This window comes from Drosophila virilis, chromosome 3, assembly GCF_030788295.1.
Source record: "Drosophila virilis strain 15010-1051.87 chromosome 3, Dvir_AGI_RSII-ME, whole genome shotgun sequence".
Taxonomy (NCBI): domain Eukaryota; kingdom Metazoa; phylum Arthropoda; class Insecta; order Diptera; family Drosophilidae; genus Drosophila; species Drosophila virilis.
In genome coordinates, this window is record NC_091545.1 from 11293218 (window position 1) to 11353209 (window position 59992).

Below are 59992 nucleotides of genomic sequence, written 5' to 3' on the forward strand. Positions count from 1 at the left end.
AATTATACGCGCAGCCGGAGCCACGGCCGCGGCCACAGCCACGCCCATCGTGCATCGTTTGCGCCGGGAACAGGAGGGCGTGCGACATTGTGACGCAAATTATAGCAATGCGCTGACTTAAATAAATGCGCGAGTTTGAAAATTGAAAAGAAATTAACGTTGGCCAGTGCAGCCATCGATTGCTTGGGCGCGGCTCCACTTGCTGCCCCACAGATTCCCATCTCTGTGAATTGCAAAAATATTGTGCATAATTATATGCTAATGTTCACATTGAATTATTGCCCTCCACATGCTCCTGCATACATGTGTGTACATATGTACATTGGTATGTGAGCATCTCTCCCCCACTCCCTCTGCTCTAAGTATCTGTGTCTAATGCCGAAGGAAATTGCCGCTCCCGGCGCCACAGCCGCTGGGATTCCAACTCCGGGACCACACGCGGCCCCTTTGTTTGGGAATCGCTCAGGTAATTCCACAGTCTTGTCTTCCAGCGGCCGACAGTGGGATTGTTGTTGATTACTGTTAGGAGTGTGATAAATCTCTGTTTTTATTAACTTTCGGCATGACGCTGCCGAATTGGTCGGAAGAACATGAATGAAATTAATATGAAAATCAGATCAGCATGATTAGTTATAATTTGTAAGACGCCTCATCGATAACACAACCTTTACGAATACCAAAATTCAACAATAATTAATTAAATTTGTTCGAGTACTCAGAGAAAAGGTATGCAAAACTTGATCCAGTTTCAAATTGATTTCAACTACAGTATGGATATATATATATAATTGATTTTTTCATATAACCAGAACCATAAGGCCTGTCCATAAAGAAATCCTTGGATATGGTAACTGGAAATCTGGAAGAGCATTTACACAAATCAAATAGTTTTTCAAAAGAAGTATATAGTGTACATGTATTAATAGTGTACCTAAATATTCTATTTAATAATATTATTTTAATTTTTATTTTTTAAAATCCTCAATGAAAAGCCTTTAAGGAAAAAAAATATTTAAGTTCAAGTTCTAGCTGTTTTAGCTGGAAATCAGCTTCTCGTCGCTGCTCTTCCAATGCAATTCGGCGTTCCTCCAACTTAAACTGCTGTTCCTCTAATCTCATCTTGCGTTCCTCCACTTCTTTGGCCCACAAAAACTGTTCCTGTTGCAATTTGAGAGTCTCCCTCTCAACCCAAAGGCGATCTTCTTGAAACTTCCTTCTGTTTGCATCCATTGATGCCACCTGCGATAAGTCTTCGATCCCAGATGTGAACAGGGGTTCGGTTGTCGACTCGTCCTCGCAATGCAACATGTCTAGACTGCTCCGAGATTCCAGAGACTCACGCCCAACCACCTCCATTTCCTTGCGGACCGAAAAAATGTCACTCAGTTTTTCGTAGTGGGGGCACAACCTTACCAATTTTGCTGTAAATTAAATTAAATTAGTTAATGCATTCATTGTCTCACTTTTGCAATCTGTAATTATACCTCGTAAGGTTGTATCATCGATCTCGTCGCCATCCTCCTCTCCAGCCATAATGGACTTTCTGTGCGCATCTGCCTTTTGCCAGCCGCCCTTTACTTTGAAACGAACCAAGTTCCAGGTCGCGTCTAACTTGCTTTCGTCTATCAGTTTTCTATAGTAGATTTGGGCAGTTGGTTTCTATGTCATAAACTTTTTATTGTCAATAGAACTTCAAATGCGCGCCATTTCTAACCTCAATATTTCTGTGCACTCGCATATAATTCAAAATATCATTGACTTCCCTTTCGGACCACTTCTTTGGCTCAGTCTTTCGTTTGCGTTTCGTACTCAATTTATCATCCACTGCAGTGAATTAAATAAAAACCGGTTTATTTTATAAAACAATAACTATTTAACCTACTTTTGCTTGTTGATGCCATTAAACAGCCGCTGCCTTAGGCTAAGCACTAATGTATGTAAAATGTAGCAAAATAGGTGCCAATTTGGCGTTGCAACTTTGAAAAAGTGCAATAGCTTGCAACAATAACTTGCCCTGAACAATTTATTGCAACGCTGTTAGACCCCAGACCCTTGACAACGAAAAGTGGTGCAAAGCTGCAAAGCTAGAGATGTTAAAAGAAATGATAAATGTTAGATAATTTAATTGAGGTTTGGTGGATTCTTTTTTTCTTTACAATTTAAGTTAAAAGTAGTTTAAAGCTCTTAACTGGCATATTTCTCCAATTAGCAAATATGTAATTAAGCGAGTAAAATGTAAACAACAACAGCTGATTGTGTGGAGTTGCAATTGCAGCATGCTTGCAAATGTGCGTCGTTGCATCGACAAGTGAACACCAGTGCTGCCAACCGTAATTTCAACAAACCAGCTGAATCGAATTATATACACATATAAAATAGATAAGTAAGATTTCTGAGCTAATATTGCTATATATGGGGCGTGCACTTCTTATTGCAATATTAGTAAACAGCTACTTTAGTATAAAATTTCTAAGGTTTTCGGCTGACTACCTATGAAAAAGGCTAATGTTATATAGAAAATATTTTGACTGGCAGCACTGATGAGCATCCTAACTGAAATGCGAACTTGTTTAAAAGCGGTGCGACCGAATGCTTTTGTAGTTGGTATTTTGGTATTAGTTTTGGTCTATGCTAAATTTTTTTTTATTCACAAATTTAACACGTCAACAGAGCTTAATACTTTTAATTATTATATATATTGATATTATAAGCAATATAAATTTAATTATTTCAATTAAATTGTAGTCAGTTTTAAATTGGTCCACCCATTGCTGGTATTAAAAAAAAGCCGTAATTTGTTCATTTCGGCGCAATCAGTGTATTTCTTGGCACGGTCACACTTACTACAAGCATTCCAAGTGGAACTCTGTGTTAAACAGTTTTTTTTTTTTGGCAATTAACTTTTATGACTGCAGTTAGGATTGAGGAAACAAATGCACAAATTCATTAAATGTGTTAATTTAAGTGCAACAAATCAGCATTAGCCCCCGTTGTTGCAATTTACATGAATGTCGCATTTTCATAATTCAACAATTGCAACCAACGCCAACGTCAGCAAAAAGTTTGATATCAACTGTGAAGGCAGCGCAGTGTGAAAATCAGTTTAAAGACGGTTCTTAATTGTCGCCATGGCTAGTCCCAGAACACGTCGCGTGCTGCAAGAGCTGAAACCTCAGGACGAGAATTCGGTAAGGTTAAGGCACACACACATGTGTGTAAAACAGCATAGAGTAGACATTAAGAAAAAACTTGGGCAAATACGTGTCCTTACTGTTTCAAAATTGATTCATAGAAATGTTTCGAGTGTGGCACCCACAATCCACAGTGGGTCTCCGTTACCTACGGCATTTGGATATGTTTGGAGTGTTCTGGCAAGCACCGCAGCCTGGGCGTTCACCTGTCGTTTGTGCGCTCTGTAACTATGGATAAATGGAAGGACATTGAGCTGGAGAAGATGAAAGTCGGCGGTAATCGCAATGCTCGTGAATTTCTAGAAGATCAGGAGGATTGGAACGAGCGTGCACCCATAACGCAAAGATACAATTCCAAAGCAGCAGCTTTGTATCGCGACAAGATATCAACGCTGGCTCAGGGCAAAAGCTGGAATCAAAAGGACGCCGAAGCGCGCTTGAATAGCAACAATTCGTATAGCTCCAGCAGCTATGCCTCCAGCTCTAGTAGCACTACGCAGACCCGCACTAACGCAACAGGTTATGGTGGCAGCGGCACCGTTGGGGGCTATCAGAATGGAGGTGGCGCCTATAACGAGACTGGCGGCTACCAGCAGTTCCAGACACAGGAGTTCAAAGATCAGAAGGAAGAGTTCTTTAGCCGTCGCCAAATGGAGAACGCTTCGCGTCCAGAGTATATTATTTGTGCACTTTTCATATGACTGATGCGTTATAAACTTGGCCTAACATTCACAGAAACTTGCCACCGAATCAGGGCGGCAAATATGCCGGATTTGGGTTTACACGGGAACCACCACCGAAAACACAATCTCAGGAGCTGATAGACTCCACGCTGACCACATTGGCATCGGGCTGGAGCCTGTTCTCTTCAAATGCTTCCAAATTGGCAAGCACTGCCAAGGAAAAAGCCGTAACTACAGTCAATTTGGCTTCGACCAAGGTGTGTTGATATAGAAAAATCAGCTGGGCTTTCTTTGTTTTGTTGCTGTTCTTATTTTGTTTTGTATAATTTTGTTTGAGTTTTCGTTTGCTTTTCGTTTTGGTTGTAGATTAAAGAAGGCACCCTGCTAGAAACCGTTCAGAGTGGGGTAACAGATGTGGCCTATAAGGTCGGTAATCACATGCAGAGACTTATTTTCGGAATGTTAGAAAAACTGGTTGCTGAATTCTCTTTTGTGTCTATTTGAACCCCAAGGTGACGGATATTGGCAAGCGTGGCTGGAGTAATTTGGCAGGTGGCACCAACACATCGTCTCAGAGCGGCTACAACGATCCCAGTCTCGAGGACAGCGGCTATCAACGCTCCCAATCGGTTGGTGGCAACCTGGCCGGCGGTTTGGGCCAGCAGAGCGGCGTTAGCGACAGTGACTGGGGTGGCTGGCAGGAGAATGCTAACAACAAAACGCATCTGACCAGCTCCAGCTCATATCAAAATCAGCTTAACAGCAATGCCATCGGCAAAACCAGTGCCGGGCTGACCCAAGACGACGATTGGGCTGGATTCAATACAACAAGTTATCAGAATGCGGAGACATCGTATCAAAATACACCGTCTGGTGGTCAAAGCGTTCGCCGCAGTATGAAGATGCAGGAGACTTCACAGAAGTTGAGCGAAGGTTTTGACAATCTGGATGTGAAAAATGTGAAACCCAAACCCGCTGCCTCGTCGAGCGGCAAAACGAGCGCCGAGGATGATGCATGGGATTTGTTAATGAATTAACAACGGAAGTGAAGCATTAGTGAAGTGTATTTGTCAGTTATTTTGATTTGTTTTGTATTATTTTTGATTGTTGTCATTTTGTTAAAGAAACTTCAATTTATTCGTACGCGCATTTAATGTAATCAACGAATATTATGTTCAAACTTATATTTAACGATTTTCAACAAAGAACGGTTATAATTTCCATTATTATTTTTACAGGTTAGACCAATTTTAAATAGAAATAATACAAAGCGAATTAATATGCAAAATATATATATATATGAATTCCAACGTAAGCACCTTCCCCATCTAATTATCTAACAAGTTATCGTGCGTGTCTCAATTATTTGAAAAATCACATATTTTATTTAATGTGAACTAGTTCAATTTATCCGTTCGTAAATTGTGAATGGTTGGCAACGCGGCCAACAATTCTGTTTCAAACTCTGGCAACCCTAATGTGGTAAAAGGTGCGTGTTTGTGTAATTATTGGGAAATATAAATTAAAAATCACTTCACAGATGTCATTTGCAAGTAAATTACTGCAGTGCAGCGCGCGGCTTTGGAATGCCGTCACACCCACACGGGGCTTCCATATGCTAATGCGTCCCACGGCCATAACCACAAGCACACCGGCTCACAGCACAATTGTTCAGCAATTGGTGCCCACAACAAATACAACATCCTTTCTGGTGCCGTTCAATTCACTCGTACAACAAGTGGCAGGATTCAAGGTGAAGGGACGTCTCAAGCGCCGCTGTAAGGATTGCTACATCGTGGTGCGTCAGGAGCGCAGTTATGTCATCTGTCCAACGCACCCGCGCCACAAGCAAATGGCAATGAAGAAACGTGACTACAAATCCTGGATCTTGACCCATGCCACACAATCCAAGGAAAGGGGCTTTTAATGAGCATTTGTTCCTCAAAAAGAACCTATATCTATGTAATTAGTCCACTTATTTCTGTTTGCTTGAATTAAAAAAAAAATTGGTTCAATTGACGTAGTACGAAATCAATACCTTACATAATACACAAAAATTGCAGGCTTTACTCATATTTGAAAAAGCTGTCGGCTCGAGAATTACTAATAAAGTTTTAAATAAAATTTAAGGATTTTCAATTGTTTTTACAACTGGCTGCTTGTGCACTTTCCAACACTGTCGAACAGCTGACGCTTTGTTTATCTATAAATTTTGTCGCCGCAATTGCTTCGCAGCTCAACTAACAAGGGCTCGTGTCGAATAAGCCATTAAAAACACACCTGACGTCAGTTAAAGTTGGTGGTCGTGTCCGGTGCATTACTGATAACGCGAAACAAATCGCCGGAATTTGGCCATGACAAGCCATTTTATGAGCGTGCTGCGCCAGGCATTCAAGACATTCGATCGTGCCAATCTTGCCAGCTTCAATGCCAATCTTCAGCATCTCAAGCAGCTAACTGATGAGCTAACCTATCGGGATCTGCACATCAAGGAGGAGCTGTTTCGTGACGATGTCACCAATGCCGCCCGTGCACCCTGCAGCTACATGCACATCTTCGAGGACGAACGCTTCTCCATGAGCTTGTTCATAGTGCGCGGCAACAATTCGATTCCGTTGCACGATCATCCCATGATGTACGGCCTGCTGCGCTGCATCTGGGGCAAATTGCACGTACAGAGCTACTCACAGCAGCTGGCCCCAGATGAGCCGCTATTGTATGACATGAATCCCACGCTGGTGAAGGTAACAGCCGAGGAGCCCAGCCTGGTGACAGCCGAGACATCAAGCGCATTGCTCACGCCACGCAAGCGTAACTATCATCAGATAACGCATGCCGGAAGCGGCATAGCTGCCTTTTTCGATATACTAAGTCCACCATACGATGCCGATATGCCGATATATGGTCCTCGCCGTTGCCGCTTCTATCGCCCCAAGTCGGATGGTGACCAGCTGCAGCTGCAGTGCATTCCTTCGCCAGCTAGCTATTACTGTGATTGGACACAAACGCCCGATTCTGTGCTGCAGTGCGTCTTTATGTGCGCCACCGAATTTTACGGCGCCAATGTCACCGATGTACAGTGAAGTATCCATTAAATTTATATGTAACCTTAATTTATTTCCACTCAACATCACGTACAGCATGCCAGGAGCGGCAGCTTCAAACATTTTCTGTGTTATTTAAATAAAATTGCCTCTTTTTTTAATATAAACATCCAGCGGAGTACTCCACTGGCTCAAGATTAACTTAGCTACAAACAAAGTACATCGAGAGAAAGCCAAAACTTATTTTAATTAGGTCGATAATGCTTTTTTTTTCAATCGTCATCTTCAGCTTGGTAGATGCTTTGATTTCGTCTCTTGAGCTTCTTGAGATTGGGACTACCACAAATGGAAATATTTACAGTGCTCTCTTCAATTTTTGAATCGTCCGAATCATTTAAAGGAGGCGCCGGCTCTTCGTCCACTTCATCTGGCAGGTCAATGACATTTCTGTCCGGCTCTGCTGCTGCAGTCGGCGCTGGCAGCGACAGATTAAGTTTACGTTTGGGCGGCGTTGCCAAAGGCTCTGGAAACGTGCAGCTCTCCTCTACAGGCACTTCCTTTGGGCTATGCTTCAGCTCAGGTTCAGCAGAGCTTTCCAGTATGCTGCCAGTTGGTGGAAGATCCTTGCCATTGGCCAGCATGGCCAAGCAAAGCGGATCGTCTATGCCCAGGATGGTACAGAACTCAACGCACTGTGGATTCAGCTGTGCATTTGCCTGCTCAATGTGCATTTGCTTGTAGTTGTGCTCCTCGACGGGATCGAACGCCGGCACAGTGCGACAAAAGTTTTGAGGCACTTTGAGGCTTTTGAATTTACTGCGTATATGTGATAGCTCCTCGGCGGTGGGCGTAAAATTACAACGCTCCTCAATGCTGCCAGCCTTCTTGCCGGGCAAATAGTAATTGGTATCCTTCACCGAAATTAGATGATTCGTCGTGCGCAATATCGACAGCCATTCGGCGTCGTATTCAAGCGTTAATTTGCCTTCAGTGCTCTCACTGGTGGGTATGTCCAACACCTGCAAGAAGCGTCGCTTGGGCAGGCATTTGTCTAGAGCCAGGAACTTGGTGAAAGGCATTGCTACAGGCTCTTGCTGTATGCTGCTCCCATCCTTGTCCTCATTTTCACCCTCGCTATCGCTGCTGCTGCTGCTGCTAGAGTCATCCGCATCCAGGGGCTTGTTTCTAAAGTTTCTATTGTGCGGCACAAGTGCAGCAAATTTGCAATGCAAATGCGCAGCAAACCAATATGTCGGCTGCACAGCTTTTAACAGCTCCTCGAGCGGACGACTGCCCAGCTGCCCACTTTCTATGTCTTCTGCAAAATGTGGCTTAAACCGCAGCAGTTGCGCCTTGTTGCCATATTCTTGTATGCCCCTGGGCCAGTCGTGCGACATGAATATGTCCACTTCGCCGGAAAGTTGCTTCAGGCGAAACACCTCTAACTGGCGGACATGGTAGACGCTGCGACATGTTTTCTCCGTATACGGCGGGAATTCGTGGTGGCCGCGCAAAAAGTCGTGACCCTTGTAAATGCCGCTAATGCCCGCAATACGGATGCCATTTACAGTGACCACGCCCGCGTAGCCAAGGTAGTAAATATTTGGTGCTACCCAACCACCGTAGGGCAGCTCTTGTAAGTAGTTGGAGGCTTCGTGATTCCCACCAATAAATATCGTTAGAATGGGCGCTACAAGCTCACCGCTGTAATATCTGTAATGGTTTTGACTTAATTAAGTATTCAATATGTCATAGTTTCAGCCACCCACTTGTAGAATGTGCACATGTCCAGGTACTTCCTTGGAACGGCCATTGTTTGCAAATCCGTAACATTTCGCGTCGATTGAAAGTCACCGCAGCAGAGAAGCAGATCGACTTTAATGTTGCGCTCCTTTTCGATGCCTTGTAAAGTCTCGTATATACGCTCCAGTTCGCCGTGGGCACAGCCTTCGATGGCGATTTTCATATTCGCGCCTTTTTTGGTTTAGTTTCCTAAAATATAAACAAATGCAGCATAAACACAACACAATCCGTGAATGGCAAAAAACGGTATATGTTATCGGTGCACCGCCACCATCTTGTTTATATGTAAAATCAGCCTTGCCATGTGTCGTTGCACAACACTGGAATTGAGAGCCAACTTCAAAAGTTTTACCAATTGACATCGCCAGTACTCTAGAGGGAGCTCAAATTCCGTCAAATAAAAACATCGGTCAACAGTTTAATTCAAACGTTAAAAATGTTTTTATTTTTCAAAAATATCGCTTCGTCTATTACGTTATATACGAGTGTGTGTGTGTGTGTAGACAATGTAAGTGAAATGCTCTACATTGAATTCTCATTCTGACCATTTTACGCTGGAGTGTGTATGATCCATGCTTATCTGGGCTCGATCTCATTTCATGAGACGACTTCTAAATAGTTTTTCGTTTATAGTTACATACAATGATATACAATAGACTTTCAACTTAAGTTATTATAATTTAGTTGGCATGGAATTGCCAAGATAGAATTTAAAAATATAAATCTACAATAAATATAAAGCGATCACCCCACCCATCGCTGGGTCGATGCATGCAACACGTGTATGTGTAAATATGTGTACATAAAATATGTACGAGAATCTAAAGATTGCCTCAACAGCCATCATATCAAGTTCCAGCCACTAGGTTTTTTCTTTTTTGTTTTCGTAATGGAAAGAATTTGAGAAACAATGAAGTCAGAAGAAAAGCGTACTAAGTTGGTGTCCCACCATCAATTAAGAGCCAAACTTAAACGAGGTGGGCACGGTGGTCTGGGGGAACGCAAATCCGCCCTGCTTCTCAATCAATTTCGATTCTTTGGCCGCCTTGCGCTGATCAGCGGTCACGACCACTTCCTGCAGCGCTTTGGCCTGTTCGGGCGTTAGGTTCGAGGTTAGCAACGAGTACCAGGCCTGATCTTGGGCGGAAAGTGCTAAAAAACAAAATAATAATAGAAGTTAGTAACAACATAAGTTTATAGACCTCAGGTTATTTTACCAGTAATAACTTCCTTAAACGTCCAGTATTCGTCGATGGCGCTCTCGTTCTCCTCCTCGTCTATGGGCGTGGTGAAAGTTTCAAGGCCAGTTTCATTTAAATCGCCAACCGATTCCTCTGCTTCATCATCCGAATCTTCTTCGTCATCCTTGAGTTCAGCTTTCACCTCAAAGCCGGCAGCAGCGCCTTTCGTTTTGGTGTAGTCTGCCAGTTTGTCCAAATAGTTTGGCGCCATCTCATCCATTTCATCTTCATCGCTCGACAGAGCCTCTGTGGAGAAGCAATAGATGCGTTAGTAACATTTCAGTTTACTTCAGTTATTTAAATTTGTTCTTTACCCTCGCAATCATCGCCATCCTCCTCTTCTTCTTCCTCTTCCTCCTCCTGTGCACGCGATTCATAGGCTCGCTTAAGCCCGTCGAACAGCAATATCAGCGATGGCACAATCTTGCCCGCCACCTCGCTAAGCACCTGAGGCTTGGCATCGCCCAGCGAGATTAGAGTACATAGACCCAAGACGCACAGCTTGCGATCATGAATGCTAAATAAAGTTATTAATTAGTTTACAGTTGAAGGTAAGTAAGGAGTTTAACGTACCCAAGGAAACAGTCCGTATCATGCAGCCATTGTTTGATAAAGTGCGAGCTGATTGGTTCGTTGTTTGGCTGCGACATCTTGTCCAGAATGGACAGCAGCAATTGCGGGTTGTAATACAGGGCCGCAATGACCACCTGTAGGCACATAGTGCGCAGCTCGGATGACTGCACCTCGCGTGTCAAACGCGACAAAGCCAGCTCCACAAACATGTGTATCACCGAATCAATTTGACCCTTGCATTGCAGTATAATTACCTCCATTAATTTGGCAGCATGACATTCGGGATCCTCTCCAGGATTGCTAGTCAGCATCTGCACAAAGAAAATCAAATAAAATAAGACTGAACACGGCAAGGACCTCTTTAGTCCAGCTTACAGTTTTGCACATGTCCAGGATGGCCAGGAGACGGTTTGGATTGGAAAGGAAGGCCGGCGTATCGACGGTAACATAGTTATGCAGCGCCGGCATGATGTCAATGAAATAGTCGACACCATCCTTTTTGAAAACCTGATAAATGAGCTCAAGCATTTGCCACATTTCGGCTGAAATTGACTTGGACGTTAAATCGTAGACAAGCGAGAAGGTTTCCTCATAGAAATCTGTGGAAAAAACCAAAAATAAATGTCCACAATCCTAGATATTTTGATAGTTCCTAACTTACCGGTAATGTTGTGCTGGAATATGTGACCCACTACGTTAATCACAATTGGATGCAAATTAAGCAGCACGTCCGGATGTTCCTCCATAACGCTGAGCAGTGTTTCTATCGTATTTAACAGACCCATGGCCGTAATGGCCTTCTCATCAGATCCCTCCTCCGATTCCAGCACTTGACTAAATGTTGTTGCCAAATGCTGACAAATTTCCGTGGCAACCGGCAACAGTTGCTCCGTAAATGTGCACACAATCTTCTGCATGACATTTGTCAAGTCTTCGTTTTCAGTTTCGCGTATGATGGTCAACAGCTCCTTGGTAATCTCTTTGATTTGAGACTCCACATATTGCGGTGCTTCGTCCTGAGATGATAGGAACATTTGAAGGCCAATGGCGGCCTCCACCTTAACGGGCAGCTCTTTATCTGTCAGCAAGGCGTTGGTTGTCAGGCGCATTGTTTCGGCCAGCACCTGAGGGTTCTTGATTTGGACATCGCAGAAATAGTGCAAAACCCAACAGGCACGTGCACGCATATGACCGGCCGGATTCTGGAACTCCGGAAACACATAGGTAGTCAGCATGGACTCAACCTGATCGCGATATAACGTCTTCTTCAGCAAGACATCGGCAAGTGTGCCAATCATGTGAAGTGCACCATCCTTTTGCTTGTTATCCGCATTGGGCGAGGTAATTATTTGCATAATGGTAGCCATCGCCTTAGGCAGAATGCCCTTACGTTTCTTACAGACGGAATGCAGTAGCGACTGAGCAGCCGGCACGGGCGTGGCATAATCCTCAAAGATATCTATTGAACGGAGTGTTTAGAGGATGATTAAAAAAATTGTATACGGAATGGACTGTGGTTAAGGGCATACCAAATTTGAGGCGAATATATTCATAGGGATCGCTCTCCCATAGTTCCTGATCCGAATCGGTAAATGACATGATGGGGAATATGACATCCTGAATAACAGCCACCATGTGCGGTTTGATCAGCTTCCAGGTGTAGGCGTGGCTCACACTAAAAGGGAAAATGAAATTTAAAACATTTGTAGCATGCCTTCACTAACATAAGCTTATTGTGCTAGCAAACTTACGCAATCTTCAGATAGTTCAGCACATCAGTAAGAACACGCGGCGATACATAGACACGATTGCGATATTGGTCCAGGATTTTGAGCAGCACTTCCAAGACGCCAGAACTGAAGGTGGGTAGATACCATTCGGCGAATTTTTGATACTTTTCGCTCACAACACTGCTGGGACTGCCATAGCTGCAAATAAATTAATGGATATTAAAGGAATATGATGAAGTCTTACATAAAACAAAACTCTGTGGACTTACCGCTCAAACATGCGCACCATAATGTGCAGCGCCCATTTCTTGGTTTTCCAATAGGGGAATTCGGTGCGCTCATCATCATCTAGATGTGAACAATCGGGCACAGCGCGATCAGCAATCTGACGACAAATTTCCATCCACTGCGAGAATATCTCCTTAGTGATGAGATCAAGCGGCAGACTGTACTGCGTTAGTGCATAATAAATCTTGAGTATTTGTTTTTGCAACAGCACCGATTGCTCCGACTGATCGTTGAGCAACGTCATCATGAGCTGATAAATCATTGGCAACAGCAAATTCATTGCTTCATTGAGCGGCGTGCGTTCTTCAAAGCGTTTGTATTCGTAGGTCTTGACCAGCTGATACATGGTGACCAGGGCGCCGTTCCAGCCATTTACATCCGGATTTTGCAAATAGATGCTGATGTTGTCCACCACCTGGGGCCAACGGCCGGGAAAATCGCTCTTTATGATATGATTAACACAGACTGAGAGCTGAACTCTGTAGAGGGCATCACAATCATGATTAGATTTTGTTGAACTGAATACCGAAAATGTGATCGCAGCTTACCTGATCAGCTCTGGAGCATGAACAATGGCATCCACAATGGCGCTACGTATCATGGCGCGATCCTGTTCATGGATGGAAAACGGTATGGGCTCACCGGGCTTAGTCTCATGATCCGACCAGCTGCTATTGATCAGATTCTTTAGATAGACAGCGCCAGCCTGTCTCACCGGCTGCTCCAGCGTAGTTTGCATTACGATTTGCAGAATGGTGGGCACAAAACCAATGATTTTGTGTATCTGAGGCAGAGAACGTGAGAGAACATGTGTAAATAGGTTTTCCGTCTGTTGATTTGTTTACACAGCTGCCGCATAACATGGCGTATGAGTAATTCGATTCAGTGGCATACACAAGGGATAACATTTCGCATGCCAATCCAAAGATTGGAAAATTATATTGATAAAACAATAGCAATACATGCAGCACCAGCCACGAAGCTCCTCCCAAATCGTAATACTTAAAATTCTAAGCACAATTCCCATATATACATGCTATATATTTAAATGGCATGCGTTCGCCCATTAAAGAAGCTCTGAACAGTGTGCCGTGGCCGTGGCAGTAATTTGCAATATATGCTGATAAAGTTAATTAACCGATTGAATAAGGAGGGGCATGGAAATTGTTAGAAGCTGACTCAGCCACAAAACAAGAGGCTCTTGGACAGTGGTACAAGCTGCGCAGCTAATTGAAGAAAATGTAATGCTGTGTCTCATTAAGAGAACTTAATTGCCTTCAATTAATTTCATACAAAGCTAGTGTAAAACTAATTTAACGTAAGCATTTCAATTAGTTTGTTAAGAATTTTTGCTATTTTAAGGATAGCAAAAGGGTTTTTATTTAAATTTACCAAATAGTTTGTACTATATGCGGAAGAAAACGGTTTTCAATTATTTCAAATGAATTCCAAGACACGGTGCACCACACACGCACACACACACATACACACGCACAGACACTTTGCACATGTGTATGTTGATTCGTTCAGTGCATTTGTAAGCGCACCACCCGCGCGTCTCCCATCAACAGTACTTGTTGCCGCACGGCCGTAGGGCCAACGGGCCAAATTGTGTGCCACAGCTTGCTAAATGTATTGCAAACAAGAAATAGTCGCTGCCTTCTGCTGTTTTTGGCCAATATCAATTTACTATTGACACTAGCACGCCCGCACAGCAGCACACGGACACATATACACGCACACACGCATACAGAGCAGATAGACAGGGAGGGAGGTTAAAAGCGAACAATTAAAAAAGCACATGGTTTTCTTCATGCTTTGGCGAAGGCGCCACTGGGGTAGTAGAAATAAGATCGCGACATGGCACTTTGCTGGTTAGTAGCTGGTCACTTACTTGTGCTAATTGATCCTCGGCCGCTTTCCTTTGCTCCGGATTTGGATCAATGGTTGCGCGCAACAGTTCCGTCAATTTTTGTGCCTCCATTTTCGTATATGTGGATTGTCCTATTCGCCGGTTTTGCTGTGATTGCTGCACAAACAAAGAAGCGCCCACTAAGCACCCGCAATTCGCTAACGTTTAGCTTAATTATCGATATAAATGGTGCACTGGCAAGGCCAATAGCAAAATTATACGTTAATAGGAAAAACGTGGAAAAAGGCTGTCACAGCCACACACACAGCGCCGAAATTTGCGAGTCCGCACGAAGCGTGTGATGATATATTATCGTTGTTGACACTAATAGTTTCGATTGTTTTCGACAGTGTTGTAAAACGCATTCAGTCAATGCAACGCTGTCCATATAGATGTTGTGAATGTGTGTGTGAGTGACAAAGAGCGAAGTTTTTCTAAATGACACATCGTCGCTGGAGGAGGTGTGGTTGAAAATTTATAAAGTTTGGTGTTTATCAGCAAGGCAATCCAGTTGAAAGTGGTGTGAAATTCAAGCTTAAAGTGTAATTTAGCCCGTTAAATAGCAAAATTAATCAAATCCTCAGTCAACATGGCAGGCAGGCTACCGGCATGCGTAATCGATGTGGGCACCGGGTAAGTTTCGTGTGTGGTAGTTGTAGCTGCTGTCATCGTCTGTGGAGTGGAGTGAGGTGCATTGGCTATATTAAAGCCTCATGATCCAATGTTTATCTTTGTAGCTACACTAAACTGGGTTATGCTGGCAACAAGGAGCCACAATTTATAATACCCTCGGCAATTGCCATCAAGGAGTCAGCAGGTGTGGGCGACACCAATAAGCGACGCGTCACAAAAGGCATTGAGGATCTGGACTTTTTTATTGGCGACGAGGCGTTCGACGCCACGGGCTACTCCATTAAAGTAAGAAAGCAGTATTATCTTTACCGATCCTACCGTATCGAAATTTGTAAATTCGTCGCAATATGAAAACAGCTGATATGAAGTGATATGTGGGCCAAAAGTGTTTAAACATAAAGATTCAAACATTATTGTTGACTTATTTACTTAAGTGTTAAACCTTTGTGTTTATAGTATCCTGTGCGTCATGGCCTGGTCGAAGACTGGGATCTCATGGAGCGCTTCTTGGAGCAATGCGTGTTCAAGTATTTGCGCGCCGAGCCAGAGGATCATCATTTTCTGCTGACCGAGCCACCACTAAATACGCCAGAGAATCGAGAATATACCGCTGAAATCATGTTTGAAACGTTTAATGTTCCTGGTCTTTATATTGCGGTACAGGCCGTCCTGGCCTTGGCTGCCAGTTGGGCATCTAGATCCGTGGAAGAGCGCACGCTAACCGGCATTGTAGTAGACAGCGGTGATGGTGTGACGCATGTTATTCCCGTGGTATGTATGTAACATTATTCAATTGGCCTGCATATCTTATCTCAGTTCTTTACCTCCCCCTTACTGTACAACAGGCGGAAGGTTACGTGATTGGTTCATGCATCAAGCATATACCGATTGCCGGTCGCAACATTACGTCGTTCATTCAAAGTTTGTTGCGTGAACGGGAGGTAGGCATACCGCCAGAACAGAGCCTCGAGACTGCCAAAGCGATTAAAGAGAAACACAGCTACATATGCCCAGACATTGCCAAAGAGTTTGCCAAGTACGATGCGGAGCCCAGTAAATGGATACGCAACTTTACGGGCCTCAACACGGTGACGAAACAGCCGTTCAGCGTCGATGTGGGCTATGAACGTTTTCTCGGACCGGAAATCTTCTTTCATCCTGAGTTCTCAAATCCAGATTTTACTATACCGCTATCGGAGATTGTTGACAATGTCATACAAAACTGCCCAATCGATGTACGACGACCTCTCTATAACAATATTGTGCTGAGCGGCGGCTCGACCATGTTCAAAGACTTTGGTAGACGCTTGCAACGCGACATTAAGCGATCGGTGGACACTCGCTTGCGCATTAGCGAGAACCTGTCTGAGGGACGCATTAAGGTAGATAGATATGCTGACGAATTAAATCAATGAGTCATAATCTTAAACATTTATCGGTTTCAGCCAAAACCTATTGACGTGCAAGTGATCACGCATCATATGCAACGTTATGCCGTCTGGTTTGGAGGCAGCATGCTGGCTTCAACGGTAAGTATTGAATACCATTAAATGGAACATATCGGAAATAACTAAATTTTCTTTGCAGCCCGAGTTCTATCAGGTATGTCACACAAAGGCTGCCTATGAGGAGTACGGACCCAGCATTTGCCGTCATAACCCCGTCTTTGGTACCATGACATAATCATAATCGTTTAAAGTGCGTGGCTGTCTGTCGAATTCCGCGTTATTATTACTTATTATTTTCGTTTTGATTTCGTTTTCTATATTCAATATGCGATCACGTATTCCACGCTATAGTATTGCTTAGCCGTTAGTAATGATTTTCTATGTGTTAAGCTCTAAAGTTGTCTAAAATGTTTCTATATATCAGCAATACGCGTAAATCATATTTGGCCAAATGTTTATTTCTTGTGTGATTCTGATTTTGAATTTAAGCTAAAAGATCTTTAAACAACAATGTCTGCCAGTTAAACTTTTTATAAGGTGCATTACTTCTACAAGATTATATAATTGTATATGTGTAACTTTTTATATCCCAAACACACATCCAACACACATGCATATTCACAAACAAACACACACACACCAAACGGCTCTTCATTGAATCCCGCTCCAAACACAATTATATATGAAATTGTACTTGTCATAGTAATATTTATAAATTGCAATAACTGCAAAAGGTTTATATGCAAAAGAGAAAAAGATGAAATCTAATATTGATGAGAAATCTGTTTGTTATATTGATAAGCGTAACTGAAAAAGGCATTCATTAAATCAATAAAACATTCTTTAAGCTCAAGGTGACATGAACATCTATAATAATTGCCCCTTAAACCAAAATAGTGAAAATGCTCGGTTGTTTGTTTGTTCTAAAGCTTTGACAAAAAATTTATTAATGGATGAATACACATGTGTATTAGAAATTTAATTATATTGAAATTTTGTGACAGCTGCGGCTAAGCAACAAAAAGCGACAAGTTTTTTAAAAACCCTAACGCGAGAGCCTCGCTCTGGGATGCTGCATACTAAGCGATGCAAATATTAAACTCTTTAGTTTATAGAAATGTGCATTGTTGTCTTTAAGTGGCTGTGAGGGATACAATATATTATAATAATAATATTAATTGACTGACTGTTCTAATCCACATAGTCGCTAGATCCTTCTTCCTCGTCGTCATTGCTGCTGCTCGACTGGGCAACGGCTGTTTCTGGAGAGCGCAAGTGCTCGGCAATGCGAAAGTTTTGCAAAAAGTCACGCATGGCGTCCATCATCAAAGTCAACGATTGCTGAATACCAGCTTCTACAGGAATAAATTAACAAATATACACAGAGATAATGAGAAAGTTGCCACCAGAAAAACTTCTAATTAAAATTTACAAACGAGACAAAACCAAATCAAAATTTAACCTTCTGCTTCGCCTTGAACGTTGGGCTGACGCTGTGGAAAGCCAACAATTTCTGGTGCTGCGGCGCCAGCCTCTGCTGCGGCGTCCGGTTGTTGGTGTACAGCCGCAATATTGTTCAGATTGAATGATGGCAACAACGATTGGAAAAACATAGAAACAGAGTTGTTGGTATTTGTGGTTGGGCTGCTGCTCGAAGATGATTTTCTGTGAAATCAAGAAGTTAGCAATGAAAATCCTCTAGGATCCAGTCATAGTTATTTTCTTTAACTAACCGCTGGTAGCAATTGACACTGTCAACGGGTGGTAGCGGATCGTATGTCATGATGGCCTGCTTCTCTTTCGAGACGAAAACGGCCAGCGGCACCTTCTCCTTGTAGTCAGATAGTATGACATGTCGTAGAATGGGACGAGGTGGTGTGCCGCCGTAGCGAACTGATCGTTTATCTTTGTAATCATTGATAATCGGATCTTTGCTGTCTATGCGATCCATTACAGCATTTACATTTGTTTCCAGCCAAAAGAGAACATCGTTCTGACGCCACACAACCTTGGCGCGGCACACATACAAGCAAACAAGCTGGTGTAGCGCTGGCGATTGACTAAAACGGAGAAAGAGAGTTTATTGATTAGATTGGGCTAACCGAGCTTGATAGTGGTAAATGGTGACTCACTCGCCAGACACATCGGTAAAGAAATATGATGAGGCTAGCACGCGTTTATCCGTCTGCACAGACATCTCATCCAGCAGCGGACGCAGCACGCCGGGAAACATGAGCAACGCATATTGCAGCGCCTCATTGGCACGCTCACATCTGCCGTGCAGCGTGTAAAGCGCCAGCGCATAAGAGTATGCCATATTGGGCAACTGGGCAAGATTGCGTGATGAATTATATAACTCGTAGAATTCCACTAGCCAGCTAAATTGCTTGCTGCGTAAGGCGTAATAGTCGATGACTAGTACCATGGCCAACGGATCAACATCAGGCTGCAGACTCAATACCAGCTTGGAGATTTCGAAAGCTGTCCGGCAACAGGCACGCTCCTCCAAGTACTGAGCGTGCTTAAAGAGCACAACGAAAAAGGCGCGATTCTCCTGTCGTCTGTAGTCCAGACGCGAATTGCCAGACGTCAGGCTGAAGTTGATGTGCAGTGAAGATTCCAGCAGCAGCAGTGCACGCTCGATCAGCTCGGACGCCAGAGCAAAGTCCTCGGTCATCTTGCAAACCTCACTTAGCTGCACCAGGGAGTCGACATGGTACGGACAACGCTTTATAAGTGTAATCAAAAATTCCGAATCAATGCGTTCCAATGCAGACAGAAACATGTGCTGCACGCCCTGATAGTACTGACTGTGCTGGAATGTGAACCATTGCACATTCTCTTCGTCGTTTATTTGAATTCTCGGACTGGTGGATGTGCCAGGCGTTTCGGGTGTTGGCAGCAACTTCATTGTGATGATGTTTTTGGTTAGCGGCGGCCATGAATCCTTGGCAGTTACCATGTAGGTGGATTTAAGTGTAGTCTTCTGGCGACCGCGCTTATTTCTAACAGAAAAGTGTCAAATTATTACCATAACCAAGCTTAGTTATTGTTGATAGAAACTTACTCAACTTTGACAACCCGCCTGCCAAAAGTGCGTCGCATCTCGTTTTGTTGATTCAAGTGCTTTAGCTCTACCATTAAAAGTTTTTGTCCGCCGCCAGCTGCTCCTGCAGCTGTTGGTGGCGCCGGTGTCTTCTCCAATTGTTTGGGCACTGCATCGTAGACTTTGCCCAGAAGTGGATCAACTTTCTCAAAGTATTTGTCCTGGCGCTCATTGTCTTCGCTACTGATATGATTGCCATGGGACCTGACCTTCTTCTTCCGTTTCTTCTTCTTTTTTTTAGCAGCGGTATTTGCCTGTATTGCCGCCGATGGGTGCTCCGTCTCGTTGTCGTCCTCTTTGAATTCGCTCTCCGAGAGACTCTGTTGATTTAGCTGCAAATCACACATGATTTAGTAAAGCCAACGTCGCACATTGAAAACGTATGTATACTAACCAAATCAAATGGATTTAAATGCGATTTTCCTCTGACCGTGTCTAGTTCGTCATTGTCAGTTAAGTGGTCGTTGTCTAATTCATCATCGGGCGGCGTAGCTAGAATGTCTGATCCGCCCTGCATCTTTTTTAGCATTCGTGCGGACATGTTTTTATTTGTTACTAAGCAAATTTACACATGTGAAAAATTATTTACAAAAAAATCTACAAATAAATGTCGTTTTCCTGTTCTATTTTATTTGTTTTTGTCACGAAGACTGACATCCCTGTCAAAATATACAGAATGTTATTAACATAACAGCGACAATTACATTCTTTACTGTGAGCGGTCTGTTGTCTCTCGCTTTAAGCATTTTTATTTTCACCTAGTACCGGTCACACTTGCATTCCGGCTGCTGGACCAGCGGAAGAAACGGAGTTTTGTATATTTCTATTTTTTTGGACCTGTGAATATTCATGTTAAGCCATTTGTTTATACTGTTTTGGTGACTTAATGTTATAAACTAATATTGTTGTTTATTTTGTTAAGTGTTGCTGCCAGTGGTCAGAGTAGTAGAGTCCAAGTGAAGCCCACTTTGGACACGAAGCTATCATCAATTTTCGCGCCCGCGCCATTTTTTTGTATTTTTAATCATTGTTCATCATTATAATTATGGTGGCCTTAAGCATAGATGGCCTTAACAAAGTGGCAGTTGAGCTGGAACCAGACATCATATATCGTGTCGGACGCCGGTTGGGCCTAGAGTTTTTTATAGACGATGAGGTGAGAGGTCTTATTGCTTCCTTCGCACTACACACAAATTGAAGTGCCTTTCTATATTTACTTGGTTCCTCAGTCTATTGAGCTCGCGCATGCTACAATTGTTATCATAGCCGGCGGAATCGTGCGTGTATCAGCTGCGACTGGCAAAGTTTACGTGAAGGGCCTGGAAACGGGTCTGGAAATAAAGAGCATAAGCGAAGCAGATGCCGTCAACGGCCTTGTGGATTTGCGCTTTGGTAATGTGGCTGCCAAGCTGCAATTTAACGATGGCAAGCACCTGGATAACGGAGCGGTAATTATATCAGTCAAAGAGTATTTCAAATGATAAACCATTTTCATTGCAGGCAAACGACACGAGTGGCTTTGAGGAGGGGACGAAAGATAAGTCGTTTAATAGAACTTCTGGAAGCCTTTTAATTCCTGAATCTGAGCCGCAGTCTGCAAACAATACGGCAAATATGGAAAGTTTCACCATTCCTGAAACTCAGGCTATTTGCTTTAATCGACCTTCAAGCGGTCACGAGCATTCCAAAGTTTCATTGGGCGATGATTTTTTGATTCCCGAAACCCAAGATGTCATGCTGAATGTTAATAATCCTGTTCTATTGAATCAAGATCAGGATATTGTCAGTGAAGACGATGGCTCCGAGCTAGGCACTCAAATACGCATTTGCACGCAGGAATTCAATGAGTACAATGAAGATGCCATTGATGATTTTGACTCCTCGCTCCTACTTGGCGATGGTGGTCTGACAGTGTTTCCTCCTACCAGGCAGCCAGATGGTAATTCAACGCGTTATCTTCATCGGAATATTATAGATTTAACTTTCTGCTTTTCAGATAACTCAGGTGCAGACTTGGATATGAGTGCCTTGAATTGGTCTGCATCCAATTCAAAATGCACTGCATTAAACAGCACCAAGGCTAACGATGTGTCTTCGCGTGCCGATATTTGCCTTACACCAGATCTATCTGTTGCAGGGCAAAAATCAGAAGAGCTTAATGATGTTCCTTGCACTCCAGATATATTTGATATGTTCGATGTTGAACCAAATGAACGCTTAGGCTCGTGCACGCCTGATTTAAATCTGCCTGCAACGGTGCTCTCTAGCCCATCGAATAAAGTCGATGACAACGAAAAGCTTGGCGTTGCAGAGCAGCCAGCTGCTACAAATATTGAGACACCAGAGCCCACTCCAGCTGAGCTGCAAGATAACTCGCAAGATTTTATTGAAACGCAGGCATTTCCAGCGCGAAACGCACCCACGCATTTACAAATTTCAAATGCGGATAACAATGACGAGGACTTTATTGAAACGCAAGCATTTCCTATGGGAATAGCAGGACAACGTAAAACGAACGTATCCTCGGACAATTTACAAGACTTTATTGCCACACAGGCGTTTGTAAGACCCAAGCCATCTACACCCAAACAGAATGAAACGATGAGCACAAGATTGAGTATTACAGCCCAAATTCACAACCATAACGAAGACTTCATTGAAACACAGGTATTCCCCACAAAAGCAACACATCCAGTGCCTTCGCCAAAGCCAACGCCAAATGGAACTGAAGACAATTTTGAAGACTTTATTGCCACACAGGCATTTATTAGACCCCAAACAACTGTGTCAAATAAAGCAGTAGATACAATACTGAATATCACTGCTCAAATTCATAATAACACCGAAGATATGATGGAGACTCAATTGTTTATCCCACCCACCAACAAAACTGATAAAACTGCAGGTAATATGGAAATATTATATGTATATTATATCAGCTTAACGTTAATTTGTGTTCTAGCTAATGAAAGTTCGGCTGTCGTGCTTCATGTTCCCGATTCCATCAAAATTGGAGATGAACTTGATAAAGATCTCAGCCAACTAATTGCTCTATCTGCAATGCCGAGCTCACCGCTAGATGATGAGGAACCTAATTTTGATATGCAATCCAACGCTTTAGAGAAAACTAATGAAAAAAAGGTACTTTCGCATTTTCGAACTTAAGAGCATGTCCGAGTAAATCGAATATTATCAGTTCGAAGAATGTCATATCGACATGATCTTTACCAAGAAATATACTGAACATTTTTGCAGATACCGCCATCTAAGGAGCTCCCAAATGAAATGGACGCCATACAGGAAGGTCAACAAAAAGCAAGCAAAAGTTATGGCCGCAGACGTGCTTCTCCTCGTTCAGTATCCCCACAAGCTTCAAGTAAGCTTTAATTATATATAATTTATATAGCAACTAATAGGTACAAAGTTTTCTTACAGCAAGCAAAAAAAGGCGCACTCGCCAGCATTCAAAATCGCCCACGCAATCAGGAACAGCAGCGTCCGGGCCTGAAACTCTAGCGATAGAAACAAAGACAAGACGGAAGCGATCGTCACTGTCTAACGAGGAATCCATAGCGCGTGAGTCTCAGAAGTTTTGTTCTTGTTTAGCAATTTATGAACTGATTTAAATCCCTGCAGCTCCGAAAAAAACACGCGGCAAAACATCCCAGGCAACATCTGACGACATCGTAGACTCCAAACCGCAAAAAAATGAAGCTTCTAAGAAAGGCAGCATGCGGGAGAGATTACGCAAAACTCGTAACAAAACAGAAGAATTATCGGAGACGAGTGCTGCATCAACCTATCAAAGCGAAGATTCTACCAATGAAGATAAAATTGCAACCGAGCCTAGGCAAGAGCAAAAGAAGAATGATAGTAAAGTTGTAAGCTACAGCATGGAAAGTAAATTAAGAAAACCTAAACAGTCTAAGGACTCGAGCGATGATAAACCAGCTACTAACCAGGACAGACAACCAGTAAGCCGCAGAACTAGAAGACAATCCCAACTAGTTGATATTATTGAAGCAAATGGCAATGAAAATCCCAAAAATCAAAAGCATGCTGCCAAAACTGACGAAGCACTGTCCACAAGAAAAGAACTACGGCGCTCAGTAAAGGTGCCCACCGAAAAAGATACCAGCTCGTCAAAGGAACCTTCAAAGGAGCCTGCACCTAGCCTTAGAAGTTTCCGCAAGTCGACCAGCAAAACAGATTGTGAGTCCGTGCGGGTCGTATTTTATGTATTATACGTTTATAATTTATACTTTATATTATGTTTATTGTTTACAGTGACTGAGGAAACTAAAGAAGATATTGCCAAAGCCAAAAAGAAGGTCAATGGAGTAGGTGGCATTTCCAAAAATAAGAGCAGCCGAAAAACATCACAAGAAGCTTTTCAAAGTGACAAGGAAGAGGAGCCAACGACTAGTTCTAATGCCTCAACGCATGGTATGTGTAGAAATTGTGTAATTTAGGATTTGGTGATATTTAACCACTTTTCTATTTCTCCACAGATACCCGCAAAAATAAGTTGCCTAGTCGGAAATCACTAAAAGGTGCCTGTTGAACTATTGAAACGCTTACAGTTTATGGTAATTTGAGTATTTTCCAGATATAAACGACTATATAAAGAAGATAAAAATTTCGGGCAGAAAAATCCGCTTAGCACTATCCATGTGCAATTATACCGAGCTGAACGCTGTATTGGCATCTTTAAGAAGTAAGTTACTATCAATTGATTACGAAGTTTTATTGTCAATATATTTTCCTCTTTATAGATGCTATAGAAGTCACTACGGATCCACTAGACTGTGATTTGCTCATCATGGACAAGGGTGAACGTACATATAAATTTTTGGTTGGAATTGCAGCGAATAAACCCATCTTGTCGACTAAGTGGCTACACGGCATGAAGGAAACACGTTCTATTATCGTACAATCGGATCATATATTCAAGGATGAAAAGTTCGAGGAAACCTTCAAATTTAAGCCCTTATCAGTATTTGAAAATCCCAGTTTATTGAAAGGACTAGATTTTATGCTCGCTGGTGACATCCAGCCGAATATCACGGACATGAAAGGTAATTAAATCTACAGCTCCATGCAGTTCATCTAAGAGTTCTGTTTAATTTCACAGCTATCATTGAATGCGCCGGGGGAATGGTTCACACTAAAGCGCCTCCGATTGCCAGCAATGTGCATTTGTATGTGGTCGCCAGCAAGCAGGACAAACACATTTGGCAGCTGCTCAGAAACTACAAGAATGTACAATATATTAAAACTGAAGGCGTTATGCAAGCCTTGGTACAACGTAACATAGAACTGCTGGATGAGCACAAACTCAACTTGTCGCAGATATGTAAATAGTTCAATAGATGTAAATAGGTTTAAAGATTTTTGTAAAGCAAAATATTGTGAGATTTGCCTTAGATGTCGTCGACAGCGAAACCGTTGTGCCGGCTGGCCACGAGCAGCATCAAAAATTTAGAGTACGTAATCCGAATCAAGTCAGTAATCACCTAGTTCCTACTTCTACGGCCTTGATTTTTTCTGATATTTTGATGCTGCTTCCGTTTGAAAGACCTATGCCAATTAAGTATTTGGATATTATATTCTAATTTGTATTTACTTTTCAACTTTATAATTGTTATTTAAACTATTCTAACTTCTTGCGCTTGGAACCCGTTGGCTTGTCAAATTGCTGCCGCATGCCGCCGGCGCGTTCATTGTGAAATTTCATATTGTTGGAGGTCTCGGCATACCATGGCGAATCGAACTTTGTGGTATCCTGATCAACTAAATGCGTATACTTGGTGCGACCGCAGCGACCGAAGTTTTTCACCTGCATCACCTTGGGCAGAATAGTCTTGTCAAAGTGATCCTCGAGCGTGGCCTGCGCGAAATCTCGTTTCAGCACATCATTCTCCTCGTCCAGGTAGAAGGCACCGCGATGGTAGTATTTTTGCAGGAATTTATATTTGCCTTTGGTGGCCTTATTGGTGACGAGTTTGGGATTCGAGCGGAGCTCCTGGCGTCTCTCCTCTTCGGTGAGATTTCGCATGCGTTCGATTTCAAGTTTTTCACGTTCGGCGCTACAAGTATAATGTTATATAAAATGTTTAATCTAATCATGCTGAATGTTAAGTGTATATAACTTACTTGTCGCGCTCCTCGCGATCTCGCTTCATGCGTTTCAGTTCACGTAATTTCCAGGCCTCGTACTCCACCTCGTCGTTCTCATCGGCTGTGCACACATCATCTAGGGACGCTTCGTTTGTCTCTGGCTTGATCTTCTCCAAGTCCTTTTTTACGCTCTCCTCGACCAAGCGTAATGTGGCGCGCCTTCGCTCCTTGGCCGCTCGTTTGGCCTCGGCTTCCAATTGCTTTTGCTTTTGGGCCTCGCGTTCTTTCTCCTGTATGGTGGCACGATCCCGCTTGCGGACAAACAGCGGCTTCAGACGCGGCTCGTTCTCCTCCTCGCTCTCTGTTTCCTCTTCGTATTCGGAGCTTTCCGACTCTGATGATTCCGACTGCTTTTCGTCTTCCTTTTGTAGCACCTCTTCTTCACGTTGCTGCTGCAACATGCGCGACCGCAACTTTAAACGACGCTTTTCCAATTCTGTGTCACTAAGCTCAGAGTCCGTGTCAGATTCCGAAGCTAGAGTAATTTTATTGGTGCCGCGTTCGATGCGCCGCTGCTGTTCACTGTTTTCGTCTGGGAGAGGCTCTTCCTCGCTAGCGCTTTCTACCATTTCAGGTTCATGGATATGCCTATGGCGTTCACGACGTTCGCGCTCCAAATCTTCCATGTCCACAGGGCGTGCACGCAGACGCCGCAGGCGTGGATCATCCACCTCAGCTTCATCCTCTTGCTCTGCAGCTTTCTCGTCCCCACTTTCTCGTCGAGACAGCTCGAGTTTGTGGCGCTCCGCTTTGTTTCGCTCCATGCGCTTCCGATTGTCCACGAAATCATCATCGTCACTTTCGTCCGAGCTGGAGTCGGCGCGGGCATAATCAGGTCGCTTGCCAGAAATATAACGCTGCACCTTAACCTTTTGCATGGAAATCTCGCCTAGAGCATGGCAAAGAGATCTGTTATTTAGGTTCTTGCACGAGAGTTTTATGCTAGCTTACCCTTTTCATTTCGTATGGGCACCGCACCCGCGGTGCACTGTATGCCCGTTGGGGCGGTGGGAGCGCTCATTATTCACACGATTTACCCAAAACAACTTTGTTTTTACTTAAGTTTTTATTATATTCTGTATGAAGTACGTTTTGTTTTTGTTAGAGCTGTAACTCTATCGTCGATACTATCGGTTGTCGCGTCGCGATAGTCATTATAAAACAAAACCATTTTGAGTTTAACATTTTGTATACAGACGTACTGAAGCCAAACTGGCGCGCTCTGTTAAGTTTAAATATATAAAGTCTGCCTGTTATTTACCTGTTGTTTGATGTCCAATGACTCAGTACACTTTATACGAAGTCTCCCTCTAATTGAGGTACATTTAATAATTAATGCTATTTATGTAAGACGCCGACCATTTTAGCAATTTAAACGCCCACTCTCATTAATGGAAACAATTAACAATTGACTCTTACACTTTCTTTTTCCAATGTCCAGGGGCGGATAGACACCCAGGCCAAAGGGCAACAACAAATTTTTTCATATATTTAATATGCTTTTGTTTAAGGTTTAATATTGTGAAAGTCTATTTGGGAAATTTAAATTATTTAAATCCTTATTTTGAATTTTGCGGTACCTTTTATTTATTGTTAAGAACACGGCACATGTGGCGTACATGTGACAATTCCTTAATTTTAATCAAAATTTATTGGCGTGTATGTTTTTATTTTATTCATTTGAACTATGCGACGCGAGTGACAAATGCTTTCAATTCCAATTTCTAATACATTTCATTTAAATTAAACACTCACAACATTTTGCAAGAACAGCAAACACCATTAAAATAATCGTAAACAAATAATTTTCTATTAACAAAGAACGCAAGCCCGCTGCTTGATGTAAATCGGTACCAGATCGAACTCGTTATCGTTATCCAAGCATGAGACACCAAATATGCATAACCGGAGACGTAAGCCCCCCGCGTGCCAATTGAACCGACCGTACAGATAAAATCGTATAGACGCTCAAATATTAATTGGCGCACTTTTTTGTCTTTGCGACTCATTTGAGTTTTTCAAACATTTCAAATACACCGAGAGGGTGTTATTACTCGAACCCCCACTAGTTAGGCTTATTGCTCAATAATTAAACTTATGTATTTTTCCGTAGAACGCACATTGTTTTCCTTTGTTGGAGAACGCGTCGCCGAATAGTCTTTGAGTGCGTGTTCAATTAATGTCGAGTGTCTGCTTGGAAGAAGTTGTCGCCAGTATTTTCCGCAAATCCCTTTCAACACACATCTATAAGGTAGAGTATCAGAGTGCCAGTAGAGAAATATTTCTAAGGTTTCCATTGCACTTTTCACACTGATATATCAACAATAAATTATTAGCTTGATTGCAAAAAGATCGTAAAATTGAAATATTCCCTAAATAATATTCGTAGATAAACACAATGGCACATGGATAGAAAGTTTCGCAAAGAGCAGTTCGCATAGAATATTTGTTTTTTATTAACTGCAAAAAGTTGGAGAACATAAAAATTACAAAATGTATTTTATGAATTTCTTAAAGATATCAATTAAGGCATTGCCCAGGTCTCCTCTGTGTGCCCGTCGCTGTGCTCTCGCTGCCATCGATCTTTATCTCGATCTCGGACTCGATCCGTCGTTATTTGTTGGCCATACTCACGCTCTCTACGGGCTTTCGTTATGCTCTCTCCTCTGGCCTAAGATACTGAGCGTCGGAGCTGATACAATCGGCTGCTGGCCATATAAAAACCCCAAACGGTCCCCAGACAGATTCATTCATTTGAAAACTGTCAATAAGTTCGAACTGCGAGAAAACAAAAGTAACATTCGATAAACAAAAGTGTATACAAATCAACAACAAAAAAAAACTTTACTGAATTTTAATAATATTAATTCGAAAACGAAAGCACATTTTTTGTTACTATAAAATCCTTGTGCTCAAAGTGTGGCTAACATTGTTCTTAACCTAAAATTTGAAATTTTGTGCGGAACTTAATGAAATATAAAAATAATCGCGGCACAATTTTGCAAATACAATTTAGAACATTTTTACGTTAGCTGTGCGTTAAAACAAAACGATAAATCAAGCAAACTCAACGGATTTTTAGCGAAAGGATTAAACAAAATTTGTTTAGGTAAGCGATAATTATTGAGATCTATCTAGATTTTGAGATATATCCCAATTTTATTGTCCTGATTTATTTAATTAAATACATTTATGCGAGAAAAATTATATAAAATGTTTGGCGATTAAATAGAATATTTAAATTTTAAAAAATTCTTAACTGATTTAAAATATTGGAAAAAAAAACTATTTCAATCATATACTGAGTATATTTAAGCAAATATACAAAGACTTTGCCCTAACTGTTTGCAGTACTAATCAAATTAAACTGTCAGTTATAAATTTAACAAGCACTTAAAACTCAAAAGCTAATAAGCTAATTAACTGAAACACAAAAAATTGAGTGCGCTTTGCAAGTGGAACAATTGAAAAGATCAGTAAAATTGGTATATTATAATGCACACATTTGCACTACATGCAGTTACATACTCATATGGAGAAATATGTAAGTCATGCCGCCAGATGATAGCTTCAGAGTTTGTTTTGCAAAACTCGTAAATTATAATAAAAAAGTTCTGTGTGCACAGCAGCAAATTTCAAACATGTCAAATGGAATTGCGTACAACTTGTCGTGTTTTTCTTTTTAATATTTTTATATTATTAAGTAATATTGGTATTATTATTATTATTTTTATTATAATTAATGGACAGACGGCTGACAACAAGTGGAATGTTGCCCAAAGATACGCGCATATTAATTGACTCTATCAGATCACAAGCTGAGGCCGTGGACGATGTTCACTAGAAGACAGCTCGAGGGGCGTCAGGAGACAGATTGAGAGAGGGAGAGAGAGACTCGCAGAGACAGAAATAGAGAGAGAAGGCGAGTGTGAGAGAGAGAGAGAGAAGGCAAGTTGCCCTTTGAGCCATTGTGGCCTTACTCTTGGGCCTGCCTCTTGGCTGTAGCGCTTCAACCCAACTCGTATTTCTAGCCAAAACTGGCGAAAACCGGCGTATCCAATAATAACCAGTTAAATTCAGTTAAATCTCATTTATGCGCGTTCATTTGTGACTTGTGCCAATAGGCCAGGAGTTTCTCTTATACTAAAGCTAAACAGTTCCATATAGGTTATAGGAATACTTTAAATGAGTCTGTCTACTTATTATTCAGTTCGAGTATCTTCGGAAATTAGTTGTAATTTTTGCATATGTTTTGCTTTCGGAAAAACTAGAGGTTAATTCTTTGCCCTCTCACGATAGTTAACTATGCGTATCTCCAAAATAGAGAATCTACTCAAATGTTTACCAATATTTTTCTTTGATAATTTGATAGATATAAATTTCGCAGTCTCATACATTATTTAAATAATTTATTTTAATAGTTATACATTTGAATATAATTAGAAATTTAAATGGTCGAATTTCTATACATATAAACTATAATACTTTTAATCAAGTCCGATTTTTATTTTTGTGTAAGATTATTAAATTAATGTCCTCTAGTTGTACTACGCATTAATCTTTAATATCAACATATTTTGTTTTTTCTTCTCAAAACAAAAACAAAATATGTAAAATTACAGTCATGTCCAGAGTTTCCACCAGGAAACTGAAAGTATGTTCTTTGTCCCCGAATAAGTTCCGCTTAAGCTAATAATATCAATGGATATGGTATACAAATAATAATTTTGACTCAATAACCAATTAACGGAGACAGTTTTTAATCAAATTGTTTATGTAAGGAAATGATAAATTTGTACTTGAACATAAAGCAGCGGCCATTGGCTACAGAGGCTGGCACGAGTTGAATGTATCTTACAGATACAATTTCAGAACTTAATTGATTAACGACGCCTACAGCCAGCACAGCTTTGTAATTGCCGCCCTGGCGCAATATCAGCCATTAGGCCTTGAACTTATCAACTCTCCATATATGCTATATAAAATCCTATTTTCTTTTCAATTTTATTCTGTTTCAGTTTGTATCTTGTGGTTGTGAGATGTAAATGAAAGGTTGTTGCATAAGCAAAACTTGATCAATTATCTGGCCAAATCCATACAGCTCTCCGTCTCGTATTCCAACTACTTTTACCAAAATGTTCGCCACCATCGCGAAACTGTTGACCCTGTGCGCATTGGCCCATTCTATAAACGCACACACGCTGAAGCAGCTGCCGCAGCAGCTGCCCGTCACACCTGAGCAGAAGTATCTGATTGTGCGCGGAGAGACGCCGGCTGCAGCTGCTGCATCCGAGGAGCACGTGCAGTTCAATGATGCAGCCACATTGCTGCTGTCGGCATTTAAGAGGGAACAGCTGGGAGCCGGCCCGGGAGTCGAGGAGTGCAGTCAGCCCGGCCACAAGGCCAGCTTTTCGGGCATTGACTATTTCATTCTGCTGTCCATGCTGGTCGTTTCCCTGGGCATTGGCATTTTCTATGGCTTCTTCCAGACGGGCGGCAGCTCTTCGGATGATTTTCTGCTGGGCTCGGGCATGAGTCTGCTGCCTGTGACCCTCAGCCTGACCACAAGCTTTGTAACAGCCATAGAGCTATTGGGCAATCCTTCCGAGATGTACTTCCAGGGCACACAGTTTGTGCTGATTGTCATACCCATGCTGCTTGTCATTCCGGTGGCCGTCAAAATATTCTATCCCATTTACTTCAAAATGGAGCTGACCAGCTGTTACGAGTACCTGGGCATACGCTTTGGCAAGGAGATACGCGTTCTGGGCGCCGTGCTCTATGTCGTGCAGGTGAGTTGATATAGTTATCACTGGGATTACCTTTGCTCATCCTTTTTGTTCTTTTAGATGTGCTTTTATACCGCTGTTGCTGTCCTGGCGCCAGCCATTGCCTTGTCCAAGGCAACGGGCCTGGATACCAAAATTGCTGTTGTCCTCATTTATGTGGTCTGCGTCTTCTACTCCTCGATGGGCGGCATTAAGGCTTGCGTTATAGCAGATTCCTTTCAGGTGAGTGGCAGCCTTAAATATATATTTAACTTTTATTTATATTAAACTATATTCTGTAGGCTGCTGTTTTGGCCGTCTCGCTGGTGCTGATCGTCTTGCTGGGCTGCTTTTATAGCGGCAGTCCTGTCCAGGTCTTTCAGATGGCAGCTGAGCGCAATCGCCTGGAGTTCTTTAAGTGAGTATTTAGCTGCACTGTAAATCTGCCGCATTCACAATCTAAACTGGTTATTATTCCTTATAGCCTTGATCCCACTCCCACTACTCGGCACAGTGTCTGGTCTGTGGTCATTGGAGGCTTCTTTTACTGGACGTCGCTTTTTTGCACCAATCAGGCCTCCGTGCAGAAGTGCATGTCCCTCAAGTCCTTGAGGCTGGCCAAGATTGCCTTGGGCTTTGCCATTATCGGCCTGGTTGTCGTATTTCTGCTCAACTTTTATACAGGCCTCATGGTCTTCAACCACTATGCCGACTGTGATCCATTGAGCGTGGAGCGCATCACAGCGTCCGATCAGCTATTGCCATACTATGTGATAAATACCTACGAGCACGTCTACACCGTCGCGGGCATTTTTGTCGCTGGCATATTTGCGGCTAGCTTGGGGTAGGTCTAGAATTATATAACACAAGCAGATATTACCCAGATCTTCCCGTTGACAGTTAAAATATTTAATGAATTTTAATGAACATTAGTTTATAGCCTATTAAATTAAGAAAGCAAAGCGCAACTTATTTGCTCTTACGGCTTGAGCTGTGTGTTGATCATCAATCAGTCAGTCAGTCAATCAGTCAGTCAGACAGTACTAATTTGCAACTTTACAACACTATTTGCAGCACTGTGGCCTCTGCCTTGAACTCACTTTCGGCTGTTACCTGCGAGGATTTGCTTATCAATGGCATGAACATTAAGATTTCACCCGAGAAGGGCGCCACCTATGCCAAGTGGATGTCATTGGGCTTTGGCGTGGGCTCCTTTGGTCTTGTCTTTATTGTCGAGCACTTGGGTGGTGTGCTGCAGGCGACGCTGACGCTCAATGGACTCATCGGAGGCGTTACCTTAGGACTCTTTGTTTTGGGCATTGCCTGCAAACAGGCAAATTCGAAGGGCGCCTTCTATGGCGGCCTTTTGTCCCTAGCTCTGGTCATATTTGTGGGCGTGGGAGCGCAATTGAGCAATGTGCAAATACCCACGCTACCCACATCCGTGGAGCACTGCGATTGCCATGTGAATGTGACGGGCATCATTGAAGATTTACTCAGCGAGAGTTTGTTGCCCGAGACAGAGCAGGGCTTTACGTAAGTGCCCATTATTGACGAGTCCAATGGGACAAATTGTTCTAATATTTTCTCAATTCTCGCTACTACAGGTCCTGGTCCATTTTTCGCTTGAGTTATATGTGGTTCAGCATGATCGGCTGCTTGTTAACTGTCTTTCTCGGCTGGCTGATATCGGTTATTATCGATGCACTGCAGCGACGCAGCGTGCTTAAGATTACGGCCAAGGGCATTGACAATCCCGCTGTCACTGAGGAGGTCTTCAAGAGCGACAGCCCAGTGCTCTTCACCACAATGAAGCCAGTTGAGCCGACCAGCGGTGAGGGGCATGTGAATCTGGCCATACGCCTGGACGATGAATACAATACCAAATAGATGCCTTCTACGGCAGACGAGAGCATGACCAACGTAATATTCCTGGTGCAACCTGTAACCTCCATGTACAAAGCTATCCTAGTTTGTAGTCAATTTCGAGTCGCAATCCTAACTGTCTAAGCATAGTCGAATGAGTGATTTCTAGTTTGTAAGCTCACATCTATGGCTATCCATGGACAGTATTTTACTAATTTTAATATTTTTACACATGTCACGTGTGAATTTGTCCTAGTACTAATTGAATTTACAACGCTGTTCTTTGCGTTAATAATAAAATGTATTAATTGTATGTTGCATGGGAGCAGTACAATCATATTGGACGCCACTGTAAGCGAGATCACAGTCTTAGCGGCGGCACAAACCATCTGCTGCTGCGAATGTTAATTGCTAAATATTGCTGCCAGTGTTGCATAACTTGTCCAACAATATTTTTGCTTTATCAATACATGATGCGAACTTTGTGCGCGTTTTTGAAAATTTCGCGAATAATATAATTATTATAATAATCTTTCGATTTGATATTTATTCCGCCTCCCTATATAGAGAAAAGTTGTTTGTTTTCATAACCGAATTGCTTTGTTGTGAATTTTTCAAAGACCTTTATTTTGTGTTGGAATTTAAATTCGAAAAAATATGCACACATTAAGTACAATAGTTAATGAATTAGTTAATTAATTAGCTTTATAAGTAAGTATAATGATAGTTACGCAAAATGTACAATTTAAAATGCTAACCATATATTTACAATATCATTTTCCCTTGCAGCATGTCCTGGTGATCACGTTACGCTTATTTCCTCATCACTGTCCGAGTTCGAGTCGTCGTAGTCCTCATAGTACAGCTTCATAAACTCCGCACCCTGGAAGTGGGCGGCGGATGTGGGCGTGCCACTGGGCGTCGCTTGCTGCTGCTGTTGCTGCTGCTGATGATGATGATGCAGTTGCGCAGCGGCTGCCGCGGCGGCCAGCTCCACCTCGCGCATGGCCGTGAAATGGGGCGAGTGATGCAGCTGCTGTAGTTGCTCGAAGCGCCGCTGCTTGGCCTCCTGGATGCTGCTCTCCAGCTTGAACTTGAGATCGGCTGCCACCAGCTGCTTTTGCATCTCCGCATTGATCTTCGCCTGAAAGTCAGCGGCGCTGCCAATACCTGGCGGCGAAGACGCGGCCGAGGAGACCGTTGGCGTTGGTGTGGGCGTGCCCGATTGATCGCCCATCTTGATGCTGGTGAGCAGCGGCGGCGGCGAGCTGATTTGCATGCCAAAGCCGTTGCCGCCGCCCGCTGGGTGGTTGATGGACGTCGGCGTCGGTGCGCCCTCCACTGGTGAGCTGCTGCTGGCAGATTGCGGTGATTTGGGTGTGACAGCGGTCGCCGCTGTCGCTGCTGCTGCGCCTGGCTCATCCTTGGCAGCAGCTGTGGCTGCCGTCGGCGGTGGCGTGGCGCTGCCGCTGGGCGAGAGCAGCGACGGCGACAGCGGCGTGAGCGGGCGATCGCATTTGGCATCGGACAAATCCGGATTGGGATTGTTCTTGTTGGGCAGCGTCTGGTCGCGTGAGCCGCCATTGGCCAGCAGCTCGCGCTCCTTCGAGTTGCGCCACTTCATGCGGCGATTTTGAAACCAAATTTTTACCTGCAATTGCAAATGAAATGGGTAAATTGAATATGTCCAACTGCGGATGGATGCCTGTCTGCTGCAGCTTGCGCCGCCGCCGGCCGCCGACAAGGAGCTGGCCCCAAAAAGTTTTCCTGACCACAGGCGCAGATAAATTCATGGTCAAATCCAACTTTTTGGCCAAATTTTCTGCTCAAAAACTTTCTGTGGCAAAAGGCAATGGCTGCCAGTGAGGACGGAGCGGTGGGTGGCTGGCGTGTGTGTGGGCGTGGCTGGGGCTAAAAGTTTGAACTGCAATGCCAACAGCAGACGCTGGCATATCCATAATAAATGCAAATTAGAGACATTTGCTAAGCGGTTACAAATTGATTAGAGGCCGCACAGTGGAACCAAGTGCAGTCAAAATAAAAAGTGCACATAATAAAGAACAATTGTGAACCTCGCTTGGCTTAAAAGAACTTTTTGTGATAAGATATATAAATGAAATAATCTGAATTGATCAATTTCATATTGAAAGTAAGTGTGACGAGCTCAAATCCGGCTTCGTAGTGTTAGTTCACGAATCGAACTGGAAGAGGAGAAGACAAACATTTTCGGCGCACTCTTGCGACACTGTGCCCAAAAGTTGGACCAGCAAAAGTGCTGTAAGCGAATGTGTGAGTGTGTGTGTGTGGGTTTGTGTGCGTGCGCTTGTGTTTATGTGTTGCTGCATTTGACAGGGACAGTGAGAGACAAGTAGGACGCAAACACTCAAAGCAAATTGCAGCCACCCTGGCAACCCTGGCAGCCCTGGCCGTTGCGAACTTTTGCGACTGTTTTTGAGTTATTATTCAATGGGTGTTTACCTCCGTTGTGTTACAGTTGCTCTGTCTGGGACACAGCAGGACACTCGCACTTTGTAGCAAAGCTCAAGCCAAACAAATTGCAACAATTTATAGGATTGCCGCCCAAAAAAAGGACTGCCCGATGCCAACACGTAATTAGTTAAAATATTTGAACAACAAATTGATGCGTAAAATTGACTTGTAGTCAACGGCATGGAATAAAACCCACACCCGCTTCTCGATATAATCGGCAGGCATATAAATAAATAAACAACAGCTACAACAACAACAACAACGACAACAACAACTGCGACAACAAGAACAAGAACAGTGCTGGAAAGTGCTGACATGTTGAACAAGCGATTAACCGCAGAGATTTGCCGCGCAGAACCATCGCTGCCTCAGTCTTGGCCTCGGCCACGTGCCGAGTTTTTCGGTTTTCCTTTGCTTTTTGTCGACGGGGGGATTTGCTGTTTTACTTACTTCCGGTCATTGAATTTTCCAGCGTCTGTCGCACCCAGCTCCCCGGGCAGACCCCTTCCCCCAACCCCGATGCAATTGAAATAATAAGCTCAGGCGGCGATAAGATTAATGATTATGGTCCAGCCCGAATTGTGAGCAGAGCCTTCGTCCTGGCCACGACCAGGATGCCGTGCTCGTTCTCGTTCTCGTCCTTTGTCGTCGTCTGTTTTTGATGGAAATTAATTATAAAGCGTGCAATTTAGTATGCGTCTACGACTGGGGCGCCGCAGTGCAAAAAGTCGACTGGAAAATGGATCTGAAACTGGATCTCCTGGCCAGTGCTCCCCTCTGCCCTCCGACCCTGCCCAACTCAAAGCCTAGGCTATGTTCAAGTTTAATGAGCTTGAAATTATGATGTTTGCTTTGGCTTTTAATAGGTTTAATTTCGCTATGGCATTTAACAAGCCAATGCGTGCCCCGAATTAGCGCATATCTAAAATATATTTAGTTATATTAAATCCGCTTCTCCAAACTTAATTTTGTCATATGTAAATTATAGAAATGGGAGCTCTCATACTAAAACAATTAGAGGTAATTCGTATAAACATAAATGAGCTTTTAGCATGTTTACAAATATTGCGCTTGTTTTGGCCAGCATATTGTTAATGTATTACATCAATTGGTTTTTATTGCCGTTTTATAATATAATTTATGCACAGCGAAATGACATTGGTTTCTGTCCATTGTGAGCCTAATAGGCTTGAACATTAGAAATTGTGTGTAAATTGTTGTCATCGATTCGCAAATATGAATTCAGTTTTAATTTTATTTGTGGAGTTTTTTTTATTAACTCTGGCTACAGGCTGGCTGTTCAGCTTGAGCTGAGATGAGAAAAGACATATCATAAGAGAATCTATTTGAAGTAACCAAAATATATTCCTTTACGGATGTTACAGACAGCTCTAAGGACCTTTGCCTATTAAGCTCTGTAATCAAATCAAGCGTTTAAATGATGCCCACCAAGGAGTCGACACATTATCCTGAACCAGTTTCAGCCCCATTGGTAAGTAAGTAACAGATTTTTCTGACACGCCGCCTGCATAACGTGCAGAGCATTTGTTTGAAGTTTTTATAAGCCAAGCAAAGCGGAAAACTGGCGGAATGGGCGGCGGTGGGAGGGTGTGGGAAATGGTTGGCTCATTCAGTTTAGCTACAAATTGCTTTGGCCAGGCGACGGCCTCCCCTTTTGCCGAAAATTGACTTTGGCAATGAGCACAAGCTGTTGTTCGTGTGGCTGACTCCGGCTAAAGAGGTGGAGTCGTTGTCGGAGTCGGAGTCGGAATCGGAGTCTGGGTGCGGCAACACATGTTAACTAATGAGGCAGTTGCTCGCCGTGGGGTGGTTTGTGTCAACCCTGCTCGAGAAGCCCGGCATGTCATTCGATATGCTGCGTAATAGCGTATTAAATAGTCTGCTACTATTTGCCAAAGTCATTTCGAGTCATTTGGTCTACGTTTTGGGTTACCAACAATTTGCTACTCGAGCCACTGCCCAATGTCCTGACCGGCTGCGGTTATTGTTTTAGGACACGGCGCCGACTTGCTAGCTCCCACTCTTGGTCCCACTTTTGGTCCTTCCAGCATTTATTTAGCAATTTGTCATCAATTTATTTTGTAACCAAAGCTGCAAATGATGGTTTTTAATGTTTCTCAATCGTTTTTGCAAGTCGAGAAATGAAATTCGAGTTACGAACACATTTTGTTATATTCAACTGCTCTTTAACTGCCGTAAAAGTGGCTAAGGCTTGGGGACAATTGGTAAGCGCACTAAAATGAACCAGAATTTTAAAGCTTACTATAGTAAGTTGTATTGCTTAGCAGATTTCTTGGGAATTTGACTAAAGATAACATGAAATTCAATCTTAAATCATTCGCAGTTCTCTCTCAAAGCCATTAAGCACTCAACAAGAAGCATTGAAAACAAGTTAAGGAGACCGAAAAGAACATCGCTTTGGTCTATTATATATCGTATATATGTATGTATGTAAGCATTAACCCTTATGTGTTCACAGATTATTAATCATCAAATTTGATTTAAAGCGTTTGCGGTTCGAGTTAATAAAAAACAGCAAAATCGAAACGACAAACAAATGAAAATCGAAAAAAATATAAAAAAGCAAATGCCGCAAATGTCTGCAGTAAGCCACCCCACACACATTGGCACCGCCCACCCCTTCACACACACACACACACACACACACTTTGTATTCTCGGCGCAGACAAATGAAATAAAGATAAAAATATTTATAACGTGAAAATGCCAAAAGTGCCCAAGTGAGTACCAAATGCTGAAGCACACAGAGTTTTCACAGTTGATTGCAAGGATTTTCCCGCTGTCTGTATAAATATTTTTTCCTTTCTGTTTTTCATTTGACGGTGCGCTCCCCCATTTTTCGACAAATCAAAAACAGACGAATTTGTTTTGGACATGACACTTAAAAAGTTGCTGCCGGCACAGCGCTGACACGTGTGTGTGTGTGCTGTGTGTGTTCTGTTTGTTGTGCGGGGGTTGCTAAAGGCCCAACTCGTTTAGCGAGTTATCCTGCGGATATCATCGCGATTCCTTGAGCTTTGCCTTGTGCATTGATTTAAAAATGCAAATCAGTTTATAGAATTTGCCCTCAAGATGTTTTCATTTCCGTTTTCTGTATTTGGCAGCGCATTTTGTGGTTATTGTTGTTGTTGTTGTTGCTGCTGCTTTCTGGTGGCTTTGCGTTTGAAGTGTCATTAATGGCAATTAAATTTATAGCTGGCGGATTATGAGGCTGGTAACTGTCACTTGCAGTCGCGGCTTACTTTTAGGGGGGGCGCGTACATTGTGAGAACCAGAAACCTACTCAAAAGCTTAACAGCCATAATACCCTACAATTTTAGATGAGTTGAACTCGAGTATCATTTACGCAACGCAGTGCACGCAGTGACTTGCAGCAGGAACAATAATTCGCTCATAAATCGCGGCTGGTGCTGTGCGCGTTTATAAACGCGCGCGCGTTTTTAAAAAAAGAATTTCGAGTGCGTTTGTAAAAATCGCAATAAACGTTGCAATGAACAACACTCGAAATGATGAATCACCTGAGCGGTTGGCATCAATGCAACCGTTTGTCAACCGCAAGGCCGAGGTCGAGGCGAATGCCCAGGACGAGGCGGAGGCCCAGGCAGAGGCTGTGGCCAACCAATTGCCTGGGCAGCCGGCTGCAGCCGGCTAGGCGGAGTGCAACGTGGCCGCATATTTATGGCGGTGAGTGTACACAATAGAGGGCAGTGTGCAGCAAATGAACAACAACAATTGAACAACAAAAAGTGCAGCACGACAAAGGACATTGCGAAGCTCTTAAATCATGTTGCATACAACTAGGCGCCAGGACACGCGCTGCAATGCAATCCCCCACACACACACGCACACACACATATTTATATATACACACTCTACCTCCTGTGAGTGTCACTTGAGTGTGAATATCCGCACTCGTTCATCACCCAAAACCCACACTTATTTACACACACACACACATACACACACAGTCAACCACAAGCCGGGCCCGACCCCCGTTTAGCTGTTAATGGAGCCGGTGTCGCCATCGCCGCCGGCTGGACAACACTTTGTCCTTTGTCCAGCCAGTGGGACCACTGGCACAAAAAATTTCGGACCTCGGATCTCGCAGTTTGGACCCAGGACCAACTGCTGCGCTTTGAATGTGAGTTTTTCTGACATTTTTGCACATTTTTTAAACGCTTCTCCTTTGGTGCCTTGCCTTTGTTTTTGACGCCATCCCGTCGACATTTTCATTTTCCCATTTGACAAAGTGCAATTGATGAATGCTTTCATGCTCTCTCTCTTTCTCTATGCTACATGCACATAGCGAGAGAAAGAGAGAGAGATAGGGAAATCTAAAGAGAAATCTGCTGCTGTGCTGCAGCTTTATAAATTTTTTGACTTCAAAGATTAATGGACTAAGGACTGGGCAATAATCATAAAATAATTGTTAGTCCGAGAGCTGTACACATGACAGAGGCGAGGCACAAAAGAACATGTATAGAAAATGAATTTTCATGTACGTATGTTGTTCAAATATAATATTAAATTTCTTCCAAATTTCTCATAGATAACTTTTTAACTTTGATATTGTGTAAGGAATGGATTTTATAGAATCAAGAGATTGTTAGTTAAATATTTGCTTATTAACAGGAACTCATTAAATACAGTCTGGTTTAAATCTGGGCTAGTCATGCCTATTATATATTTTGTAAAAAAACAATTGACGCTTTTTATTTACAATCGCCCGTTGTACTGAAAATATTGCAAGCCGTAAATATTTTCATAAACAATATGCGGGCTACATTTGTGAGGATTGATATATCTAAAGTTTAGTCAAACATCAAATCTCATTTAATAACTATTTGTCAACAAATCTTGCCATAACCTTAAATGACCCAGTCTCATAACATTCTTTATTACCTCAACCGCATTTTCACGTAAGAGCCAAGCTAACAGCACATTTCTAACTGTTTCTATAATGTTGTAATAGCTGAACCGCTTGTTAACTATTTCCATGTTAATTTATTGAGAAACACACAACTGAACTGTACTCAATCTAGTTAACCAGCCCGTATAATAACACATATTCCGACACCTCAGCTATATTTAACTATTTAATTGCTCGGTTAGCCTTTAAGCCGAGAGCAACAACAACTTGGGCCATGCATATATAGCACCTTTGCATCTGGCTGGCATTATAAGATCATTAAGGTGTATATGATCGATCGGCAAAGGGAGGCAGTGGCCTGTGAAAAGGGGGCGTGACCACGTTGCTGTTGATGAATTCATGTCCCGCTTCTCGCCTGACAAATGCAACTGGACACGCTTATTGCGTAATTATGAAATTTTTATGAATTATATGCAGCTCGGCAATGTAACGACAATAACAATAACAAAAAAAATAAAGCTGCACTAATTTGGCATGAGATTGTCAGCATCATCATTGCCGACGGCTGTTGCCGTTTACCCCCGCTTCCGCTGCCCGCTTTCCGCTTCCCGCTCAGTGTTACCGCCGGCTGCTGACAACTCGCAGTTGGCCCATTGATTGAGTTGTGATCGATTACATTTTGACAAGGCCAAATTGGTCATGCCAAATTTTCAGCAGCGGCAGCAGCAGCAGCAGCCATGTGAAAATGTCACTGGCGAAAATGTGTTCCAGTTGCATTTCCTCTCTTCCGTTTTTTAGGCTCTAGCATATTAAAAATTGAAAAATTTATAAAAAAAACTTCACGCATGAAATCAGTACTGAATTAATGTTGTCCACACATGTACATTGCGCACCTCATTAGATTTTCTGAGCATCTGAATTTGAATCCCAGACTATTGCATGTTTTAGAAGAAGTTCTTAGTATACAGTGTAGACAGTATTTAAGATATATTTATTTTCCATAAGATATAATCTTTCATTGCAAACTTCTTTCGCAGCTTATAAGCTTTCTTTTTGAAACATGGTACAGGGTATTCTTTTAGTTATTTATTTAGTTATTTATTAAGTGAAGAGTATTCAATCGCTGGCCTCCGAAAGATACTCAATTTCCGCTTTTTTTACTTAACTCACTTTCAACTTTTACGATTATAAAGAATACAAAAGAGAAGAATAATTTAATTATGCCGGGTTGGCACAATCAATAAAAGCCCCTCCCCCTTCTCCTACTTCACCCTCTTACCCAGCCCCCCGTTCGCCTGGCAAGCCGAAATGAATTTCTTATGGCTCGTTATAATTTCATTATATGTATTTTGATGGCAACAACAAGCGACCTCTCTATGTACATACATACGGCCAAGACAAGCGACTGCGCATTTAAAGGAAGCACGCCCAGACCCCCCATTTACCCCCCCACCCAGACCCCTGTACCCAACGCAACCCCCTTGTTCTGACCTGGCTTCCATTTTGCTCTGCGCAGCCATTGCTGAGAGCTTTCACGATTTCTGGAATTTTAAGGGCGGAGTTTTATATATCCCCGCTTAATGGCTTTTATTTTATACGCCGTCGCATTTGTTGCTGTATTTATTATTATTATTATTATTGTTGTTGTTGCTGTTGTTTTTTAAAGCTGATTTGAAAAGTTTTAGAAATTGTTTATGCGTGGTTAAAAAAAAATTTTATAATAGCATATTTTAAGTTTATTATGAGCTCGTCCGCGAGTTTATTGATCTTTTTTTGGCGCTTGTTTATGATTGAGGGATTGGTTACATCAAATTGGCACAGTTTATGGGAAAAACTTTTGAGTAACAGAAATTTTGTTAAGTGCATTTTAAAGTGGTTGCCGGAAAACAGTTGAAAAGGCAATGTCTTTAAAGTGAGAGAGGAATTGGGAAGGGACATAATAAAATAAAATAGATTATTTTATCGCATCTCTGACTCTGCGCTGATATATTTAAAAAGCGAAAACTTGAACTCACCTGAGAGTCTTTTAAGCCCAATCTCTCGGCCAGTTTCTTGCGATCTGGCTTGCTGATATATTTCTGCTGCTGGAAGCGCTTCTCCAGACCCTTGCGCTGTGAATCTGCATGTGAAAAAGAGGAACAGTTATAAAGGCGACCTACAAGCCACAAGGAACACAAGACCCCCTTTCGCTTTGGGCCCCACTCTACAAACCTGAGAAGACGGCACGCCGCATCATGCCTCTGCGTGGCTTGCCACGTGTCGAATGCGCCCAGGGGAAGCCCTGACCCGGCGGCAGGGGAAACACTTGGGCACCAACTGCAATTAAACATATTGGGGAAATGCATTAGACGTGTGACGGGTAGCGGGCAGCAGGCAGCGGGGTTGGAGCTCTTGTTAATGAGCGCCACGGGGGGTGCCGAACTGTTAGGCAGAGTAATTACGAGGCATTAGACTGCGGCCGGAACACTCGCACCACTTACCACTCATGTAGGGATTCCGGCAGTGCGCCAGCAGCGAATGCAAATGCGGATGGTTTAGTGTGTGGGGCAGAAAGGGTGTCGGCCTGCTAGGCATGGGCTTGGCAATCACCGGATGCATGGGCGCAGGCGGTGGTGTCGGATGTGCCGTTGCTGCTCCTCCTGTTGCTTGTCCACTCAACAGTTGTTGCTGCTGTTGCTGTTGTTGCTGCTGCTGTAGCTTTTCTTGCGTTAATCTTCGATTGCTGTTGTCCTCGTTGGTGTCGTTACTGTTCCCAGCGCCGATTTCATGCGGTCGACCACCATCCAGGACAATGTTGTTATTGGAATTGCTGTTGCTGTTGCTGTGATTGTTGTCGCTATCACTAATTGTGCTGCCAGGTGACGACGAGGATGCGGCCGTCGTTGCTGTGGTTTGCGGTTGACAACTATTGCCGTGGTGATGCTGCTGCTGTTGCTGCTGTTGCTGATGCGTTAGAAATGCGGGATGCGGAAAATGTGCATGGGCATGATGATGCAGCGGGTGTGACAAGGCCAGTGGCGCCTGCCCCACCAATGCCTGATGGTGTTGCTGATGGTGCTGCTGATGGTGATGATGCGTTGGCGCCAGCGACTGTTGCTGCTGTTGTTGTTGCTGCTGCTGTTGCTGCTGAGCGTGATGATGATGCTGGTGATATTGATGTGTGTGATGTTGCATAAAGTTTTGCTGTAGATAAGGCCATATATGCTGCGGTTGCATAAACTCTGTGAACGAGAAACAATTGTGAAAACACGTAAAACGTTGTGAACAGTGCGCTTATTAAAAGGCGATGCATTGTATGCGTTTATAGCAAAGGGATTTTCATAATTAATTTATGATTTTAAATTGCAACATTTAAAAGGGATTAAAATATAATAAGCATTTTTTATAAGCGGTGTCGAAGCTATCAATAAATATAGCCAAGCCATCTTTATGAAACTTTTCAAGGCCTAAACTGTTTGGCAATTCTAAGTGAATGCAGGATACGTATTTGAACTTTGGGAAAATAATTCCCCTGCTATTATAGGTAAAGCATTTAGTTATAAGCATATCTACAAAATGGCACGAGCCATTTGACTATTTTTGTTCCTAATGTAAAAGTTTACTCATAGGATGAAATTTGTTGTTACAATCTATCAAGTTCGACTTGCTTATATTATATGTAGGTAAAAGTTTTTACCAACGAAGATTTTAATTGTATATGTGTAAAACATACATTTCCTTAGATAATTAAATAGAGGAAATGTAGCTAGAAACGGATATCAAAAAGAAAACATAAATTATTGAAACTCTATATAATCAAAGTACCTGTTCGTAAATAAATTCTCACTCGGGAGTCAGAAGCCCATTCTAATAATGTCATTGTAGCCAGTACAGGCTATATCTCTATTCCTATGCATATAATAACAATTAAGTATTCCCACAACAAATAACAGCAAATATTCCCTTTTAAAGATCAGATAAAATTGTGGCCTAAACTTACAACCACTTCAGAGTTTATGGTCTGTAGCCTATCAACGTGCAATTCTAAACAAACTCCACACACACACGCGCAAGTTATCAGCCCCAAATTCTGTCAAGAAATCAACCCTTTATGTGTGTGTGTGTGCGTGTATGAGTGTTTGAGTGTGTGTGAATGTCTTGACTCTGGCTCCACAGCAGATGCTGCTTTGAAGTGTCAAACTGGCATAATTAAACAGCTTCACATTTTCCCCCGTTGCTTTCCGTGTCGCTGCCAACACATGGAAAACTTTGAACACACACACACACACACACACTCGCACACACACACCTTGAGTGCAGACACCGCCAACGCCTCCAGTTTGCGATTTCAGTTCATGTGGAAACCAAACAAAAGTTTTGCGCGTTTGATTCTGGAAAGCTGGGTCGGAATGGAGGTGCCTGGGGAAAGATTTTGGCGCTTTGTGGACGCATTTCAATTTCTAATTAAATACCTAAAAGCAGCAGACGCCATTTACACACACACACACAAGCAAGCACAAACTTACACACACACACACAGCTACAACAGGCGCTGCAGGATATGATTTTAATTCGATTAGAGCGACTGAAACAATTAACGTATTAACGCCTCTTTAGTTCGCTTTGTGTGTGTGATTTGGTGTGAATGTGTAAATGTGTATGTATGTATGCATGTATGCATTTATGTAAGTGTGTGCTGAATGTTTGTGTGCGCGTGTTTTATTTGCTGCCTAGTTGAAATCTTGTGGCAAGAAGTTTTTAGTGTACGACGACCATTTGCATTGAATGTGTGTGTGTGTGTGTGTGTGTGTGTATGTGTATGTGTTAGCCACATGTGTGCCTAATGAGCGCACAAATTAAGTTATAATTGTTCGTATTGTTTGTTTGTGCTTTTCGGCGGTTTTTCGGCCAGTTTTGCATCTGTGGCAAAGCCAAATGTCGTTGGCAAAAAGTTTTACCCAATTGGTTTATTGCGCAAAAAGTTAATTTGTGGCCATACTAAAAGTAATTCCAATGTGATAACATTTATTCGCCATTAGTTACAGAGCAATTAATTGTGTTATGAAGAAAATTTGGGATAGCCTAATAGAAAAGGAAATTGTGTGGATGGATAACAAATTCGAGGAGTTGTTATATTATAAACTCTAACATCTCTTGTAACCTATCTAATAATAGGTTTGTCTTCATAAACACTTAAAAAACCTACCGATTTCTCTAAAGCAGTCTTTCTAGTCTAAAAGCTAAGTATTAATAAGCATCTTTTCACAAGATGTAATTTCCTATATTTGAATTTATTTTATGTAGCCTTGATCCTTGTACCCACAAACATTGGTTGGCAATTTTTGCCACGCTTCTGTCATAAAATCCACGCGAAAATACCCAAAAAATGATCGTATAAAATCACATAAAATAAAAAAGTAATAAAATACAATAAAAAGCGAAACAGCCCACTCATTAATAATGAAAGACACACAGAAAATCCCACAAGCCTAAACGCTTAAACTGGCAACAATGCCGAAGCCAGAGTCAGGGCAAAGAATTTGCCAATTCACATGCTAAAAAACTGGATGAAATGCGGCGCAGTTACATTGACTGATAGACAATTAGTCACGCCTACTTTTTTGGTGAGGCAACAAAACCCAACTGAACCCTCGTGCTGGTAAGCAGCACGCGCAGCCGCAAAAGGACGCGCCAGAATATTGGCGAGAGAACGGAACTCGGAACACGGAACTGGTTTATGCGCATTTGGTTCTGGTGACGGCTGCCGACGGATTTGCCGAGGCTCAGATACAATAATTTAAACATGATTAGGTCTGGTTGTGTTTTTACAGCCGTGCAAGGCCGCCTCAAGGGCTTAAGGAGCACAATAAAACAGATAGATACAAAAAAAAAAAAAAACTGATCCGAAATTGAGGCGACCCTCGGTGAGGAACTTTTCTCCTGCTCTTTTTTATAGTTATGCCAAAATTGTTATTCTTTTGGCTTTTCATATTGGAATTGTATTTAGATTTTCGTAGTTCTTTGTTGTTGTTTGGTATTAGCCACGGCAAATTAATTGTCGAGCCGCATTTATTGCCCCGTTACCCCGCGGTATGTGTATGCGCCCCCCTTACCGTTTCTCACGCGCACTCCTTCGCGTGTGTCGCCCAGGATGGCGGATACGCTGAACTTGAGTATGGGCTTGCTGTTGTTATCCTTGAGGATGGTGGTGGTGCTGCTGTTGGAGCTGTTGTTGGCCTCCTTGGGCTCCACCTTGGGCAATTTGATTGCCTCACGTTGTGGCTGCAAATCCAGCTCATCGTCCAACAGCTCCTCCTCGTCCAGGTGCGGCGCCTCAACGCTGTCAATGTCAGCGACAATCTCATCCTCGTCCTCTTCGTCCTCGTCATCGTCCATTTCCATTTCCTCGATGCTGTCAACACTTTCCGCACGAATCTCGCGAAGCTCACGGCACTTATCACATTTATAGCCACGTTTGGCACAGTTGCACTTGCACTCCTCCGGCGCTGGCTCGCCCTGGCCACGGCTCAGGAGCATCTCGCTGAGGCTCGACTTTATTTGGCTATCACTGTAGCTCTGGGCGCGCTGTGCATGCAGTAGGCTGTCCACGAGAAACGCCGTCGACATCACGTGCCGTTTTGCTCAAAACGGACAATATCTACTCTCAATATAAATATAGTGTCTATATATGCTTGGCCAGTGCTGTGCGCGCCGCGTAACCGTCGACTGCTCGATTCGTACTGACTGACAGCACCAACAGAGTCTGGCTCCGGCTGCTGCTCCTGCCTGGCGTGGCTGCTCCGCCACAATTTAGGGGTTGCTCTACGGTGGTTGGTCTGTTTCTCCTGCCCAGTCGCTGCTCGTGGCTCGCTGTTCGCTTCTCGCTTCGCGCTGCTCGCTGCTCGTTTATGTGGCACGTGACGGCCTCCTTATGTACATACATGCCTATATCCACTCTTGGCTCTCTTTGTATGTGCTTTTGTGTCCTGTGGCGCCTTGGCCCGGCTCGCCGACTGCCTGACTGGCTCTTCTGTTCCCTTATTGTTGTACGCTTTTTATTTGATTTTATTTGTGTGAAAACAATAAAAATTTAATTTTCTTGTTTTGTTGCCTGCCTTGAACTGCTCTTCTGTTTTTTTTATGTCTTGCCTCCATTTTGTTGCTGCTGTCCTGGTTATGCTCTCTTCGGTTGATCCTTTGCTGTACGCCGACAACCTGAGCACACTGTGCGCACAGTGGGTTGGATATGGGCTAAACGTGCTAAGTAAGCAGGTATGTAAATTCATTTTTTATTGACTATTTACTACTGTAAATAAATATAAAAAAGTTCGAGTAGTTATATATATGACAATATCTTTATTCTATAAAAAAGATTTGATATGTAAAAAAATTGTCTACGTTTCGGATCACGATTCGAACCAACTCTCTGCCTTGAGGTTGACATCGTTAAACATTATAGACGGATTTTGTTTAAAATCTTTTCATAATTTTCAAAATTTAAAAGAATTCATTTATTGTTAACACATGCCCGTTGTACTGAAAATATTGCAAGCCTTACATATTTTCATATACAATATGCGGGCTATATTTGTTCTTTACCCAAACTTGGCATCTATCATCTATTGATACATCCAATGATTGGGAGCAGGAGCAGGATTTCTTTCTTTCTTTCTCTAAAGTTTTGTATTTTATAAATTCGTTTGAAGTATATCTATAAAGAAGGATATAAATGTAAAGTAAAAACAGCCTTATGGCTCCTAAAATTTTGCTAAATAAACCTTTGCATACTGACAAAAAATTTAAATTTGATCGAATTAAATTAAAATCAAATTTAGAATTTATGAAATGTAAGTTTTTCAATTCGGTTTTTTTATTGAGAATTTTTTGGCAATTTCTCCAAGTGTGATATATTTCTTATATACAAGTAATCCATAGTTGGGATTACTTACCCATAGTTTATCTTAGGAATATTTTAATTTTTAGTTTTCCAATTAATTCAATGTCATAAAATATACGCTATTCGAAGTACTGTTATTTACTAAATTGTTAATATAAGCCACAGCTAGAGCCAGTGCAAGTTAGCCGCATGAAATATGCTGATTCACTTAGCCAAAACAACTTGGCCAGAAGTTGTCCGTGTCCACACGCAATTTGTTGCAGCAGGGACAACGTTTGGGAAACAAGCGCCAGGAGTCAGTAGATTAACTTTTATTATGACCGCAAATTAGTTGTCCTCGGCGCGTTGATGACGACAATCGACAATGATGACTTATTTACTAAACGGGGAGAGGCGACAACAACTACGGCATTGCAGGGTTATACGGCAAGTACATAGAGCTGAGTTGGCCAAGTGACAGGATTCCTGCGCTGCGTCTGCTGGGTTTATATAAGCTAGGAAACTGGCTTTGCTTGTCCTTTTGACTTTTATGTGTGCGCTACTCTATTGTACAATACATGCACAAGCCTAGTACTCACACACACAAACACGCACAGAGAGACATAGAGAAAAGCAACCCTTGTTGTGGCTTTGCTGAGCAGCAAACGAAAAGTGCAAGTGGTCGTCCTTGTGCCCCTGCTATGCTTTGTGGGCGTGGTCTCACTCGAATTGGAAACTCATCATCAACAGCGAGGAGCACTCTCAGCGCCAACAATAAGAATAAGGCTAACAAAGCAGCGACATATATGTAAGTGCTATAAGTGTGTGTGTGTGTGTATGTGTGTGTGTGTGTGTGTGTATGTTCTTGTGTGTGTATTATCCTGGCATTGTTTTGCCAGCCTTTTTGCGCTGCCATTTGTGGGTTTTTGCTTTCAAAAGGATTACTCCGCATCCTGCCGCTGCCAGCGAGTACATAAAACATGCTCATATAAGCGTATAAATATGTGATAATAATGATTAAAAGTTCTCATCATGCCAAGCCATCATCATTTATGCAAAGGATTTCCACCATGTGCCCCGTATGTGTCTCTGTGTGTCTCTCTCCGCGTGTGTGTGTGTGTGTGTGTGCGTGTAATTCTGTGTGTGTCCTTACATTTTTATTTGGCACCAAAGCTATGCGACGGCTTCTACTTGACTATGTGTGTGGCTTTCGTTTTGTGGGGCTGCGAGATTGCGCTTAAGCAGATGATTTCAATTTTCCACAATTTGGTGCTCTGCCAGTTGTCACTGCGAATGCCGAGCTCCATATGTGTGTGAGTGTGTGCGTGTGCATGTGAATCTCTTTGTTGGCTGCCATAATATAAGGACAATTATTTGATAAGTGGGCTGAATGTGCAGCAATTGCTCCTGTCGCGCTCCTTGACAACTGAAAGGGGTCACAATTCAGTTGCCGTTTGGCGTGCTGGGCATCATGGGGTTCAGTGAACCCCAAACCACGGTCGGGTAAGTGTTAAAGACAAACTTTTAATTGTTTTATTCGGCGCCTATCCGAGTTTATGTGTATTTTGTTGGCTGCCAAAGTGTTTGCTGAATTGGAAATATGCAAATCATTTCAGTTGTGTGCTCCATTTAAATATTGTTTGTGAGCCTTTGTGAAGGCGATTTTGCGTGCCTGTGCAGGCCTTTGTTGCCATTTTAATTGCGTGGATCGTCAGACTATATAGGCTTTAAAAGGCTTTGATTAACAGTAGGTTTTATAAATTGTGGAGCATCGCGGCTGCAAAAGTCAATAACTCGGCTTTAGAATCGGTTCCTAAGTCAGGTTTTCTAGACATTTTCTAGCACAAGTTTTAGGTCGAACTTTAGTATAAGTTTTCTAGTTTGAGCTCAAATATTTTGTTCATTTTAAAAAGTTTCTTAAAAGGAAGTTGGTTTATTTCACACATCAGCAGTATCAAAAATATTGCCGTTTTATGTGAGTCTCGTGAATTCAAGTAAGTTTTATAAATACCTTTATAATTCCCATTTTAATTTCATTATTATATTAAGACGAAAACATTTTAAATCTTGGCTTGCAAATTAAATATATATTCTCCTAAATGTAAAGGCAAATGTCAATTTCATATTTTCAGCTCGCAAAGCCTTGTCATAACCAAAAAAATTTATCTATTGGACCTAAATTAAACTTACAAACTCGATTTATTAAAAAACCTTTGAAATTTTAAGACATTTTATTCCATTAATGTATTTATAAAAAGTTTGCCTAGAGCTTTTCATCTTTTTCCAGGTAAGCAACAGCGATGGCATTTCCATCTTTCAAGCCGGCTCAAAGACTTTGTCAACTCGGAGATTATCAAAGGGCGGCGGGCGATAAGAAGCCACTACAGTAGCAGGCAAGAGGGATTGGGTAAAGATGCCAATGGAATGGAATTGACAGCCGCATCATTATATGGATATCATTATATCGTGTACTCGTATCGTATCGTGTGTATCGGCATGGGAACGACTACAATGGATGCCGATTGCATGCAGAGCGAAAAAGAAGGTTAAATGTCACAAGATGCTGCACGCGGGTGTCGCAGACAGGCTGGCAGCCGGAGCTGGGCAGAGGAGGAGCACATATATGTTTCGCTGTGGGCGTGGATGGGCAATATAATAAAGAGCAAACATTTATACACGACACTCGATGGGTACGATATATAGAAGAGCAGAACACGGAGCAGCACAGTTCATGAGCCATGAGGACGACCGCCGCCAAGTCAACTGTCGATATCAGCTGCTACACGCCCGCCAATCCCCCCCGCGCTAACCTGCACCCGCCCGCGTCCCTGGCTTGCCATGAAATGAATGCGAATTCTGTTTGCTATCGATTTTCAGCATAACGTTTATTATTTTTATTATATGGCAAATACGTAGGGTGGCTGGCAAATTATGGGCTTTTCATAACGTTAACAGTCGCATAAATACGCTCTTTGTGTCAACCAAGTAGAAAAAATGCGATAAAAGATTATAAAGTGTGTGTTGGTTGGCCGGATTCAGTGGATTCACTGGATTCTTTTGGCTATGGCACAGGCTGCCGGGCAGTGTGTGCTTGAATGAGGGCTGGGCGGGCGGTTCTACTCGGCTTGGCGGCGACATCTGTTTCCGACATCTTTTAATAAAATTTTCATCTTTATTACGAAACGATTGTTTTATGTGCCCCGCCGGCGGCGGCTCACAGAGCGCAGCTCACTACTTAAACTGGACGTGTCCTGCCACGCTGGCAGGAAGTCCTTCTGCGGCTCGCGCGCTCCCAGCTGCAGCTCCCTGATCCTCTGTCCAAACGGAAGTAATTAGAATGAAGCGATTTTTAGTTGCGAGCGGCGCCAAAGTTTTCTTTCTTTCTTTCTTCTCGCATTTGCATTTTCATAAAAGTTTTCTGTTAACTGCGGCAAGTTCATGACTTCACTCCATGAAAATTTAATTTGATTTCATTTTTTTCGATTACACTTTTATTTTTTGTCTACATGTATATGTGTAAAACTTGTCAAAAGTGGACTGTAAACAGCCGCTTGTATATGGAAATAATTGCCCATTTAATTGCTTAATTTATGAATATTACACAATGCAATTCGTATTTTTATTTATGGCCCGTGTGTGGTGTGTGTGGTTTTGGTTGTGGTTTCCGAAGTGGTCTCGTATAATATTTAAGGTGTTGTCAATATGCCCGGCTGAGTGGCATATGCAATAATTGGGATTTATGAGTAACTGCTTAATACTTTTAATTATGGCATGCTTCTGCAATATTAATAATGCATTATTTTAAATGTACAAAAGCGTTTATGGCATGAGCTTGAGTCAATTAGTAATCCAGGACCTTTAAACCTTTTAAATTTTAGCAAAGTGCTTTAAATAATCAAATTTTGAAAACAAAGCAATTTTGTTTTAAATTGTAAAGAACTTGATGAACATTTACAAAAAAGAAATTTGTTTTTAATACTGCGCCTGATCTATGAATAAACATATGAAGGGTACTTTTTGCAATATTTATTTTTTGGGTTTCATTTTATTGTTTTTCCTTTTTTTTTGTAATGCAGCAACGCAGATTTTTGCATTGATGTTCGCATGAAGGCGCCGAATAAACCAAGCGGAAAATTTGCATGCCGCTATTCATATTTTTTTTTTGGGCCACACCCATACCTCTTGACCAACTAAATGAAGGGATGTAGGTGGAGTATCAAATAAATAAACAAGGCATGCGGCAGCTTTAATGAAAACACAAGAGAAAAAGTGTATGGCATAATTTTTAATAATAATACAAAAAATAACACATATACCTTGCGGTTCCAGTAGTTGTTAATAATTAATATTTTGATTGCATACAAATTGCATAATTAGTCAAAGCTAAATGACAGGCCAAAGGAATTCCCAAATTGAAAGGGATGCGCACATTAATGGGCAAGAAGAAGGCACCAGGCAGGGGGGGGGGGGGGGGGAAGTGGGTAGGTTAAGGCGAGCAGACGAATGTGTTGTTGTGATTAATAAAATTACACGAAATCACAGCAACAGCAGCGGCAGCAACAACAACGGCAACATACAGCAAAATTTGACAGCTCGAAACAATAACAAATTCTAACAACAACAACAACAGACACAACACAGCTAAGGGTTGCTGTTGTTACCTTTTGAATGCTCCGGCAATTTGGGCGTTAAATAAAAAGGCGCATCACTTGACGCCGCGGCTGCTAAATGTGGCAGGAACAAGGCGCAGGCAAAGGCAGCAACAGCGACAAAGGACACAAGGATCCGGGTTGGATCGAGTCTGGCTAGACAGACACTGTCACCGTGGCGCTTGTTATTGCAGCCTTTAAGGCGTAAGTTGCCACAAGATGTTGCATGCGACGCGCCGGCAACGTGTGAACAATTTAGGCAAAAGAAGACATTGCCCGCTACTTGACTTGCCGGCAGAGCGGGGCAGGGGCAAAGGCAGAAGCAGGACTTTAATTAATTTTTATGTTTGCCATCGTTCGTTGTTGCCGCTTTGTGTGTTGCCTGAGTTATGTGACGCTCTGTGGGCATTGGCCGCATTGTGAAGTGCTGTGCCACAGCCCGAGCACTTATTCCCAGTTCTACTTGGTCAGGCGTAAGTAAGTTGAAAATTTATGTTGTGTTTTATAATGTCACACATGAACATAGCTGTGTGTAGTGGTAAGTAATTAGTCAAAAGTTAATGTTATTTATGACAATTTAAGCAGAATGGGTTGTGCAAGGTACTGAGAAGCATCTGATGGTATGTTCCTTAAGAGGTTCAGTTAGTCTTAGATTCGCCATTTAAGCGTAGTAAGATTTATTTTGTTATCTCAATGGCGCAAAAGAACTCGGAGCTGGGTTCATGAAGAAAACAATTTCATTTCAGGTTGAGGTTCTGCTGTTCTTCCTTACTCAATTAATCTGGTTAAGTTAATCTTAAGAAAATCGCTTTGATTTCAAGATTTCTTCGATTTTTTCCCAAGGTTTTTGTTATGCCTAAAAACATAATATAGGATCGTGAACACATTACATTCTCACTTAACATTAGAGCTCATATCGAAGTTAAATAATGGAAATTCTTTTCATGCAAGTGAAAGGCCTGCCTTCTTCCTATGATAACTCGACTAGATTATGAGGGATATTCGATAACCAAAGGCCTGATTGATCGCCTTTCGCCTCCAACCCAAATCCATTGTCCACATTCAGTCCGGCAAATAAGATCTCATAACTAGTTGTCGCAGCTAATGGGTGTGTGGAGTGCCAGATGACGCACCCGCACCACACCCCAGAAAAAGGCATCAATGTAACGCTTAGTTAGGCAACAGATTGCGCTGAAATATATTGTATGCAAAGATTGAAGCCAGGACAAAGGACAGTCATAATATAAAAACAGAACTGATTTAGGGGATGCCCTTCGTTTAGTTGCGCCTCGAAATTAGCGAAAGGGTGGCTCAATGTGTCATGTGTGCGCTAGTTTATTAGATATATAGAGCAATAGAGCTGCATTCCAAATGCGATTAGCTGGAGCAATAGAAATGGGAATGAAAATAAAATTCGTTTTGGTCACGTGTTGGGCGCTGTTTGAAAGAGAACAGGAAATATGAAATGAATATGCAATAGCAATTTTCAAATTTGACGCAAATCAAATACGAGAATGTTTAAAACGGAAATTTAAAAGGATTTAAGCTAGATTTTAATTAACTGACTGCCACAACATTGGAGTGAAAGCCTGCGGCCTGAGGCGCAGCATTTTTAATTAATCCCGTAAATGGAAAGTTGATCGCGCTCATTTTACATCGGATGTCCAGTGGCTGCATTTCTGATGGACACTTGGCGTCTGTTTCTGAACGGTAGCCACATCCTAGCAGCTGCTCCTCTACATCCTTCTGCTGCATCAGCATTCAAAGCGCATCAGGCATTTGCCTTTTTGCCGCACAATTTAATTTGATTTTGCATTCTTTTTGCTGTTCTATTTGCATAGATGTAAGCAATATTTGCATTTTTATAAAATTATTGTTTACATTTGTTTGTTTATTTTGATTTGATTGACATTTGAAGCGAGGGGTAGGGCGAAGGAAAGGGTTGAATTTACATAATTAATTAATTGGGAGTCAGAAATCAATTATTATTTACTTGGGATATGTCTCTGATACGTTTGATCGGCATCAAATGAGCTGACAACATTTCAAATCCAGCAGCGATGTAAAATTAGCTCTAAACGTTTATTTTGAGAACCAATTAAAACATTCAACTCAATATAAAATAATTGCCCGTACGCTTATCGTAACGATACTCTACACATAACTGAGCATATCTGTGTGCGCACACATAAATACATTCGTAGCGAATATCAGCAGGTCAGTCGCATAGTTCAATTAAAGCATATTTAATATGATACAGCTCAGGAGCGCAGCGCGGGTTGTGGGCGCCTCGATTGAGTGAGCAAAATCTCAAAACCATCTACTTAAATTAATATTCTATTGACAGAATTTGCAGACATAAACGAACTGTTGTATTAACTTTTGTTTCTAACCGCACTCCGCTCCTGTTCAATTCACTTAAGCTGAATGTCTTGTGGCAAAGAAATCTGAATTTGAACTGGAGCGCTCTGTGCAACAGTCGAAAATGGAAAGTCGTGAGATCATGTCAAACAAAAATGTCATCCCGTGGCGATATTAAACGCGGCTCGTATTCAAAATGCAAATGAATTGATAAATAAGAAACTTAATAAACAATTAGGGTGTAGCACGTGAGCAAAAAACCGCAAACACTATTGTGCAATAATTAAATACCAATTGAAGCATAATTAAGTGACGGACATGTGGGAGGCGCCGACAGAGTTAATTATATTAAGCGCAGGAACAGACGATGGGTGAGTACGCAACTGAGTCTGGCAGTTGAATGCGTGATTGACTAGCAACGAGTGCAAAAAGTGCAATAAATAAAACGAGTTTGTTAACGCGCACTTGGCCACCATTTTATGACCCACATTGCCGCTGCTCAGGTCAGGCCGGGCATGGCCATCAAAGGGCAGCAGCTTGTGTGTGTAGTTTTATAAGCCTTTCTTATAGTTGTCGACCTGGTCATGGTGTTTATTACAAGTAAGCCCCCTGTTTGACGGAATCTATAGAAAGTTATTGAAGCTAATAAAATGATTAAATAGGGTATCATAAAGTAATATCAAACCAGTTGATCTTAACTTCTCCAATCCTTGTCTTGAATATATCAAAACGAGCCGATATTTAAAAAATATAAGTTAGGGTATCTACTTGCCCATCTACCTTAGCAGCAACTATGGTTTATCTTACCTTCTTATTACCTAATCTTTAATATATTAAACCTCTATTGGCAAAACAGTTTGTTTACTACAGGGTATCTACTTACTCATCCGATTCAACAGCACCTATTGCAGGAATCTTCTTATTGTAAAAATTAACTTACATTTTTCTTATCTTATCTCTAATATATTTATCGAAACGAGCCGATAAAAAATTATTTGTTAATTACAGGGTATCTACTGGCGCATCCGCCTCAGCAGCAGTTATGGCAGGAATCTTGTTATTGTAAAGTACCCATTTAGAATTAGCATTGTCTACGTCAGCTGTATAATGCATTTTTCTTACTTTTAATGGTTCCATGCTGACCATGAGTATATGATAATTATTTAATTAGTTATTCCAGGGCAAAGTAAATACAACTACTGGAAAATTTTTCTTGCGAAAAAAAGGTAAACAAGGTATTAGGAAAATCGAACAGTTTAATTAGATATCCGATTCTTTCTGTAAATCGTTTTTTTATAATAAGTCGGTGAAACCTGTTTTGGATGTTTTGATTTATATGATTTTTGTGGAATTGTTGTTCTGTTCGAAAAGGGTTCTATTATAATAATTAAGTTGATTAATGTGCGCTATTTGTTATTGAACTATTATTTTAATGTGTTGTCTGTCAAATTCTTATAATGTCAGCCCAAAGGTATGCCACATTTTATAATAACAGCTTATTAACATAATAGTGCTTGGTCAAAGTGCAGGGGAACATAATGTTAACAGCTCTGTTAAAGACTCGATTAAAATGAGCGTGGGGATAAAAACAATCAAAAGGGTAAAGTAAGAGGAAAAAACTATATATATTTCTTTGTAAGCATATTTTTTTGTGCTAGGTAGTATTAATAAATTTAAATGTGTAAACAGATGCGACTATCTGTTGTGCGAGCCAGCTTCAAAAGGGTGCGGCCAGAATGTCAAAAGTAGAAACAACAACTTCAAGAGAAACTTTAACCCTCCTTCACATTGGGAGTTGAATCACCTGAGCGAACGGATCTGCGCACATGGCCTACTAAAGATCGAAAGATCAAATGGCATCTCATTGCCACACGAATCGGAAATCAGGCAAGCGACACATGAGAAATGACCTAGCAAAATATGATATATGTATTTACTATATTTTGTATAAAACATATTGCCAAAATATGGCGTGAAGTGCAATAAGCCTTACATGAATTTCAATTACTCAAACCAAAATGGGCCCATAAACGGGTTTACAAAGCAGCAGTCAGCGCTGTATTTGACCTGGTCTTATGGGGCCGTAATTCACAGACGGCTGGCTTAGAAGCGATCCGCAATTCAAGGAGTTTGCTCAGCGTTTACGTCGATTTCTTAACTTTTTTTTTGTTGTTTTTAATTGCTTTACGAAGGACAACATTTTAATAAAGTTTTTTGTTTTTTTTTTCCTCTTATTTGCTGTGGGGGTTGGCATGTCTGCGCTTGATACGCGAAATCTTTGAAAAGTTTTCGATGCGCATAATAAAGGCGTTGATATGGAAATAATTACCAGCAGACTTTTTATAATAAGTAATTCACATAAGCACCACAATTCGATTCGATGAATCTTGTTCATGAGAGACAAAAATAAATTTATTGCAGTTGAATTATTTCTTGGCTCCGTCAAGAATTTACTTTTATTGGACATAACTTGGATTAAGATTTTAACAAGCGGCCGTTAACTTAAATATGCCGTTAACTAATCACCCATTTAGGCTTTTTTCTGCTTTGTTTAAGTGCTACACAAACTTGAACTTGTCTGTGTTATGGGGCTTGGGCATCTGCAATAGCTGAGCTATTAAAATGGGGCCCAGCCCTGCCCGTCCCTTCCACGCCCTGCACTGCGCTCATTCAACTCGAATGAGTTTTATTTAAACAATATTTTTGGCTTGACCATAGCGACATCTTTTTTTTGTTTTAATGTGCAGTGTGACCTTTTCTGCTAAACTAAAGCAAAATAAAAAAAGAAACTAAACAATTATAATTATAAACAAAATACATTTAATTTTGATGCGTGTGGTTGTGCACAACTTGTTCAAATATGTAAATTCGTTTCACGAGTGCAATTAAGTCGTTCTTGTCAAGCAAATGCAACCTTCGCTGGCTTATTAGATTAAGGTCTTTGCCGTAACTGCAGCAACATCCTTGTGCCGCATATATACCAACTTATGCTTATGCAATCCTAGCCTATAACGGGCCGGAGTCAGTGCCGAGTTCATATTGCAGTTCCGAGCTGGTTCACATTGACTCTGATGAACTTTCATAAACAAAGGAAACACTTCTTAACGCTTGATTAGACTTGTATTTTCGAGTTAAGAGTTTGTTGTTTCAGTTCTTCAAGTGCTTTGTTTTTCTTTACCTTATTCAATTGTCGGCAACTGGCCAAAAGCCAGTTTCCGCTTTTATTGCTCATGCTATTTAATGTGCTGAGCGCTTAGACAAGCAGAGCCTCAGCTATGTAATAGATTAGAATAGAATATTATAGAATACAACATGGGCTACCTCCAACGGCGGCAATATGCAAATCAGCCAAAGATCGTTAAAAGCTGATGTTTAACTGAATTCCATTGCATATTTTCAGACGATATGTAACTGTAATTAGCAAGTATAGCTCCTTAAGAATGCAATTTGTAGACACAAATATAGGAAATCAATCATAGCTATTATAACAACAATTAATTAGTAATAAAAGTGTTTTACAGGCCGGCGTTTTATAGTTCGGCCTAGTGTCAAGCGCCCCTTTGGATTTGAAAGACTGAAAGTGCTTGATTTTAATTTTATGATTATAGTTATTTATTGATAGCTGCTCATAGGCCATTCAAAGCTGTTTATTATAAAAGTGCGTAATTGAGTTTATGGATTTGCGCAAGTTGTTAGTACCACGTGTGTGAGGGTCTACTGTGGCTAACTGAGCGCGACCGAGCGTCTGATCGTTAGTATGAAGTCTAGTTAGCTTTAAGTCAATAAAAAAAAATTGCGCTATTTGAGCTTGATAAATTTTCCAGTACAAAGCGAAGGCCTGTTGTTAAGTACTTAAGTTAAGAATTTTCGCAATATTTAAAAAAACGCGCCGACGTAGTTTTAAAATTGTGGCAATTTCTGAAGTTTCGAGATAAAACAAAGCTTCTCTGACGTAGACCCAGCCTTGGGGAAAATTTGCCGCCTCAAGTTACCAGGTAAAAGTAAAAGGAAGCATTTACTTAAGTGTGTAATCTTCCAGGTGTCTCTTCAAATATCCTTCAGAAAAACCCCTTAACGATTATGGACTAAATTAAACAATGTAGGAAGCAATTGCCGCACTCAATGTACAACTCTCAAGTCAAGATCTGTTAACGGCCACTAAACTAGAACTACAAGCCAGACATTAAAACGTAAAGTGACTCAGCATTTTAACAACAACAACAACAATAACAAAAATCCCCAGGCAGTTCTGCAAAAAC

At 41.9% G+C, this 59992-nt stretch overlaps 13 protein-coding genes across 16 annotated transcripts; 7 read left to right on the forward strand and 6 right to left on the reverse strand.

The window, feature by feature from the left end:
• Positions 1–885: 885 nt before the first annotated feature.
• Positions 886–2314, reverse strand: LOC6623750 (ensconsin). 2 transcript variants are annotated; one of them, XM_032434974.1, is made up of 5 exons: positions 2157–2314; positions 1883–2084; positions 1715–1824; positions 1485–1659; positions 886–1421 (listed from the first exon to the last, which is right to left on the reverse strand). In XM_032434974.1, the coding sequence occupies exons 2-5, from the start codon at positions 1899–1901 to the stop codon at positions 982–984; spliced, it is 744 nt and encodes a 247-aa protein (XP_032290865.1). In that variant the 5' UTR covers positions 1902–2084; positions 2157–2314; the 3' UTR covers positions 886–981. The 2 variants fall into 2 exon arrangements, with proteins under 2 accessions (XP_032290865.1, XP_032290866.1); XM_032434975.2 differs by having other exon boundaries at positions 1485–1633; positions 1715–2084; positions 2157–2313.
• Positions 2315–2845: 531 nt separating this feature from the next.
• Positions 2846–5058, forward strand: ArfGAP1 (ADP-ribosylation factor GTPase-activating protein 1). Of its 2 annotated transcripts, XM_002047105.4 has the most exons (5): positions 2848–3188; positions 3293–3864; positions 3927–4131; positions 4241–4300; positions 4387–5058. In XM_002047105.4, the coding sequence occupies exons 1-5, from the start codon at positions 3129–3131 to the stop codon at positions 4909–4911; spliced, it is 1422 nt and encodes a 473-aa protein (XP_002047141.1). In that variant the 5' UTR covers positions 2848–3128; the 3' UTR covers positions 4912–5058. The 2 variants fall into 2 exon arrangements, with proteins under 2 accessions (XP_015031266.1, XP_002047141.1); XM_015175780.3 differs by lacking the exon at positions 4241–4300 and having other exon boundaries at positions 2846–3188.
• A 180-nt stretch (positions 5059–5238) lies between these two features.
• mRpL36 (mitochondrial ribosomal protein L36) lies at positions 5239–5889 on the forward strand. The gene is made up of 2 exons (XM_002047106.4): positions 5239–5363; positions 5415–5889. Exon 2 carries the CDS (start codon positions 5415–5417, stop codon positions 5799–5801), a length of 387 nt encoding a protein of 128 aa, XP_002047142.1. The 5' UTR covers positions 5239–5363; the 3' UTR covers positions 5802–5889.
• A 132-nt stretch (positions 5890–6021) lies between these two features.
• Positions 6022–7085, forward strand: LOC6624608 (2-aminoethanethiol dioxygenase). The gene has a single exon (XM_002047107.4). The coding sequence runs from the start codon at positions 6229–6231 to the stop codon at positions 6955–6957; it is 729 nt and encodes a 242-aa protein (XP_002047143.1). The 5' UTR covers positions 6022–6228; the 3' UTR covers positions 6958–7085.
• On the reverse strand, positions 6971–8980 carry ldbr (lariat debranching enzyme). Its single transcript, XM_002047108.4, has 2 exons — positions 8688–8980; positions 6971–8631 (listed from the first exon to the last, which is right to left on the reverse strand). The coding sequence occupies exons 1-2, from the start codon at positions 8882–8884 to the stop codon at positions 7191–7193; spliced, it is 1638 nt and encodes a 545-aa protein (XP_002047144.1). The 5' UTR covers positions 8885–8980; the 3' UTR covers positions 6971–7190.
• Positions 8981–9138: 158 nt separating this feature from the next.
• msk (importin-7 msk) lies at positions 9139–14764 on the reverse strand. Its single transcript, XM_002047109.4, has 11 exons — positions 14448–14764; positions 13102–13337; positions 12535–13032; positions 12287–12463; positions 12065–12210; positions 11197–11994; positions 10911–11134; positions 10536–10846; positions 10277–10479; positions 9939–10208; positions 9139–9873 (listed from the first exon to the last, which is right to left on the reverse strand). Exons 1-11 carry the CDS (start codon positions 14535–14537, stop codon positions 9677–9679), a joined length of 3150 nt encoding a protein of 1049 aa, XP_002047145.1. The 5' UTR covers positions 14538–14764; the 3' UTR covers positions 9139–9676.
• A 119-nt stretch (positions 14765–14883) lies between these two features.
• Arp3 (Actin-related protein 3) lies at positions 14884–17406 on the forward strand. Its single transcript, XM_002047110.4, has 6 exons — positions 14884–15098; positions 15203–15383; positions 15555–15869; positions 15944–16480; positions 16544–16627; positions 16686–17406. The coding sequence occupies exons 1-6, from the start codon at positions 15055–15057 to the stop codon at positions 16779–16781; spliced, it is 1257 nt and encodes a 418-aa protein (XP_002047146.1). The 5' UTR covers positions 14884–15054; the 3' UTR covers positions 16782–17406.
• Nulp1 (Nuclear localized protein 1) lies at positions 17089–20302 on the reverse strand. Its single transcript, XM_002047111.4, has 6 exons — positions 20047–20302; positions 19614–19984; positions 18679–19551; positions 18280–18606; positions 18009–18211; positions 17089–17901 (listed from the first exon to the last, which is right to left on the reverse strand). The coding sequence occupies exons 1-6, from the start codon at positions 20191–20193 to the stop codon at positions 17738–17740; spliced, it is 2085 nt and encodes a 694-aa protein (XP_002047147.1). The 5' UTR covers positions 20194–20302; the 3' UTR covers positions 17089–17737.
• Positions 20303–20404: 102 nt separating this feature from the next.
• mu2 (mutator 2) lies at positions 20405–25285 on the forward strand. 2 transcript variants are annotated; one of them, XM_002047112.4, is made up of 13 exons: positions 20409–20808; positions 20882–21100; positions 21153–21591; positions 21649–22557; positions 22615–22793; positions 22908–23028; positions 23088–23228; positions 23289–23864; positions 23940–24098; positions 24164–24205; positions 24262–24369; positions 24428–24730; positions 24787–25285. In XM_002047112.4, exons 1-13 carry the CDS (start codon positions 20698–20700, stop codon positions 25014–25016), a joined length of 3537 nt encoding a protein of 1178 aa, XP_002047148.2. In that variant the 5' UTR covers positions 20409–20697; the 3' UTR covers positions 25017–25285. The 2 variants fall into 2 exon arrangements, 1 of the variants encoding a protein (XP_002047148.2); XR_004303623.2 differs by lacking the exons at positions 23940–24098; positions 24164–24205; positions 24262–24369; positions 24428–24730; positions 24787–25285 and having other exon boundaries at positions 20405–20808; positions 23077–23228; positions 23289–23431.
• On the reverse strand, positions 25255–26950 carry Mfap1 (Microfibril-associated protein 1). Its single transcript, XM_002047113.4, has 3 exons — positions 26784–26950; positions 25809–26721; positions 25255–25741 (listed from the first exon to the last, which is right to left on the reverse strand). Exons 1-3 carry the CDS (start codon positions 26851–26853, stop codon positions 25306–25308), a joined length of 1419 nt encoding a protein of 472 aa, XP_002047149.1. The 5' UTR covers positions 26854–26950; the 3' UTR covers positions 25255–25305.
• Positions 26951–28801: 1851 nt separating this feature from the next.
• LOC138911063 (uncharacterized) lies at positions 28802–28864 on the forward strand. Its single transcript, XM_070208087.1, has one exon. It carries the CDS (start codon positions 28802–28804, stop codon positions 28862–28864), a length of 63 nt encoding a protein of 20 aa, XP_070064188.1.
• Positions 28865–30967: 2103 nt separating this feature from the next.
• On the forward strand, positions 30968–33779 carry LOC6624083 (sodium-coupled monocarboxylate transporter 1). The gene is made up of 6 exons (XM_002047114.4): positions 30968–31624; positions 31682–31843; positions 31903–32018; positions 32085–32444; positions 32675–33136; positions 33208–33779. The coding sequence occupies exons 1-6, from the start codon at positions 30968–30970 to the stop codon at positions 33488–33490; spliced, it is 2040 nt and encodes a 679-aa protein (XP_002047150.1). The 3' UTR covers positions 33491–33779.
• Positions 33780–34102: 323 nt separating this feature from the next.
• Dbx (homeobox protein Dbx) lies at positions 34103–47668 on the reverse strand. Its single transcript, XM_002047115.4, has 5 exons — positions 46961–47668; positions 43349–44089; positions 43080–43184; positions 42884–42987; positions 34103–35117 (listed from the first exon to the last, which is right to left on the reverse strand). Exons 1-5 carry the CDS (start codon positions 47472–47474, stop codon positions 34269–34271), a joined length of 2313 nt encoding a protein of 770 aa, XP_002047151.2. The 5' UTR covers positions 47475–47668; the 3' UTR covers positions 34103–34268.
• Positions 47669–59992: the final 12324 nt, after the last annotated feature.

Excerpts from the sequence above, each read along its gene's own strand:
- LOC6623750 (XM_032434974.1), bottom strand. Across the intron at positions 1,660-1,714 it reads GAGTGCACAGAAATATTGAG|AAACCAACTGCCCAAATCTA; the intron begins GTTAGAAATGGC and ends TTTATGACATAG. Across the intron at positions 1,422-1,484 it reads CGATGATACAACCTTACGAG|CAAAATTGGTAAGGTTGTGC; the intron begins GTATAATTACAG and ends TTTAATTTACAG.
- LOC6624083 (XM_002047114.4), top strand. The coding sequence starts at position 30,968 with ATGTTCGCCACCATCGCGAAACTGTTGACCCTGTGCGCATTGGCCCAT. Across the intron at positions 31,625-31,681 it reads CCGTGCTCTATGTCGTGCAG|ATGTGCTTTTATACCGCTGT; the intron begins GTGAGTTGATAT and ends TTGTTCTTTTAG. Across the intron at positions 31,844-31,902 it reads TTATAGCAGATTCCTTTCAG|GCTGCTGTTTTGGCCGTCTC; the intron begins GTGAGTGGCAGC and ends TATATTCTGTAG.
- LOC6624608 (XM_002047107.4), top strand. The coding sequence starts at position 6,229 with ATGACAAGCCATTTTATGAGCGTGCTGCGCCAGGCATTCAAGACATTC.
- Mfap1 (XM_002047113.4), bottom strand. The coding sequence starts at position 26,853 with ATGAGCGCTCCCACCGCCCCAACGGGCATACAGTGCACCGCGGGTGCG. Across the intron at positions 26,722-26,783 it reads GCCCATACGAAATGAAAAGG|GCGAGATTTCCATGCAAAAG; the intron begins GTAAGCTAGCAT and ends GCCATGCTCTAG. Across the intron at positions 25,742-25,808 it reads GATCGCGAGGAGCGCGACAA|CGCCGAACGTGAAAAACTTG; the intron begins GTAAGTTATATA and ends TTATACTTGTAG.
- Nulp1 (XM_002047111.4), bottom strand. The coding sequence starts at position 20,193 with ATGTCCGCACGAATGCTAAAAAAGATGCAGGGCGGATCAGACATTCTA. Across the intron at positions 18,607-18,678 it reads TTTACCGATGTGTCTGGCGA|TCAATCGCCAGCGCTACACC; the intron begins GTGAGTCACCAT and ends TCTCCGTTTTAG. Across the intron at positions 17,902-18,008 it reads CGTTCAAGGCGAAGCAGAAG|AAGCTGGTATTCAGCAATCG; the intron begins GTTAAATTTTGA and ends TTATTCCTGTAG.
- Arp3 (XM_002047110.4), top strand. The coding sequence starts at position 15,055 with ATGGCAGGCAGGCTACCGGCATGCGTAATCGATGTGGGCACCGG. Across the intron at positions 15,099-15,202 it reads GTAATCGATGTGGGCACCGG|CTACACTAAACTGGGTTATG; the intron begins GTAAGTTTCGTG and ends TTATCTTTGTAG. Across the intron at positions 15,384-15,554 it reads CCACGGGCTACTCCATTAAA|TATCCTGTGCGTCATGGCCT; the intron begins GTAAGAAAGCAG and ends TTGTGTTTATAG.
- msk (XM_002047109.4), bottom strand. The coding sequence starts at position 14,537 with ATGGAGGCACAAAAATTGACGGAACTGTTGCGCGCAACCATTGATCCA. Across the intron at positions 10,847-10,910 it reads TCCTGGACATGTGCAAAACT|ATGCTGACTAGCAATCCTGG; the intron begins GTAAGCTGGACT and ends TTCTTTGTGCAG. Across the intron at positions 9,874-9,938 it reads GTTTAAGGAAGTTATTACTG|CACTTTCCGCCCAAGATCAG; the intron begins GTAAAATAACCT and ends TTTGTTTTTTAG.
- mu2 (XM_002047112.4), top strand. The coding sequence starts at position 20,698 with ATGGTGGCCTTAAGCATAGATGGCCTTAACAAAGTGGCAGTTGAGCTG. Across the intron at positions 20,809-20,881 it reads AGTTTTTTATAGACGATGAG|TCTATTGAGCTCGCGCATGC; the intron begins GTGAGAGGTCTT and ends TTGGTTCCTCAG. Across the intron at positions 24,370-24,427 it reads TGTATTGGCATCTTTAAGAA|ATGCTATAGAAGTCACTACG; the intron begins GTAAGTTACTAT and ends TCCTCTTTATAG.
- ArfGAP1 (XM_002047105.4), top strand. The coding sequence starts at position 3,129 with ATGGCTAGTCCCAGAACACGTCGCGTGCTGCAAGAGCTGAAACCTCAG. Across the intron at positions 4,132-4,240 it reads TCAATTTGGCTTCGACCAAG|ATTAAAGAAGGCACCCTGCT; the intron begins GTGTGTTGATAT and ends TTTTGGTTGTAG. Across the intron at positions 4,301-4,386 it reads TAACAGATGTGGCCTATAAG|GTGACGGATATTGGCAAGCG; the intron begins GTCGGTAATCAC and ends TTGAACCCCAAG.
- ldbr (XM_002047108.4), bottom strand. The coding sequence starts at position 8,884 with ATGAAAATCGCCATCGAAGGCTGTGCCCACGGCGAACTGGAGCGTATA. Across the intron at positions 8,632-8,687 it reads GACATGTGCACATTCTACAA|ATATTACAGCGGTGAGCTTG; the intron begins GTGGGTGGCTGA and ends AAACCATTACAG.
- Dbx (XM_002047115.4), bottom strand. The coding sequence starts at position 47,474 with ATGTCGACGGCGTTTCTCGTGGACAGCCTACTGCATGCACAGCGCGCC. Across the intron at positions 44,090-46,960 it reads AGGAGTGCGCGTGAGAAACG|AGTTTATGCAACCGCAGCAT; the intron begins GTAAGGGGGGCG and ends TCTCGTTCACAG. Across the intron at positions 42,988-43,079 it reads GCGGCGTGCCGTCTTCTCAG|ATTCACAGCGCAAGGGTCTG; the intron begins GTTTGTAGAGTG and ends TTTCACATGCAG.
- mRpL36 (XM_002047106.4), top strand. The coding sequence starts at position 5,415 with ATGTCATTTGCAAGTAAATTACTGCAGTGCAGCGCGCGGCTTTGGAAT.